This window comes from Thamnophis elegans, chromosome 4 (assembly GCF_009769535.1).
Source record: "Thamnophis elegans isolate rThaEle1 chromosome 4, rThaEle1.pri, whole genome shotgun sequence".
Classification (NCBI taxonomy): Eukaryota; Metazoa; Chordata; class Lepidosauria; order Squamata; family Colubridae; genus Thamnophis; species Thamnophis elegans.
Window position 1 is genome coordinate 5496790 of NC_045544.1, and position 72089 is coordinate 5568878.

General features: G+C 40.7%; 1 protein-coding gene across 1 annotated transcript; it reads right to left on the reverse strand.

Annotated features, from left to right (window-relative positions):
• Window positions 1-1055: 1055 nt before the first annotated feature.
• Window positions 1056-59768, reverse strand: BMP5 (bone morphogenetic protein 5). The gene is made up of 7 exons (XM_032217119.1): window positions 58464-59768; window positions 34606-34798; window positions 24517-24665; window positions 11914-12111; window positions 8139-8215; window positions 4401-4511; window positions 1056-1683 (listed from the first exon to the last, which is right to left on the reverse strand). Exons 1-7 carry the CDS (start codon window positions 58948-58950, stop codon window positions 1534-1536), a joined length of 1365 nt encoding a protein of 454 aa, XP_032073010.1. The 5' UTR covers window positions 58951-59768; the 3' UTR covers window positions 1056-1533.
• Between the last annotated feature and the right edge of the window lie 12321 nt (window positions 59769-72089).

Sequence of the window (72089 nt, forward strand, 5' to 3'; positions counted from 1 at the left end):
CACAAGCAAAAGGGAAGGAGATTATGGTTCCTACGGTTACACGATTATTCTAGAGAAAACAGCCCCAACAATTGTGCGCAATCTTTCAGCCCCACTGCATTTAAGCTACCATTTGTTTATTTAAACACAGTTCAACTTACTTCACCTAATGGGGCAGAACTTCTAAAAGGAAAATTGTGTTTAGCTAAGCATTTAAAAAAAAAAAAACTCCGTTCTCAGTGCTTACTCTAAATAAATAGCCCGCCAGAGTTTTCATTGGCACAATTTGGCCAAATGTATTCAATTTCCTTTAACAATATAAAATAGTCACAGGAGTTCGGGATTTTTTTTACCTTGAGAGGAAAGAGGGGAGGGGGGGAGAGTGGAGAGAGAGAGAGAGAGAGTGTACAAAAGCTTTATTTTATAAAATGAAATAAATCTCAGTACGGGTACCCCAAATTTGCCTTCAACGTTCTACTACTTATATATAAACCTATATAATAAAGCATTTGAAACAACATTCATATAAAAGAAAGGATATACCTTTAAATAAATAAAAGCTACTATGTACATTATACTGTACATGAGAAGAGATGTGACATCAGTGGGATTAAGTTACCTAATATCCTTATTTTCTCCATTTAAAAAAATCAAAAAGGAAACTCCTAGCCTTAGTCTACGTTTTAACAACTAGAGTCTAGAGTGCTGGTTATTACCTATAAAGCCCTACATGGCTTAGGACCTGGATATCTCCGTGACCGCCTCCTGCAACATACTTCCCAGCGCCCAATAAGATCGCACAGGGCGGGCCTTCTCCGGATACCGTCAGCCACACAATGCCGTCTGGCGGCTCCCCGGGGGAGAACCTTCTCTGTTGCAGCCCCGGCCCTTTGGAATGAGCTACCCCCTGAGATCCGGACCCTCCCCACTCTCCTGGCCTTCTGTAAGTCCGTTAAGACCTGGCTGTTTCGGCAGGCCTGGAGCTTCTGAGCCTGACTGAATTCCAGCCCCATTATAACTGAGTGCATGTTGTGGTTTTTTTCCCCCTCTTTTAAATTGTACTGTTTTGTGTTTTTAATCTTTTTAATCTTTTAATTGTTTTTATGTAAGCCGCCCAGAGTCCTTCGGGATTGGGCGGCATACAAATCTATTCAAATTCAAACTCAATTCAATTGTATCTTATTTTTTTCTTGTCTTTTAATTTTCTTATCTCCCTAAATAAATTCCCTTTGCACAGGTTTCTCTTAATGTTTTTTCTATGCTTTTCTTGATCTCTGTGACAGCCACATTTCCTTCCCCAGATGCTTACAAACGAAGTCGTAGCTAGAGGATGAAGGGAGTAGCAAGCACCCGGTTGCAGCCCAGTTTGTGGTGTGACGGACACCAGACGGGAAGAACTTCAGCTCCAGGATTCTGTCGTAACGAATGGAACCTCTTCTTGGAGAAATATTGTGAAAATGGTCACTCCAATTCCTCTACACTCAGAAAAGAAACATACAAAGAATAACTGTACAATTTCCACTTTGCGACACTGTTTTTTTTTGCAATTGAATCCTAGTGGCATCCGCACGATCGCACCACCATGTTCCTGTACTTTTTCAAAATAACATTGGAACTGTCATCAAAATAGAGGACAGAGATGGCGTTCAGTTTGGTTGGAGCACAACAGGGCTTTGGGACGTGATCAGGGAACATCAAGTGGACCTGAAAGTGAAAGACAACAAGATACAATGTGATTTTACTCATTCTATAATCTGTTGTGATGACTCCTACAATGAGCAAATAATACACACTGTTGTTGTTTTTTGGTGGAAGAGTGACAGTCATATTGTTAAAATCAGAGGTGGTATTCAGCCGGTTCTCTCCAGTTTGGGCGAACCGATATTGGCGGTGGCTGTGGGAGGCTCCGCCCACTCGCCCCAATGTAATGCACAAGCACTGTGCATGCGCAGAAGACGATGCACATGCGCAGATGAGGCAAAGCAATCGAAGTGAGCGCACTCACATTTGCGTACCAGTAAGGAAGATAAGTGAATCCCGCTTCTGGTTAAAATGTTTCTGATTTTAATACTTTGCAGTGAAAAGTATATCCTGCTTTTAATAAGAAGACCAACAAACCCCAAATTTTATGCTGTGGCGACTTGAAGGTTTAGAGCAGGTGTATCCAACCTTGGTAACTTTAAGACTTGTGGACAGGGGTGGATTTCTCGCCCCGTTCCAACCGGTTCGGTTGGAACGGGGCCGGCGGCGTCCTTGTGCACGCGCGCAGTGCACGCATGTGTACTAGCGTCTGTGCGATGCTCCAGCTTCTCCTGGAGGATCGCGCAGGCGCTGTATGCGTCCTGCGCATGCGTGGAAGCACAGAACTCGTCAAAACCGGGTAAGGAGCGCGGGCTGATGGGTGGGCCCTTCGCCATTCCCAGAAGTTACTTACTTCCGGGTTCGCCGACCAACCGGTTCGCGGGGACCGCCGCGAACCGGTTGAAACCCACCCCTGCTTGTGGACGACAAGTCCCAAAATTCCCCTGCCAACCATATATTCTCTCTCTCCCTCAATCTTTCTCCCCCTCTCCCAGGGCTGTCTTAACACATGGGCCTGATGGGTACTTGCCCATTGCCCCCACGAGCATCGGGGCCCTATACTAATTGGTGTATGTTAACCCTTCAATGCACCTTGTACCGTATAAATGCATCAACATATTTATTACATTTTACTGCAATTTTTTTCATTGTTATAAATTTTTATTTTAAACACATAAGCAGATCAACAAAAACAAACACATAACTTAAAAACAACATAGGAACAATAAGTTCCATCGTATATCACACCGCAGTTCCGAATCTGCATTTTTAAATTAATGCTAAGATGCAAATATATGTTTAATTTTATCAAACATTTACATTTACAGCTAGTCCAGAATGCGGCCGCGCAAGCGATTGTGGGTGCACCTCGCTTCACCCACATAACACCTGTCCTCCGCGAGCTGCACTGGCTACCTGTCGATCTCCGGGTACGCTTCAAGGTGCTACTTGTCACCCATAAAGCCCTACATGGTAGTGGATCTGGATACTTGAGAGACCGCCTACTGCCAATTACCTCCACGCGACCTATTAGATCTCATCGATTAGGCATCCTCCGAGTTCCATCTGCCGGTCAATGCCGACTGGCAACTATGCGGAGGAGAGCCTTCTCGGTGGTAGCTCCAACCCTATGGAACAATCTCCCCATGGAGATCCGTACCCTCACCACCCTCCAGACCTTCCGCACAGCCCTCAGAATCTGGCTATCCCGTCAGGCCTGGGGCTAAGACTGTAACCCGCCCAAATGGTATGAATGTTGTGTTTTTAATTATGTATTGTCTTATATGTTAAAAGTCTGTCTCCCCCTCCCCTTTGGGTTGTGAGCCGCCCTGAGTCCCCCCAGGGAAAAGGGCGGCATACAAATAAACTTCTACAATCTACAATCTACATTTTTATACAATTTTTATACCCGTGAGTAATTGTCGTAGGGGTCTCAGTACATTGCTTTGCCCAGGGCTCATAATGCTGTTAAAATGTCCCTGACCCCCTCTCCCTCACACACACACAAGACATACACACACATTTAAACACAACACAGAGATAGAGGTTTGGGTGTATAGTGTGTGTATGTGTGCGTGTGTGTCTGTATGTGGTATGTATGGAGAGAAAGAGAAAGACTGTATGCTCTAGTAGTTAAGGAGATGTATTAGTAGTGGGAAGACCAGGTTGCAATCCCCCCTTGGGCATGGAAGCTGGCTTCGAACAAATCTCTCTTTCATAGTTCTAGACTGAAATGTGGGGAAAAAATATTCACGTCCCATGAATAGTGTTTTATCATGTATTGGGTTGATTTAAAGGAGGAGGAGGAGGACTAATCTACTTATTTTATTTATTTATATTTCTAAACTGATCTTCTCTCTTAAAAAAACAATGCGTTTTTCATAGCTAAAGGGAGAATCCATCCAAAGATTGTGCAGGATAAAGAAAATGGAGTCTAGGGTAGCTTGGCCTTAAACTATTATTGGGAAACAAAACAAAAACTGTGGAAAGTATAAAAATGCAATTGTAAAAATCACAGAAGCTTCTCAAAAGCCTGTTTACAGCTGGCCTTTCAGAAACACAACACTCTTCTTGGTTTGCGCTTGAAATGAAATGTTAGCACAGCATGCAATATTTCCAAATATTGCTTCTTTTTCTTTAAAGACCCCTGCGGAAGCAAAAGACATTTTAAAAATACGACCAAATAGATATTTAAAATGTTCTTCTAGGATGCTGCATCTCCTGAAAAGGAAGCTCCACTGAATCTGATTGACTGATAAATAAATATTTGTATTTATGATTTATAAAATATCTCTAAACATTATATATTGATTATTTAAAAAAAACAGATGAAAGCATACCAGCGTCTGTACTATGGCATGATTTGTGGCATTCATGTGGGCATTGAGAGGAAATGAACATTCTCCGTCGCAATAAAAGGCAGCATAACCCTCTGGAGCTATAATCCAATCCTATAAAATAAAGATGAAATGTTTAAATGCAAATTTCCCATCTCCATCATCCTTCAGTTTTCATTTAAAAACAACAACAATAACAACCTGAAAATGCCTGAAAGTTGAAATTCCACATACGTTCAGACACAGGCTTCTATGTATCCGAACTTACAGCCTAAATGTTGGAGATGTGGCTCTCTCGATGCTACATATTTTCATATATGGTGGACCTGCCAAAAGGTTAAGGCATTTTGGATAAAAATATGGTGGATTATGCAAAATATTTTTAAAAGAAGGATAAAGTTTACTCCTCAGTTATTCTTACTAGGTATATGTACTGACTTTACAGTGGTAGAGACTAACTTGATTCTGCACCTAATAACTGCAGCAAGACTGTTGGTGGCGCAATACTGGAAAAAGGAAGACTTGCCTACAACTCAAGAATGGACATTGAAAGTTACAAACTTAGCCGAGATGGCTAAAATATCAGCATATCTTAAAGATCACTCAAATGAGAGATATAAACGAGACTGGAAAAAATGGATTGACTATATACAAAATAAATACGGGACCAAGAAATTCCAGTTAGCCTATGCTTAAGATCAGAAATGATTTAAATTCCTTAAAGTTAGTTCAGCAAGAAGAAGCTAAGATCAATGTAGAATGTCATTGATTTCTTTATTTCTTTTTTCTCAATAGATTTTAGACTGTGTTTGTTAAAAATCCATACCATGTACGGGTTCTGGGAAGTTGGGGAGGAGGAGGAGGGGGGTTGGGGGAGGGTGGAGGGAGGGAGGGGTATACATTAGGCTAGACAAGAATTTGGTGGTAAATTAGAACTATTTTGACATATAAAAAATTGTACTTCGATGTCTTAATGATTCAGGAATGATGAAATGTTTGTCTTTAAAAGAAATAAAACTTTTGAACCCAGACACAGGCTATAATTATCAGGAATGTATCCTCAAGGTGATACTACTGTGCAAGAACTGACATATGTAATATGCACATATGTAACATATGTCATATGTAAATATGTGAAAACTCTCATGCCATCTGTCCATATGGTTTTCTTGGCAATAGTATGAAAGTGAGTTTTCATTACCTTCATCTGGGGTAGCAATAGCAATAGCAATAGCAGTTAGACTTATATATCGCTTCATAGGGCTTTCAGCCCTCTCTAAGCGGTTTACAGAGTCAGCATATCGCCCCCACAGTCTGGGTCCTCATTTCACCCACCTCGGAAGGATGGAAGGCTGAGTCAACCTTGAGCCGGTGAGATTTGAACCGCTGAACTGCAGATAACAGTCAGCTGAAGTGGCCTGCAGTACTGCACCCTAACCACTGCGCCACCTCGGCTCTTTGTATTTAGTCAACATCCCAGCCACGCTTAAAACCTTCATAATTTCAGATGGCTCCCTACCCAACCAGATCTGAATCTGTTTTGCTTTTTCAAGATCAGCGCAGGCCAGTCAGAACTGTTTCAGTGTTAATGTACACGTTCGGCAATAGTCAAGAATCAGTAGTTGACTTCATATGTTGAATTTCAATATGTCAGGAAATGTTTTTACTGTAGTTTGTTACTAAACTTCAATGGTTTGGCTTAAAGATCATTCAAATAACCTGAATATGTGGATTCACCCATTGCTAAAAGCCAAGTAGCATAATAAATCTTGGCTTTGTGGCCTTCTGTAGGGGGCGCAGAGGCCTATACAACCATGAGGATGGCTAGACCTATAAGAGTGCACGCGCACACACACAGACACACACACACACACCCCGCCTCATAATTACCAATGTTAAATGTCCATTTTAGAGTTTTTACCCTTTTGGTGTTTAATTGTCATTAGTTTATAATTTAAACAAATTTAATCCTAATTTAATTTCAATATTAATTTTAACATGTTGCTTTATTTATTCAACTAGTTGATGAAGTGGCAATCCAGGGTATTTATTTATAGGGGGGAAATGTCTGGACCAAATGTAATTTCTAATGTTGGATTTTTTTTCCCCTTATCAAAGGGAGTCCCCTTGTGGAGTACTGTGAAGCCGTTAACATGACAACTCCACTGCACTGTACAGTAGAAGCTATTTTATGGCACAATAGGCTGTATCTTAACAGAAAGTACACCCCAAGGGGTATTAGGGTGTCTTACCCCCACAGTATTTTTTTTTTCAGAGAGTAAGTCATACACAGATGTCAATCAAACCACGTTTGATGGAAATTGCTCCAGAGTTATGCTGGAATACACACACACACACACACACACACACTGAGAGAATTTTATTGCATTGTAGACTGAAGGCGAAAGGAGAAAGGGATGCCAGAGGATGAGATGATTAGATAATGAACATTAATCTGGGGAAACTCCAGGAATCAGTGGACAGGGTGTGCTGCGATTCAGGGGATCACAAAGAGTCAGACGCAACTCAGTGACTGAACAAAGACAAAAATACTGCCCAGAGCTCCTCTTTGAGGGAGATGGGTGGTTTAGAAATATGAAATGTAAGTAAATAAATAATGTGATGACCATCCTGAGCCTATGAAAGCTAAGTGTTGCTCAACTGCTGTGGAGCACAGAGTAAGCTGCGATGTTCAAGAAAAAAGCAGTGGCTGAGGCCGTTTTCCTTTGTCTGGTTGCTTCCTTTCCTCTGCAGACTCAGCAGCACCCAAAGAGCAGAAAGTTTCTTTTAACATAGCACTTAGCACTTAGCCTTATGTTGTGGCCCAGCAGGAACCGTTGGAGCTGCCACCAGACTCCGACAGCGAGGGGCCCTATGAGTCGGCTCTGGAGGATGTGGAGGACCCTGGACAGGGTTCCGACTCTGAGCAGGGCGCAGAGAGATTGGTTGGCCACCAGGAGGCACCTGAGCCTTGGACCAGTGGGGAGGAGACAAGGGAGAGTGAGCTGGATACCAGTAGTGAGTTGTTCCTGGATGCACGCCATCGAAGAGCTAATAGGCGTCAGGAACAGTTGCACAGTTACAGGAGGTGATTGCACTCAGCTGGTGGTCATTAGGCTCCTCTCCAGACTATAAAAAGACTCCTTGTACACACGCCCCTCTTTGCAGAAGTTAGTGCAGGATTGAATGTCGGAGGACATTACTGTGAGCTTGGCAGGCTGGATTGCTGCCAAGCCTTATCTGTGTTTATTGCTACCCAAGCTTGTCTGTGCCGGTTTGCTGCCAAGGACCTGTCTGTCTGTTAATTAAATGCCATAACTTATCTTTGGCTCGGAGTGTGTGTTGGTGTGGGACGAGGTGGGTCAGAACAGCCTTATATACTGCTTCATAGTGTTTTTACAGCCCTCTCTAAGCAGTTTACAGAGTCAGCATATTGCCCCCAACAATCTGGGTCCTCGTAGTAATGTCTACGCTGTATAATAATCCCCAGATTTGGACCTTTGAAAGTGAGAGCTGGATTTGTCAGGAGAACCATAACATGTAGTGAGAATGAGTTGCATAAGTATGTGAGGTAAAAGATAGGAAGGAAGTACAAAGTAGACTTAAATTAGTTTTCTCTTACTTTTCTTCCTCCTTCTTATCTTTTCCTGCTCTTTGCCTAACCTTGCCCAACCCAAGGGGTAGATTTGTAGATGGAGAGAAGGAAAAGGAGGAGAATAGAAAATGGGATATCATCTCTACCTGCCACCCAAGGTCTCGAAAGCTCACGTAGAGTTCATGTTTTCTGCAGGCTTGCTTCGGTTCACTTGTGTTATAATCTGCAGGGGGTGGGTGGGAGGAAAGCACATTGCACAATTGCTTATTGTAAACATTCATTAAGCCTATTTTATTTGTTCAGGTTTTAAACATTCACTCTTTTCTCTCAGGAGATATTACTGTGTTATGTGAAGCATGCTTTGTGCCATTCTGCTCAATGCTGGAATTGGTTCATAAGAGTTTTGTCCTGTCTGGTTTCTTTTGAACAACTGATAGATTGGATCCAGTGGTGGGCTTCAAATTTGTTTAGAACCTCTTCTGTAGGTGTGGCCTGCTTTGTGGGAGTGGCTTGCTGGACATGTGACCAAGTGGGAGTGGCTTGCCAGCCATGTGACTGGGTGGGCATGGCCAGCTTGTAAAATGTGGTGAAACTCACTTAACAATGCTCTTGCTTAGCAACCAAAATGTTGGCTTAGAAACTCTGGCATTTGAAGCATGCAAGTCTTAAAGCTGTCAAGTTACAAGACCCTTGCACCCCTAACCCTTTAGGGAAAAAACCCCAGGGGTATTCAAACTTGACAGCTTTAAGACTTGTGGACTTCAACTCCCAGAATTCCTCCTCTCACTCTTCATCTTGATGATGTGCAGACGGGCGGGGGGAGGGAGCTGGAACCGGTTCTAAATGGCACTGTAGATTTGTGGAACTTCTTCTATAGAACTGGCAGGAACTCACCTCTGATTGGATCTATAATCTACTATGCCATACCAATCCCACCCATTCCTTTCCTGGTCCTTTCACAGGAATTATAGCTGCTGCAGATGGTATAAGCATATCTAGCAACGATTCTCAATTTTGGTTACTTTAAGATTTGCGGACTTCAACTTTGCTGGCTGAGGAATTCTGGGAACTGAAGTCTGCACATTTTAAACTGGCCAAGATTGAGAAACATGTTCTACAGACTGTAAAATTGGTGCATATTTTCAGCATTTAATGGGTGGCCATTTTTCAATGATTCCATGGTGTGACTTGATTTCCACCTTACTTTTAAATCAGATGAATTTAGATAAATAAGGCAGAATGGAAGGTGATTGTTTGGGGATATGATATACATTAAAGATAAAATTGCTGTCCATTGTATCCATTAAGTGCAGTGGTGGGATTCAAATTTTTTATTACCAGGTCTGTGGGTGTGGCTTGGTGGGCATAATGTGGCTTGGTGGGCAAGGCTTGGTGGGCATGGCAGGGAAAGGGTACTATAAAATGCCCATTCCGTCCCAATCAGCTGAGACTCGGGAGGCAGAGAATAGATGGGGGTGGGACCAGTCAAAGGTGGTATTGACCAGTTCTCCGAACTATTCAAATTTCCACTGCTGGTTCTCCAGAACTGGTCAGAACCTGCTGAATTACCATCTCTGATTGAGTGCCACCTTTTTGTGAATTTCTGTTCTTTTTTTATCTTCTCAAGTGTTCAGATTATTCCTACTTCCCCTGTACAGAGATAGATTGAGAGAAAACATGCAGCTCTGCAGCTACCAGTCGCTTTTTGGAATATCTGAATAATATTCATAGCAGTAAAAAAATATTGTTCTACACACACAGCTCACCCAGAAGCTCTTCAAAAAATCCCGGTCTCCCCACAAGTCCTTTAGGCATCCCCCACCCCAATAAAAGTCTCCTGAAATGGTCCAAAATATTACTTTGCATTTCTCCACAGAGTCTAAAAAGGCTAAATACAATTTGAAAAGAAATGTGTGTTGTCTAGCTGTGGGGGAAAAAATATAGATTCCAGCATACTTAATATGGAGCTAGTATCCAATCTCAAGAAAAAAATGAAATGCATTTAAACTGCAGGGTTATCCTGAATGTCAAATCACTAAACTGAAATTCATACTCCTCCTTCCCTTTCTACATTTCAGATGAGGGAAATGTGGGACATTATATTACACTTCATGTAAATGACTAGAGCAGTGTTTCTCCAACTTGGCAACTTGAAGATGTCTGGACTTCAACTCCCAGAATTCCCCAGCCATTTATTCTATGGAATCTGGTGTGAAAGTTCCAATTTCACTGACTGGGCCTTCAGTGCTGCATTTGCTTATCCTGCTAGGAATCAAAACCATGGGATATTACGGATGAATAAAGTTTGTCCCCAAATAATGTAGGAACTGGAGTTGGCAAATTTCCCTCCATCCCTGTACATAAATCTTTATGGAGCAGAAAGAGGAGGGGGGGCTCTTTGAGGGGAAGAGAAAGAAATCAAATTTGAAACTTGTCAAAATACCCATAGACAAGCAAAGCCTATTTGAGATTGACCAGGAGAAAAGAGGGTTAATTAAAAAAAAAAGACGAGTGTAAATATAAATATCAACAAAATATTCGAAGCGCTAGGTTGGCAGAAGCTGGGACAAGTAACGGGAGCTCACTCCGTTACGCGGCACTAGGGAATTCAAACCGCCGAATTAATCGACAAGTTCAGCATCTTAGCCACTGAGCCACCACGTCCCTTGAAGTATTGTCATTTACTGTATTTTTTTTAAAAAATCATGTTTTCCATCTCTTCAACATAAATAAGTGGGATTTTAAATACCCAACTTTTACTGACTCATGTCTGGAATTTTTCCAGAAACAATCAGAAAACCCTAAAGTATTCAAGCCATTTGAGAAATATATGTAAGATATGCTGCTACAACATGTCTATGCATTTTACTTGAATTGTGTGCCTTAAGGCATCGCCTGAAGATGCAACCTAGGTACATTCTTTCAAAAATAACTTCTGCAATGAAAGCCTCACCAGAAAGGTGATTTAGGATGGGGCTATGTTGTTTCAGATTGCAGGTAAAATAGTACATTGTGTGTTGACACGCTGTCCTGCAGATAAATGAAGTCCTAGTTCCCAGAAATAAAAACGCCATAGAGAAAGTTAGGGCTGAAATTTTCCTGACACTCTAGCTTTCTTTTTGGAAAAATTAATAGTTTTCATGGAGGGGCATTTCGTGACCCGACAAATGCGTGCATGACAAAAGCGTGCTGACAAAACCACGGGGAAAAACCCGTGACGTCATAAACGCGCCCACAACAACACGTTGACAAAACCACGCCCACAAAAGCGTGATTTAAGTTAAGATAAGGGTTAGGGTTAGGCTTAGGGTTAGGTTCAGGGTTAGGTTTAGGATTAGGGTTAGGGTTAGGGTTAGGGTTAGGGTTATTAGGTTGTTATTAGTTGTTTGTTGAAGGCGCACTTTTGTCGGCGCGCTGTTGTCAGTGCGCTTCTGCATGCATTCGTCGGTGCGATTTCAACCTCACGGTTTTCTTGCTGCGGTTTCGTCGGCGCGCTTTTGTTGAGCGCGCATTTGTCGGTGAACCGGGGCATTTAACCATGTCAGCTGCCAGAAATTAAATTAAATTTCTTATGAATTTTTTTTTCTGGTGCAGGGGAAAGGCATGCCAGTCATCCAATCTATTAAAGTGCCAACACAGACAAATGATGTATGCAGAAATCAAGAAGGAAGTGGGTGACTTTTGTTACATAATGCAATACTTAATTTTTTTTATCATGTGTTCAATTCTACTAGATGAATTGGAATAAGGTGGGTGGAAAATGTAACTTGATCACAAAGATGAGATCAGTTGATGCTAAGCATCTGAACTATCAATTAAACCAACTCTGAGCTAATTGTCTAGAATTAGAGCTTCAAATCACTCTGATTGCCTCTTGAATAGAACAGTGTTCCATAAAATAGGGCACCTCGTCACTCTTACCTGCCACGCTTGACATTCTTGAAGTATTTTGTGAGTTGCTGGACTTGCCACGATTTTGGTTTTTTTTCTTAGGGTTGGCAGCTCGGACAGATCGGAAAAGGATTTCACTTGCTTTAAAGAAGGCAACCATGAATGGCTGCTTTGACTGAGGACCATGCCTGCCTATAAGACCAGCTGCTTTCGCACCGATACTACGACCTACAAAATAAAGGCACATAAAATTAGCTACCATTAAACAAAATCCATACATTCTAGATAAGATGTGGGTCTATAGAATAGCATATTTTGTGGATATTACAGTACTAGAAGTATGTAATGTCTCTGCTATAGTTCCACATTATGGTGGATCATCCTGTTTTTACAAACTGGAGAAAATAAATTGAGAATCCTGCATGCCCTAAACGTCCCCAAGAGAAATAAGAAATGGAGGTAGTGTGTATATATTTACATTTCAAGACATAAATAATTCCCAGACATTACTCTTTTATTTTGTCAGGACTCTGAAGTTCAGGTACAGCTGAAGCTTCAGTATTTCAAGGAATAATATATAATCGCGGGTGAAATATGACATGATTGACTCTGATTTTAATCCCGAGGGATCTGCATATTTCTTTATTATATTTGTTTAGTTGAGACTGAATAGTCACTTTGTCGGATTAGAGACTCCCCTCCCGGGCATGTGGGAGGGGGGGCAGAGGGGGAAGGAGGGTGAAAGTGTGGAAGAAGAAAGAAAAAGTTGAAAAGGGAAAGTCCGAATATAGACATTGAAGCTGTATCCATCTGAATGTTGAACAAACAACCTCCCAGGCTCTTAATAAAATTTATTTTGGCATCTTCAAGAATTGTGTGCCTCAAAACATTATGCAGAACCTTCAGAAAGATAGAGAGTGCCATATGAAGCTAGGCAGCTGTAAAGAGAGAAGAATTATCATGGCCCAGCCTTTAAATATTTGAAATTTGAAATTTAATAAAATTTGTATGCCGCCCACTCCCACGGGACTCTGGGCGGCTTACAGACAAGATAAAAAGCATTTAAAAATTAAAGTTAAAAATACAGTTGTTAAAAATTGCACACCATCCATTCTGTCTAAGTGGGGCTGGACATTGATCAACAGCCCCAGGCCTGCAGGAACAGCCAGGTCTTGGTGGCTTTTCGGAAGGCCAGGAGAGTGGTAAGGGTCCGGATCTCTATGGGTAGATCATTCCACAGGGGCGGCGCAGCTACAGAGAAGGCCCCTGACATTGTCCGGCCGACGGCACCCGGAGGAGGCCCAACCTGTGAGATCTTGTTGGTCGTTGGGAGGTATGTGGCAGGAGGTGGTCTCTCAGGTAGCCAGGTCCTAAACCATGTAGGGCTTTAAAAGTAACAACTAGCACCTTGAAGCGCATTCAGAGACTAATAGGGAGCCAGTGCAGCTCGTGGAGGATGGGTGTAACATGGGTGTATCTAGGTACACCCACTATCGCTCGCGTGGCTGCATTCTGGACCAACTGTAGTCTTCGAACACTCTTCCGGGGCAGCCCCATGTAGAGCGCGTTACAGTAATAGTAGTGTGTTAGTGAAGAAATGCTGAACTGAGTTCTTCCAGGAGTAGCAACTCTCAGTAGAATTCTTCTGAACTATTGTTGGATCAACAAAAGGACAACTTTGGATGAAAAAGCCTATATCTTTTCAACTATGTCATCTTTTTCTTAATTGGGTGCATCTAGTTTACTGAAAAGAATAACTAGGAGTGACATGATAGCAGTGTTCCAATATCTAAGGAACTGCCCCAAATAACAGACGCAACCTATTCTCGAAAACACCTAAAAGGCAGGAAAGAAGCAATGGATGGAACATAATCATGGGAGAGACCCAACCTAGAACGAAGGAAAAATTTCCTGAAAGTGGGGAACTAATAATCAGTGGAACGAAGTGCCTCCAGAAATTGTGAGTGTTCTGACACTGGAGGTTTTTAAGAAGAGATCAGACAACCATTTGTCTGGAATGGTATAGGGTTTCCTGCTTGAGCAAGAGGTTGGACTAGAAGATCTCCAAGGTCCCTTCCAACTCTATTATTCTGTTATTTTGTTCAGTTATTCTGTTGTTTTGTTATTATGTTCTCACTACAGAAAGAACTTACTAATAGTCCTAATACAAGACCAATAAACTGAGCTAGGAGCAAGCCTCACTCAACTCAGCCCTATAGTTTCCTTTTTAAAGGCAGACTTACGGTGGCTCTATGCCAGGGCTTGTATGTTTCAGAGAAACATCTATCATGGGCATCAATGAAAGAGCCAGTTTGGTTTGCGGTTAAAGCAGTTTCCATTCTCCTTCCACTGTAACAAATGCATTAATTCAGCTCTTTCCTGGCAGTCCTTTCGCAGGGAGACAGGGAGAGATTAGAAGTCACCGCCAAATACCATACCTTGAATTGACCCACTTCAGTATATAAACACTTTTACAGTGTGTTTATTCAGATGTATCACTTTAAATTGGGTGAAGATGTACCTAATGACAGATAACTGGAAAAGGATTTTTTAAAAATGAAAATTAAACTTAGGAGCAGAATAATCGAGCACATATTCAGACAATTGTTAATTTGAAGGAACAAGGGAAATTCTGCAAAGGATGGAAGATAAAGCTTGGTGTGCGGGACTGTGCGCTGGATCTTTAGACACTGAATAATTGCGTTCATTTTTGGCTACTTCCCTCCATTTTTGTTTTCTTTTGGTGCAGGTTCAGTTTTTAAAAAGTCCCAATTGGTACTCTGATCAACACACTTTTCCATACAGAAAACCAGTAGAAAACTACACTGTGATTACTCAGTAGCATTCTTATTAGTAAAACAATTTTGAGTTCTAGGAATCCACAGATGAGGGATTGCCTAAATGCCAAGGTGGCGCAGTGGTTAGAGTGCTGTACTGCAGCCATTTCAGCTGACTGTTATCTGCAGTTCGGCGGTTCAAATCTCACCGGCTCAGGGTTGACTCAGCCTTCCATCCTTCCGAGGTGGGTAAAATGAGGACCCAGACTGTGGGGGCAATATGCTGACTCTGTAAAACCGCTTAGAGAGGGCTGAAAGCCCTATGAAGCGGTATATAAGTCTAACTGCTATTGCTATTGCTAAATCTGCTATTTAAAAAAAAATCAACATTTTCCCGGAAGAGTTCTTAGAAAATAGAATAAATGTATGAGCAATGTTAAGTACTCTAAATTTATTAAAGTATTGTGTGATAAGCAAAAGCAAGGAATGAATAGCCTTTCATGTAATGTAAACTTCCTTTAAAATAATTCTGTGTTAGCAATAAGATAACAACGAAGATCCTACAAGTAATCGTTTATATAAATCCTTGAGATACGTAGAGGTACTCTTAAACAGCCATTAAACAATAAAGCAATTTATGTGGCTCTCTATCTCGTGTTTACTTGATCTTTTGAAATGCCAAGGTAGACAGAGATTTTTTTTTAATTCCTTGCTTTACAATTATTTCCAAGGCTGCTATTTTAATTTTGAGTATGCATTTCTATGAATGTGGGAAGAAATCCCAACAACTGTAGATACAATCTAAAGGTGAAAGATTTATACGATCTGAAGAGAAACCAGAATATAACTACAGATTGGGAGTGAGGGGAGGAGCAACTATGACCCCTTTACAACCTGTGGACTTCAACTAAGCATGGCTGGCTCAGGAATTCTAGAAGCTGAAGTCCATATCAGGGGCGGGCTCTAGCAGTGACTGCTGCACGTGCATGCGCAGTACAACTAAAATTGCTCTGCGCATGCGCAGAAGCAAAAAACAAGATGGTGCTACCTATGACGCCCCCAGGAGAACAAGTTTGGAGGCATGGCAGGCCTGGGTCGCTTCCTCTTCCAGTGACCCAGGCCGCCAAGCCAAGCTACTACTGGTTTGGCCGAACCAGTCCAAACCAATACAAACCCACCACTGGTCCACAGGTCAAAAAAGGCCCCACCCCTGCTGTAGTTGAGAGTAAATTCAGAATCACACAACTTAGAATTATAAACCTTACAGCGAAACTACTGAAGAATTTAATTCAGAATTATTCCAAAGATCTCGAAACTCCTCCAAAGTTAGATGTTTCATAATTGAAGCCCTTACTTATTGATTAAGGGCAGTTCCCAAAGAGCTGGGCAACCAGTACCATGTGCCCAAGAGAGAGTTCTTCTTGGATTCCAAAGGATAGACTCTTGCACAGCAAATATCTTTGAACCCAAGGTTTCTTTCAGAAGCATTTGTGATTAGGAGACTGCTATTCGGAAAGTTCAATTTCCTTCTAACCAAGAGCAAGTCCTTGGGCAACCTCACTTTGTATAGTCTGGTCAATAGGGACGGTATTGTGATTTATTAGTCCACTTTTTAAAATGTACTCCTCAGTTGGAAGAGATTACTTATGGCTGAGAATTCAAGCTCCTGTTTAGTACAAGAACCCACATTAAAGCACTCTTCACTGATAGGTCCCTGATTTAGGACAGGAACACTGCAACCACCTGTATATAGGGTTGGGATTCTCCGTGACAAAGAATTAGCACAACAAAAATGGTTACATCATGGACATTTGAGATGGAGTCTGTTCTGACCGAGGCTTCCCAAGAGCATGAAGTAAACTCCTTGTTCTGACAAAAAAAAACCTTTTATTAATTTACTGTGAATTCTGCTCATTCACATCCAGCAAAGCCTTTCAAGCGAGGATTTACAGTCACAGACCTTATCTGGCTTGGAGAGCTGCCAGGCCGATATCTGTAAAACTTAGCAAGGAGTTTCAGAGAGTCACGAACCAATTAAGCAAACTAATTGTCTCCTGAAAACTCTACTCCCCTTTTGCTCCTCTTTTATTCCCTATGGGAGGGGCCATTCATCGTCCACCTGTGGACTTACTCTCAAGTCGACCCCTGTTCTTTAGCTGTTCCCTTCGTCTAGCAACTCTGCCAATGCGCACATTGGGAATAGGCTCCAGCTGTTTGTCTGCCTCACTGATGTCTGACTCTGAAGGCAGCTAATAACTGGCATACAGCTCTGGCCCCCTCTCTGCCTCTAACAGAGCCCTCATTAGGGCCTTCCATGTTTCTCAACCTCTTCACTGTCCGAATCTGCTGCCAGCTCTGCTGGCTGCTGGAAGGCCACAACAGAGTCCAGAAGAATAGCAATAGCAATAGCAGTAGACTTATATACCGCTTCATAGGGCTTTCAGCCATCTCTAAGCGGTTTACAGAAAGTCAGCATATTGCCCCCAACAATCTGGGTCCTCATTTTACCCACCTCGGAAGGATGGAAGGCTGAGTCAACCCTGAGCCGGTGAGATTTGAACCGCTGAACTGCTGATCTAGCAGTAGCCTGCAGTGCTGCATTTAACCACTGCGCCACCTCAGCTCTTGAAGAACAGGAGCTACAGATATAATCTATGGTTTCCCATGATTGAAAAGCTCTCCAGATAGTAAAAGCCAGAAATGTGTAGATGAGTGGGAAGGAGGAGTTGGAAGATTTTGGAGGACTTTGAGATCATCAGAATAATTCTGGTTTAAATACTGTAGTAGTTTTGCTGTAAAAGGTTTATCACTCCAAGTTATATAATTCTGGATTTACTTTCATCTACAGTAGTTGGGATTTATTTCTACATATACATTCACATGCCTAAGTGAATAGAGTAAAATATAAAGGGCAACTTGTCCATCTAAAGTAGGTGGAGGAACAGAGTGTATGGGATTGGACATTATAACTTTGTATATCCCAAATTTCCATATGAAATGAGGACTGTGTGAAACCATACCTCGTTTCTATGTCTGCCTCAAAGCCTCACACATGAACCCATACTGAGAATTAATTCACTTTGGATTAAAAAGAAAGAAAGAAAGGCTAATCATAACTATTGCCAAAACTGATTTAAAAAAAAAAAGAGGTATTTTTTTTCTCTGAAGCCAGAATTACATTACATTAATTTGACAGAGTTGTTTTGTGGACAATGATATTTCAAAAGCTATGTAATGTAATCCTTCTGAAAGATTTATGAACATTTCAGAATGTTTTACTGTACACATTCCTTCAGTACAGCAAGATATATTGTTCAAAACGTTAAAAAAATGGCAATCGTATCACAAAATGTATTCTTGAAATACTAGAACCAACTTTTCAATATAATATACTTCCACTGTGAATGAAGTGTCATAAGGTTTCTTTTGATTCCAATTGGACTTCATTGTAATAATTATGAAGATATGACGGTGTAGGGAGTAAATATGATCCCTTCACAATTATTTTATTACAGAAACAAAAAGAGATACAACTCTTTGAAACAGATATACTTCTTTTCAAAGTTGAAATGTTGCTGCCTTCTGTATTAGAAGTGTTCTATCTCAGTGTGGTCTTTTACCAAACATACTAAACTTCCTGGTGTATGATATCAAGTTAGGTCTCATATCCCCATGCTTATTTCTTATATGGACTACAGCAATTGCATTCTGTCCTCTAGATTAAGAAAATCAGAATGTCTTGGGCTATGTCTTTGAATATTGAGCTTGTTGATCAGAAAGGTTGGCAGTTCAGTGGTACGAATCCCTAGCGCTGCATAATGGAGTGAGCTCCCATTACTTGTCCCAGCTTCTGCCAAACTAGCAGTTCAAAAGCATGTAAAAATGCAAGCAGAAAAATAGGGACCACCTTTGGTGGGAAGGCAACAGCGTTCCATGCACCTTTGGCGTTTAGTCATGCCGACCACATGACCAGGGAGACGTCTTCGAATAGCACTGGCTCCTCGGCTTAGAAACGGATATGAGCATCGCCCCCTAGAGTTGGAAACAACTAGCACATACAGTATGTGGTAGGGGAACCTTTACCTTTATCTTAACCTTTACCTATGTCTTTGAATGTTTAAACGTGATTTCATATATAGGTTGCGGGGATGCTGCAATGGTCAGAATTTTGAAGATTGTTCGTAAGTACCACTTGTTCAGCGTGGTTGCAAGTTCAAACTGAATGAGCTGTTGCTAAATGAAGACTACCTATAGAGAGTCAGAAATATATTTAACAGGGCTGGAAAGTAATTTGCTATCTATAATAAAATGAGAAAAATAGAATGCTAACTTGGTCGGATATGGTGAATAGACTCAAAATGGAAGCATATACCCACTCTCATGGCCTTCCGAAAGGCCAGTGGTGGGTTTCAAAAATTGTTTGAACCTACTCTGTGGATGTGGCATCCTTTGTGGGAGTGGCTTGCTGCCCATGTGACCGGATATGAAGATGCCGACAACACTTGTCAGAACCACCTTAAATTACCTCACACACAGCACTGGCATGCATAAGAATATGATGTAAACTTGCTTTTCAAAAGGCATCTTTGGTTTGCGTTAAAACAACTTCAACACACACAATGTTCTGATTGCGCCACAAACGCAGTAGTCATCCTTACCTTTCACAGAGGCACTGAGTTTTATAAATAGGAGCATGATAGTGTAGAATAATCATACCCAAGGACCAGTGGTGGGTTTCAAAAATTTTTGGAACCTCTTCTGTAGGTGTGTCCTGCTTTCCGGGTCCACTGGTGGAACCTCTTCTAACCGGTTCGGTAGAGTTGACGAACCGGTTCTACCGAATAGGTGCGAACTGGTAGGAACCCACCTCTGCAAAGGCTATCAAAATCTGGCTATTCCGGCAGGTCTGGGGCTATTGACCTCATGACTGAGGTCAAGCCCCGACCAGATTGAGTGCATGATGTGGTTTTTAATCTGTTTTTCTCTGTTTTTTAATTCTTTATTTTTAAAAAAATGTATTTTCTGTAAGCCGCCCGGAGTCCTTCGGGATTGGGCGGCCTATAAGTTTATTAAATACTATTTAAAAAATACTATTAAAATACTATAAATAATATTAATATGCACATTGGTAGTTTTTAAAATATAGATTAATTATTAGTAGGGACAATAGAGAATGCAGAAATAGAAAGATATAAGCCAAATAAAACAAACAACAAGACACAACTGTAAGACTTAACAACCCACAAATGTCTAAAGGTTCAAGGTTCAAGGTTCAAAGTTCATTTTATTTATATGCCGCCCTATTCCCGGCAGGACTCAGGGCGGCGCACAAAACCAAGGGAGGGGAAGGGAAACACAAAGAACTACAACAAAAAAGTACAAGGGAATTTAAAACAACCAACAGCCACACGATTCGAGAGGGGAAGGGAACTCATCGACCCCAGGCCTGCCGACACAGCCAGGTTTTAACGGCTTTTCGGAAGGCCTGGAGAGAGGTGAGGGTCCGAATCTCTGTGGGGAGCTCGTTCCAAAGGGCCGGAGCTGCTACAGAGAAGGCCCTCCCCCAGGTAGTAGCCAGATGACATTGGCCAGTAGACGGAACCCGGAGGAGGCCTAATCTGTGGGATCTGATGGGTCTGTGGGAGGCAATTGGCAGGAGGCGGTCTCTCAAGTACCCAGGTCCAATACCATGAAGGGCTTTATAAGTGATGACTAGCACCTTGAAGTGTATCTGGAGACCAATCGGTAACCAGTGCAGCTCGTGGAGGATAGGTGTAATGTGGGTGTACCGAGGTACACCCCCAATCACTCGCGCGGCTGCATTCTGGACGAGCTGAAGTCTCCGAATGCTCTTCAAGGGCTGCCCCATGTAGAGTGCATTGCAGTGCTTTGCACTTAAATCACTACTGGATGAGAGGCCAGAAGGAAAACTAAAATCTCATAGTAAGAATATTCCCCAGGGAAACTGATACAATTTTAGCTATTTCCCCCCCTAGTGACTTATACTATTTTCATCACTTAGCCATCACTGAAGTGATATAAAGCCTGTCCTCATGCATGTTACTTTGACAGATAGAAATTGGAAGAATGTAGATGATACCATAAGTCACTGGTGAGAAATGATCATCCAAGAATCTCAAATACTCATGCCATACATATAGTTTGCCTACTTGGAAACTCAGAGCCAAATCTGATTCGCTAAATATCTATAATTAGCTGTAGTTTTTCTTTTATTGTTTATTTTACGGTGAAGGATTAGTTGGAGGGGGATGGACCAAGAGAAGGAGAACTCAGACTGGATCTCTGGGAAGAATTACTTCTTCTTCCAAATCCCATTTTCCCAATGAATGCCCTGCCTTTCCTATCTACCCAGAGCATCTTTGTGGTGAGATGGGCGATAGAGAGATGATAGATCGATCGATAGGCAGACAGGCAGATAGATATGCTTTTACACCAAGGAAAATCATAGCAATGCACATGAGATTCTCATTATAAAAACCAGACAGTAGTGATTTTATAAGAAAATAATAGAGACACCCCAGCTCCTCAACCACCATCAAGCTCATAATCAGATTTCAGTCTATCGTTGGCATCCTTTTATAAAAATGTGTACATTTCTCACTGTCTAATTTCCTTTGGGCCCTGGCTATACAAACTAAATCTGGTGCCTAAAGCAATTAGAAGAAATACGTCCATTATTAACTATTAGAAATTAATCTAACATTTGAATGTGTTTAACCTACAATATAGAAGGAAATGGAAGCATTAAAAATGTAGCATAAGATTTTAATGTAATATGACTGCACATGTATACTGTCTTCTCTTATTTTTTCTTTAAAACTAAGATATGTTAAGTATATTGATATGGAAGCATAAATACCATCAACATAGAATGGAGTTTGCTCAGAAGCTGAAATACACCAATGAGAGGAAGAGTGGGAAACAGAGGAGAGAAGAAAGATAGGAAGAGAGGGATAGGAGAGAGGGTAAGGGGGGAAGATGAGGAGGATAAGGAGGAGTGGAATGAAGAGAGAGGAGAAGGAGAAAGGAAGGGGAAGTAGAGTAGAAAAGGATGATGGAGGGAAGAAAGGAGGTAGGAGAGAGGTAGAAGAAAGAGGTGTATGGAGAGCAGAAGAGCTAATAATGGGTTTTTATCTTTCTGGGCGTTGATGACAAGAGGAACTGATGTAATTACCACTTAATACAATAGGATATTGGCTATGTAATAGTATACATGTGATTATATGTTATGAAAATGGAAAATAAAAAAGTATATTTTTTAAAAAATGTAGCATAAAAAGATTTTCCTCTTTTTCTTTTTAAATCATACCTTACAGCATGGGTGCTAAAACAATGGGATTATACCAAAAGCTGCACATGGAAAAAATAATACAAGAGGCTTTTTCAGATGGTTTCTACATATATTTTGGCACTCATCAGCTTCCCACCTTCTGTATCAGTTGGAAGTGATGGTTTCTCCTGCAAAATCACAACTGACTTCAGCCTAAAATATACACTGTAATAGAACCCAGTGGACCACTACGCAGATATATGCAGACATGTAGAAAAGAGAATTAGAAAAAGCATGATCCTTTCTTAACTTAGCCCAGCCCCAGGGAAACAATAAGTTATATGTTGACAGACTCCCTATGTGTTATGTTGCTCTTTAGACCTACAATTCAATATAAAATGTGTTTTTAGCAGAAAATCAGCCATATTTCATGCAGAAATGGTGCCTGTGAAACCAAATTCCATTTTCAAAGAAAAAAAATAATGGATTGCTTTTTTCTTTTCATCAAGAAGGAAATGCGGAACTATTATGATGAGCAGGTGTGTTTTTCATACTCTAGTTTTGTTTTCTACATCTTTTCCAACGTAACTGCAATTTCAAACAATCTTCTTATCCCTTTGATCTCTTTTTAAAATTAAAAATCGCAGACCCAATTAAAATCCAAAAGGAAGATAAAATATCTTCAGTAAGGGGATTCAATCCAGCCTCATAATCAACTAAGTAAAACAAGGGTGTTGGAAGCTCTAAAGCTAGCTAAGTTAATCAGAATTATACTAGTATGACAAAGGCACAGATTACATTGTATGGAGCCTGAGCATATGCTTGTGAAAATCAGCACTATTTAATTCTGCATATATTAGATATATCTCAGTAGAATCTGGCTCTGCATTTTTTTATGCTAATTTAATCAATAATAGAAAATTTGTTCAAAGATTATCTATTCATTTTTCTTAAAACATTTACACCTACTTATCCTACAGGTCTCAGGATCTGCTTTAATCCATAAATCACAGAGGATAAAACACTCACATCAAATAAAAATAAATGATTGCTTAAAAGATTAAAGAGCAACAGCCGTAATACAATACTAGACAATTTTGGGAGGACCAAAAGCAAGACTATGCTGAATGCTTGAGTAAAATGAAGTATTTCCCTGGTGCTAAAAACCAGGGGAATTTAACACCTTCCTTCCACCACCAACACAACACAAGTGGTCTGCCCATGATAATGAAATAAATGACTCTCCCCATTAAATCTGGATTCTCTTCCTTCTGCCCATAGCACTATCTAAGCCAGGGGTGTCCATCTTTGGCAACTTTAAAACTTGTAGACTTCAACTCCCAGAATTCCTCAGAATGGTTGGCTGGGGAATTCTGGGAGTTGAAGTCCACTGTCCTAAGTTGGACTTCTCGAATCTAAGCCAGAAATGGATTCCTCCAGTTTGGGCAAACCAGTAGTGGCAATTGCAACTGGGTAGCCGAAACCGCTAGGGACAACAGGCTTGCCATGCCCCCAAATTAGTTCCCCGGTCACTGTGGCATGGGGGGTTTTTGGTCATTTTTTGACTATTTACAGGCAACTGCGCACACGTGCAATGAACCAGCACTAATGCTAGCAGAAACTTACCCTGATCTAAGCCTACATGTGTCAAGCCAATGATAAAATGAGGCAGCATCTTGGCAATCATGGAGGCTGAGAACGCCTAAATCTAGCATGGGAAAAGGTCCCATATGCATGTTAAATTCTCTAAAAGGACCATTCTGGAATTTTCTACATCTGAGACCACTTCAGCTAACCTGTCTACAGAGACCAGCAGTAAATATGATGGTTACCATCAACCTCTTTTTCCTATGTCTTAGTATATCAGGTATGTACCTACATGTAAAAGTATTTTCATAGCAGCCACAGATTTTATGTAGGCCACTGATTAAAATGTTCCCATCCAACCAGTGGTGGGTTTCAAAAATTGTTCAAACCTACTCTGTGGGTGTGGCCTCCTTTGTGGGAGTGGCTTGCCGCCCATGTGACCGGATGGGAGTGGCTTGCCGCCCATGTGACCGGATATGAAGATGCCGACGACACTTGTCAGAACCACTTTAAATTACCTCGCACACAGCACTGGCATGCATAAGAATATGATGTAAACTTGTTTTTTAAAAGGCATCTTTGGTTTGCGTTAAAACAACTTCAACACACGCAATGTTCTGATTGCACCACAAACGCAGTAGTCATCCTTACCTTTCACAGAGGCACTGAGTTTTATAAATATGAGCATGATAGTGTAGAATAATCATATCCAAGGACCAGTAGTGGGTTTCAAAAAATTTTGGAACCTCTTCTGTAGGTGTGGCCTGCTTTCCGGGTCCACTGGTGGAACCTCTTCTAACCGGTTCGGTAGATTTGATGAACCGGTTCTACTGAATAGGTGCGAACTGGTAGGAACCCACCTCTGCATCCAACCCAGAGGATCCAAAATGTTTATGAGTTCTGTGCAGTTTGTGTGCATGTAAATTACAATAATTTCAAACAGATTCTTGTGAAACGTGACACATACATACAACTTACCGTCTGCCGTCTCTGCACAGAGCTGCAACCCTAAATTATTCTGTGGGTCAATCACCCAATGGTTGCTGGTCACAGTGATATCAAACACAAGCCAGCCAATATGAGGAGCTTGAGCTCGTTTTGAATCTAACAGGAACAGGTCCGCATCCCTAGTATAGAAAGAAAGAGTAAATAAAAATGCATAATGATTATGTCATTGGAATTAAGGGTTAACCGGAGAGGCAGTTTCTGTAAGCAGGGCAACAAAGATGAGGCTAGAAACAACACCAGAATGTTTCCTTCCTGCCTTCCTTACAGGATTAGCCTTGTAAAGTGGGAAAAAAACAAAAGATTTCTTCCAACAACCGGTTCTCTGAACTGCTTAGAAAGTTACCAACCGGTTCTCCCGAATAGGTGCGAACTGGCTGAATCCCACCACTGATGGGGAAGCTGCAATGGCCATCAGTGTGAAAAATGATCATAAATCACTTTTTTCAGCGCCGTTGTAACTTTGAACAGTCACTAAGAAAACTGTTGTAGATGTGTTAAATGTTTTGTCTATGTAATTCATAGTGCTTTCTGAAAACCAAGTTTAAGATTATGATTTTATCCATTTTTACCTAATGGAATTTTTGCATTAAAATTTACTCATGGCGAGGAGCATGGATGTAGCAAATCTCATCTTAAAGTTCATTCATGGCTTTATAATCCCAACTCAAACACAGGAGGTCCTATATACTGCATATAGATTAAGAAAGTAAACGTAGCTCTTGGTTCTCTAAAAATAAATACAGCCGAGCTGTATAGTATCCCCCTTGTTGCAGCTAAATTAAACTTGGCTTGCTTTACTCATGGTTCAGGGCAGCAAGTATCTTTTCAAAAACTAGTCCTGTAAATTGTGCATGTAATTCTTGCATTTGCTCATCTATAATGATTAACTGAACTAATCATTTACATGATGAAATTGGAAAATTGGGATACCTGTGAATTTTCCTTCTGGCAATCTCACTGGACAGCTCGAGTACAAGAGATGAGTTGTTCAACCTTCCAACCACTAGGAGAAAAAGACTCCAGGTACAGGCTGAAAACAGACATGCCGGTAGTAGGAACCACCACTCTGTTCTCAGTCCAAACCAATATCCTATTTTCCTTTTCCATACTTGTGGGGTTGGGTGGATAGAGTGGCCAAGATAGGTGCAGAGGTGATAGAGGCTTTGATCATGGCTGACCTGAATTTACACACTGTGTAGATGTTTAGAAGAATCAATGTTCCATGACAGCTGGATCATTCCCCTATGGAGGAGGTAAGCTAAGCCACTTTTACAATACTGTCTTTAATGGCACCTCCTGTTTGAACAGCTGTCCAGACTAAACTTTGTAAAGATAAAGAGCTACGCTAAGGAAGAACGGAGCTGGGGCTGAAGTTATTCATCAACCATCAAGAAAGAATAGGCACACGAAAAGGACTCTCAGCACAATCTCCTTCACTCTGATAACACATATTTTGTGTTCAAACTAAATAGAATCTTTCTAAATTTGCATCTCTGCACATGAATGGTTTTTTGCTAATCCATCTCTCTTTTGTACTTTTATGAATGATGTGTTATTTTTTTCAGACAATGATACAGCATCACCAGAGTCCTATCTCATCAGCAAAACATTGCCATAAGGTAAAGGCTCCCCTCGCATATATGTGCTAGTCATTCCCGACTCTAGGGGGCAGTGCTCATCTCCGTTTCAAAGCCGAAGAGCCAGTGCTGTCCAAAGACGTCTCCATGGTCATGTGGCCAGCATGACTAAATGCCAAAGGCACACGGAACGCTGATATCTTCCCACCAAAGGTGGTTCCTATTTTTCTACTTGCATTTTTACGTTCTTTCGAACAGCTAGGTTGGCAGAAGCTAGAACAAGTGATGGGAGCTCACTCCATTACGCAGCACTAGGGACTAAGAGCCGAGGTGGCGCAGTGGTTAGGGTGCAGTATTGCAGGCCACTTCAGCTGACTGTTATCTGCAGTTCAGCGGTTCTAATCTCACTGGCTCAAGGTTGACTCAGCCTTCCATCCTTCTGAGGTGGGTGAAATGAGGACCCAGACTGTGGGGGCAATATGCTGACTCTGTAAACCGCTTAGAGAGGGCTGAAAGCCCTATGAAGCGGTATATAAGTCTAACTGCTATTGCTATTGCTATTGCTATTCAAACCACTGAACTGACAGTGATCTGATCGACAAGCTCAGCGTCTTAGCCACTGAGCCACCTCATCCCTCAACAATGCCATAGCACTGGCTTTTTAACCTGTCTTTTTAACCAGAATGAGCAGGATCAGGAGCTAGCTCTACTGTTGAGCATGCCCCTTTAAGCCCTGGGTTCCCATCATGGTACCCACAAGTATTGCCCTTGCGCTATCTGCTTTATGTCCCACTTGATTATCTACTGTAAAGAAAATTATATAAAAGGAATGTATTGCATGTATCATCAGGTAGTTGGGCTGTTGTAATATGTTCTATGTGGGATAGCCTATGGAAATGACTCAAAAACTGCAACTGAACCAGAATGTAATACCTAGTCTGTTGGAAAACAATCATCATTTTGAAATTAATGCATTTTTAACAACAAGGTTCTGGGTCCATTTCAAAGAGATTATCACCTGCAGAGCCCTATATAGCATTGTTCTTCTTTATATCAATAGCAATAGCAATAGCAGTAGACTTATATACCGCTTCATAGGCCTTTCAGGCCTCTCTAAGCGGTTTACAGAGAGTCAGCATATTGCCCCCAACAATCTGGGTCCTCATTTTACCCACCTCGGAAGGATGGAAGGCTGAGTCAACCCTGAGCCGGTGAGATTTGAACCGCTGACCTGCTGATCTAGCAGTAGCCTGCAGTGCTGCTTTTAACCACTGCGCCACCTTGGCTCTTCTTCCAACAACTGGTTCTCCCAACTGCTTAGAAAGTTAAGAACCGGTTCTCCCAAATAGGTGCGAACTGGCTGAATCCCACCACTGATCCGTTTATTATTTTTTTGAGCAATTTTATCCTACAGATTTAGATCAGTGTTTCTCAACCTTGGCAACTTGAAGATGTCCGGACTTCAACTCCTAGAATATCAGATAGATAGATGCCGGTGAGGGTCTTGCTAAGGGTCTCCCCTCCACAAGATGTGAGTTTTTCTATGATAGTCCTTAAGATTCACCACATTCTCCTTGGCATTCTGCAAAGTAGTTCAAACTTTATTCCATCAATGCTTTGATTCTAATTAATTATGAGAGAACATATAGCAATAGCAATAGCAGTAGACTTATATACCGCTTCATAGGGCTTTCAGCTCTCTCTAAGCGGTTTACAGAGAGTCAGCATATTGCCCCCCACAATCTGGGTCCTCATTTCACCCACCTCGGAAGGATGGAAGGCTGAGTCAACCCTGAGCCGGTGAGATTTGAACAGCTGAACTGCTGAACTGCAGTCAGCTGAAGTAGCCTGCAGTGCTGCATTTAACCACTGTGCCACCTCGGCTCCTCAAAGGGGGGGAGAGTAATTATATTGTTTGTATATCATGCTTTGTCATAGGCCACCCAGATCTCTAGGTTGGAGTGGATTAAAAAAAGAGTCAGATTGACAAACTAATACATCCCAAAGCCATTTTCAGAAAATGAAATGATTACGGAGGGTGCTTGGTTTGGAAATATTGATTTATAAAATTTATTGGCTGCCCATCTCACCACAAGGTCACTAAGTATGTCTACCTGCCCAGAAAAATGACACAGGTAGGCTGGGTAGGTGGATATTACGTCCACTTAAGGCATCCTGCAGATTTAGAGAAAATAAGAACCTCACATATTTACCTATGGTAACTGGGTGTTGTGATTTGTTATGTCCCTCAAAGTAAACATTGTGTGAGTGTTTTCTCTTAGAATTTTAAATGGTCTCAAAACATGAAAAGCTTCAGGAACTGTGATTTAAGGACAAATGCAGTGAATTATGCTACCTGAGACCTGGCTGTGTGTCTGGACTACACTGTTACAGATGGTTGAGCCTGAGAACTATATTTTCTTCCTATGGAGATTTTCAGTCATCCAGGTAATGGTTGTCCCAAAGGTGTTTTTTCAAGAGGCAAGAAGCTTCTTCAGCTCTGATGGAGGGTCACCATTCCCCACCATCCAGTCAGAGCTGTAGGAGCTTCTGGGATGAGAAGCGAAACAGCTTCAAAGAAAAACAAGGAAGTCCAGCTGCCTATATGTTCTTCCATTTAAAGGAGCTTCTAATATGAACCCAATTCAATCAATTCTATTTTCTAGACATGTCGCCAATTAGTTATACAGCCTTGTTTTCTGAGGACAAGTAAACTGGGCTGTTTAAAAAAAATATAGCAGCTGCTTTTAATGTTATTAATTTTGGCTAGTTTTTACAGCTGGTTGGATGGCAAAGATGTGTAAAGCAAAATAGGGCATGGCTCACTTAACGACTGTCTTGCTTAGGAATGGAAATGTTCTGCTCAGTTGTGGTTGTTAAGTTGAGGACTCCCTGTGATGCTCGTAAGGGGAACTTTAACAGCTTTCCTGTGGGTGATGTTTACTATCCGTTTCAGTGGTGGGATTCAAATAATTTAACAACCGGTTCTCTGCCCCAATGACCATCTGGGTAGGTGGGGCTCGGTAGTCATGTGACTGGGTGGGCATGGCCAACTCAACGTCACTCACGTTGATGGACACTTCATCTTAGCTGTTACAATGTAATAAGGGTTAACCGGAGAGGCAGTTTCTGTAAGCAGGGCAATAAAGATGAGGCTAGAAACAACACTAGAATGTTTCCTTCCTGCCTTCCTTACAGGATTAGCCCTGTAAAGTGGGGAAAACAAAATAAGATTTCTTCCAACAACTGGTTCTCCCAACTGCTTAGAAAGTTAAGAACCGGTTCTCCCAAATAGGTGCGAACTGGCTGAATCCCACCACTGATCCGTTTATTATTTTTTTGAGCAATTTTATCCTACAGATTTAGATCAGTGTTTCTCAACCTTGGCAACTTGAAGATGTCCGGACTTCAACTCCTAGAATTCCCCAGCCAGCATTCGCTGGCTGGGGAATTCTAGGAGTTGAAGTCCAGACATCTTCAAGTTGCCAAGGTTGAGAAACACTGATTTAGATGGTTCTATGAGAGAAAGGGAGTGAGGGAGAAGCAAGTTTCTAGCACCATCTGCACCCAGAGCACAAGCCTCTTAATGAAAGAAAACATGCAGACACTCTTTGAAGTGGAGAAAATGCAGCGAAGCACCTGAGGTGAGGAAAGGGAACATCTAATCAGCAGCTACCCAGTTCTACATCACAAACACCTGGAACAAGCAAAAAACAAAGGATACCAACATGATTGAGAGGGGGGGGGAATAATTAAAGGTGAGTAACAGCTGGGAGCCAGATGCATGAGGTGATGTAGCAACCCACAAACCACACTGAAAACTTTAAAAGGCCCTTCAAATTCTAAGTAAAGCATCTATAGTAAATCTTCCCTGGTAATCAAAAAAAGTGTTTTTGTGTTTTGTTGATAGGAAGTGCTTAGCCAGGATAAGCTCTTTAAATAGCTACTACGCTTTTCACTGTATCTACTCTAGCTGTAAGTAAATAAAATGCCCACGAGTTGCTGCACTAAATTCTACCCCATTCAGAAGCTATTTTTTCCCTTGAAAAATGAGCATCTTTATGACCTGATACTCTCAGCCACTAATCTAAAAACTGCCATTTGATTACATACTGGGGTTTTTTTTCTTGCTCTTCCCTATGAAGTAAGGGAAAAACCTCTCATCCAACAAGGATTAGCTATTGCCAAAAGGCAAATGAAAGTATGTGCATATATAAAGGGGGGATTCCTAACACACAAATAAGCAATTATTATATGCAATTCACAGGAAAACATCACCAATGGCAAAATGAATAGGATGGACTCCTTTCCACTTCAGAGAGCCTAAAGGAAAATTCACAGGTAAGACCATTTTTTCCTTCATCTTAAAGCGTCTTGGATATACAAGGTAAACATTTTTACGACATGGACTCTTGGTAGAGAATCAGAGCTGTGAGTTTCAGAGTGAAACAATGTTCATATTGAAAATGGTTCACATTCATTAGAGACAGTATGGCCATTCTTATCTATATGAGACTGAGGACTGAATTAGTGTTCTCTTTCTATATTTCATTTTGTTTCTTCTCTTAACTGTTTTTTTTTATAACCTAGATGGTTATAGGATCAACATCATCAGGTGTTTGAAAATCCGCATATACCCTTGTTTCCGTGCACCTACATAATAATCTTCTCCAAAAAAAATTTCATTTGTTGCCTCCCAGACATTACATTCCGCAATGTAAAACTCTTTCTTTTTTCCTAATAGAAATATGTCAAGAGGAGCATGCCCAAAATCCAACATACTACATTAAAAAAATGAAGGATGGAAGAATGGAAGACACAGCACAGTTTCCAGGCAAAGGAACACCACAGAAAAAAAAAATCACCCAAGGAATATAGTGGCATGTGTTTTATCTCTTTAATTATTCTTCTAGACAGAGTTCATAGGGGATGGGGAGTGGGGAATCTGTAGCCTTTTAAATTATAATACAAATATTTTGTGGTTTCAGAATTTCAAAAACGTGCTTCTCTCCTTGACAGTTTTGAGTTTGAGTTTGAGTTTGAGTTTGAGTTTGAGTTTGAGTTTGAGTTTGAGTTTGAGTTTAATTTTGTTTATAGGCCGCCCAATCCCGGACGACTCCGGGCGGCTTACAGCAAGGGGGAAAAAAAACAATAAAAGAAAATAAGAATAAAAATAGGTGAAAAACAACACAGATACATTCTTTTCGGTTGGGGCTGGACCTCAACAATGAGGTCAACAGCCCCAGGCCTGCCGGAATAGCCAGGTCTTGACAGCTTTTCCTAAGGCCATGAGAGTGGGTGAGGTCTGGATTTCTGGCGGTAGCTGATTCCACAGGGTCGGAGCAGCCACAGAGAAGGCTCTCCTTCGGGGAGCCGCCAGCCGACATTGTCTGGCTGACGGCATCTGAAGAAGGCCCACCCTGTGGGAGCTTACCGGCCGTTGGGAGGAGTGTGGCAGTAGGCGGTCTCGCAGTTTGGTTGATATGATAAGTAAATGCTGAGTATCTTTTGGTCAGAGTGCATAGTTTTGGGCTGACATCAATGCTTGACATCCTTAGTCAAAGACCAGAATCTGAGAGCCTGAGAAATACCTATAGCACTTAGACTTATATACTGCTTCACAGTGCTTTACAGCGTGGCACGACAAAACCGCGCTCGACTAAAGCGCGCCCAATTAAACCGCGTCGCTGACATCATCAACAGGGCGACAACAGCGAGCGCGGAGAAAGAAGGGCGCTTTAAATAGCGCTTTGAAAGCAAGCCGATTCAAGTTAAGGTAAGGGTTAGGTTTAGGGTTAGGTTAAGGGTTAGGATTAGGTTTAGCGTTAGGTTAAGGGTTAGGTTTAGGGTTAGGTTTAGGGTTAGGTTAAGGGTTAGGGTTAGGGTTAGGTTTAGGATTAGGTTTAGGGGGGTTAGGTTTAGGTTTAGGGGTTAATTTTAGGTTTAGCGTTTACAGCATGCTTTTTTCTCCACGCTGTTGTCGCGCTGTGATGACGTCAGCTACACGGTTTCGTCGAGCGCCCTTTAGTCGAACGCGGTTTTGTGGTGGAACCGCTTTACAGCACTCTCTAAGCAGTTTACAGAGTCAGCATATTGCCCCCAACAATTTTAGCTCCTCATTTACCAACCCTGGAAGGATGGAAGGCTGAGTAAACCTCGAGCTGGTGAGAATAAAACTGCCAAACTGCTGGCAGTCAGCAAAAGTAGTCAGCAATACTGCATTCTAACCACAGTGCCATCACGGGTCTTGTTGACTGATTGAAATACTTTCAATCAAGATCCAACTTGGACTTTTTCCTGCTTCTTTCCTTCTTTGTCAGGACTAGTTGTCCTTCAAGGGTTACAAAGAGCATAGCAGTAACATGGCAATATTTGATTTTGATTTTGATTTTATTGACATTTCTAGGCCGCCCTTTTCCCTGAGGGGACTCAGGGCGGCTCACATAAAATCAGGGAAGGGGAAATGCAGACAATAACAAAGACACATATAATAAAAACAGTAACCAACATGCATTCATCATTCGGGAGGGGCAACTATCTTCATCCCCAGGCCTGACGGGCTAGCCAGTTCTTCAAGGCTATGCGGAAGGCCTGGACGGTGGTGAGGGTACGAATCTCCACGGGGAGTTCGTTCCAAAGGGTCGGGGCGACTACTGAGAATACCCAAGTCAATGCAACAACAACAGGTGGCACATTCCAATTGGTCTTGCCAATCGTGACCCGTCAAAACCGCGCTCGACTAAACTGCGTCGCTGACGTCATCAACAGGGCGACAACAGCCAGCGCGGAGAAAGAAGGGCGCTTTAAATAGCGCTTTGAAAGCAAGCCGATTCAACTTAAGGTAAGGGTTAGGTTTAGGGTTAGGTTTAGGGTTAGGTTTAGGGTTAGGTTTAGGGTTAGGATTAGGTTTAGGGTTACGTTAAGGGTTAGGATTAGGTTTAGGGTTAAGTTAAGGGTTAGGTTTAGGGTTAGGATTAGGATTAGGATTAGGATTAGGGTTAGGTTAAGGATTAGGTTTAGGTTTAGGGTTAGGTTTAGGATTAGGTTTAGGGTTAGGGTTAGGGTTAGGTTAAGGATTAGGTTTAGGGTTAGGATTAGGATTAGGATTAGGATTAGGGTTAGGTTAAGGATTAGGTTTAGGTTTAGGGTTGGGTTTAGGTTTAGGGTTAGGTTTAGGGTTAGGGTTAGGTTTAGGTTTAGGGTTAGGGTTAGGTTTAGGGTTAGGTTTAGGGTTAGGTTAAGGATTAGGTTTAGGTTTAGGTTAGGATTAGGTTTAGGTTTAGGGTTAGGTTAAGGATTAGGTTTAGGTTTAGGTTTAGGTTTAGGTTTAGGTTTAGGATTAGGATTAGGATTAGGGTTAGGTTAAGGATTAGGTTTAGGTTTAGGGTTAGGTTTAGGTTTAGGTTTAGGTTTAGGGTTAGGGTTAGGTTTAGGTTTAGGGTTAGGGTTAGGGTTAGGGTTAGGGTTAGGGTTAGGTTAAGGGTTAGGGTTAGGTTTAGGGTTAGGTTAAGGGTTAGGGTTAGGTTTAGGGTTAGGTTAAGGGTTAGGGTTAGGGTTAGGGTTAGGATTAGGTTTAGGGAGGTTAGGTTTAGGTTTAGGGGTTAATTTTAGGTTTAGGGTTTACAGTGTGCTTCTGTCTCCGCGCTGTTGTCGCCCTTTTGATGATGTCAGCGACGCGGTTTAGTCGGGCGCGGTTCAGTCAAGCGCAGTTTTGTCAGTGAACCCTTGCCAATGAAATACTCTTGCCAATGAAATACAATGAAATACTCTACAGCAACTATGGTAAACCTTGCAGAGACTTAAAGCATGTATGTTCCTTTACCTAAAAACACAATGCCACAAAATCACAGCAATGAAAATCCAAACAAAATCCAAAATTTACATTTGGTAGTATAATCTGCAAGAGTACTGACAACACCGCAGCTAGCTACCAAGTTATTACTTGATCAGTCAGCTCAAGCAAAACTTTTCAAACCACCTTCAACTGTTGTTTTTTAAAACTTCCAAGCCACTTTTGTTGGATTTTCACTGATGTTTAATTCCTTAACAAAAAGAAAAGAATCCCTTGTCCCTAAATCTGAAGAATTGAAGTTTGAAGTTTTGTTTTATTTATATGCCGCCCTATTCCCTGCAGGGACTCAGGGTGGCGAACAACTCAAACAGGGAAGGGAACATACAAATACAAGACAGATATTTAAAAAATAACCAACAACCATGCCTGTCGAGAGGGGAAGGGAGCTCATCAACCCCAGGCCTGCTGACACAGCCAGGTTTTAATGGCTTTTCGGAAAGCAGGGAGAGAGGTGAGAGTCCAAATCTCCGCGGGGAGTTCGTTCCAAAGGGCCAGAGCTGCAACAGAGAAGGCCCTCTCCCGGGTCGTAGCATTGGCTGGTAGACGGGACCCGGAGGAGGCCGACCCTGTGCGATCTAATGGGTCTTTGGGAGGTAATTAATTTAAAGTACAACTGGAAAAAAAAGTGACCTGTTTGGATATTCCTTGATGATCTGATAAATGCTAATCTTAATCGTTTCATTCTCAAATCGACTGTGACTTCGATCCTTGTAAATCCGAAATTCGGCTGCGGTCACTGCTTCTCCGTGAGGGATTTGAGTCAAATCAAATCGGAATTCTTTGTAGTGCCGTCGTTGGTGAGAAAAATCCTTGTCTCTTTCCACTATGAAAATAAAACGAAATGAAAAGGTTAAAAAAAATCCACACGCCACGTTAATCCAGCACTCATTACAGGTTTTAATTTAAAATCTAAAGAGACGCTCAACGAATCAAAAGTCACAAGGTCAAAGGGGCTAGGGCCTCAGAAAGGAAATCGTTCGGCAAAAGGAACACAAAAAATAGGACTATATATTAAAAGTAATAAAGCTGTGGGCAAAAGAAAGTCTCCACATGTTAGAAAAGAATTAGGAAACTGGGTTGGTCCATCTTTCTATATGAGCAGGAATTACTAGCAGATGATCTTGGCATGGATGCTTGGACCGAATTTGAGGAAACGAAGCTGGCCAGGGCTTTGGCTGAAGTCGTAACATATTACATGGATGCTTGTTCCATTCTCATGCGGTGGGATTCGTATCCCCAGCTATATTTGTTCTGCTAATGAAACCATATTGAAAACCTTGTTTGCAGAGCTGCTTCTATCCGCAGCAGGATGCTCATTAGACAAAAATATTAGTCACGAGCTCCCTGAATTGTTTTGAACAAGTCATTCTTGCTGCATCTGTTGTTCATCCTAATGGCAGGACTGGTGACTCATGTACAGGAGGAGTGGTTAACCTGAGATTCTCAAACCATCTGGGGCCTCTCAGCATCTCCTCTGCAGTTCCCAGTTCTGACCACTGACCACAATTGCTGGAAATTGGAAGCCTGGTTTCCTATCATTGTGAGGTGCAAAATACATAAAAATGGTCATTTACACCCCAAAGGTGGCTTAATATAGTTTTATTTTAAAAACACACACAAACACATGTTCCACCCACTCTACTCTGAATCCTGGCTCTACCCTTTCTCTCACCTAGAATCAAATCCTTGTTGCTAATACCCCGGGTATTAATGGATCTGCGATTGTGGATGCAACGCCTAATTAATCCATACACATAACACTTCACAAATGTCATTGCTTCCTGTTAAGAGAGATACAAGGTCTTGGTGTGGCTGGCTTAAATCTCTACATCCCCTGCAGAAGCAGGAAAGTAAACCAATCACTTCTAGGTGGTGGAGGTTACTGTAAGCTGACGGAGAACAAAGCACACATCTTTACAGCTTCAAACCAATGGGATGATGGGTGTGTTTTCACGAAATTCTTAGGTTATCTGACAAGCAGAGGTCAAAGGTTCCAAGAGTTTTGTCTTGAAATTACTAAGTGCTCTTCGGCTGGCTGATAATTGAAAGCAGAGGCTAGAAATATCAAAGGAGGTAGGTGATAGATAAGTCACAGATAAATGGAGAGACTCTAGTTCTGATGCCCTCAAAGGGCAGAGGCTCCAGGAATTCCCTGTTGTGTGGTATCAGTCATGGTACCTATCCCTATCTTTATCTTCTATCATTATCCAAGACCGGCGTTTCCCTGATCTCTTGGATCTTCAGGCATCCTCCAAGAATGCAGAAGAAAACCTGAACTTCCATAGAGGGTTAGAAATAGGAACCCACCAGAATGAAAAATGTCTGTTTCATTCAGTATGGACAGTTGCAAAAACTATAAACTCTTGAGTATTATCCGTAACACTACAATAACCTGCAAGCTAATGAAGGAACTAGAGGCCACCAGATTGAATCCCATTCTAGAACATAATTATTTTCTTATTCATCTCTGATCCTGAATGCCACAATCTCCTTCACACTGACTGCGGCTACATGCAATGCAAATCGGTCACAGCACATAGAAATAGCAATAGCAATAGCCGTTCGACTTATATACCGCTTCATAGGGCTTTCAGCCCTCTCTAAGCGGTTTACAGAGTCAGCATATTGCCCCCAACAACAATCCGGGTCCTCATTTTACCCACCTCGGAAGGATGGAAGGCTGAGTCAACCCTGAGCCGGTGAGATTTGAACAGCCGAACTGCTGAACTAGCAGTCAGCTGAAGTAGCCTGCAGTGCTGCATTTAACCACTGCGCCACCTCGGCTCTATTTCCTAACTTTCCCCAAGACACACCTTTTACTTACGTTAATTTAAATTATACTGAATTAACAGGATTAGGAGAAACAATTAAAAAAAACCCCTGCCTTCATATACCTGCTTTGAATCCAACAATCTCCAAAGGAAACATAGATGAGGTAGCAATGCCTGAATGGTCATTTTAGGATGTGGAGTTTGCTGTTTAATTGAAATATTTTTATGTTCCAAGTTAAACACCTCGAATCGTTTAGAAAAATAAGTAAAGATGGGATAAAAATACTTAAAAATAAGTGCATGGTTAAGGCATTCTGGATAAAAATATGGTGGATTATGCAAAATATCTTTAAAAGAAGGATAAAGTTTACTCCTCAGCTATTCTTACTAGGTATAGGTACTGACTTTATAGTGGTAGAGACTAACTTGATTCTGCATCTAATAACGGCAGCAAGACTGTTGGTGGCGCAATACTGGAAGAAGGAAGACTTGCCTACAATCCAAGAATGGACATTGAAAGTCACAAACTTAGCCGAGATGGCTAAAATATCGGCATATCTTAAAGATCACTCAAATGAGAGATATAAACGAGACTGGAAAAAATGGATTGACTATATACAAAATAAATATGGGACTAATAAATTCCAGTTAGCCTATGCTTAAGATCAGAAATGATTTAAATTGTTTAAAGTTGGTTCAGCAAGAAGAAGCTAAGGTCAATCTAGAATGTTATTAATTTTTTTTATTTCTTTTTTTTTTCTCAATAGATTTTAGACTGTGTTTGTTAGAAATCCATACCATGTACGGGTTCTGGGAAGTCGGGGGGGGGGGGGAGAAGGTGGAGGGGGGTAAAATAAAAATTAAAAAAAATAAGTGCATGATCCATTAAAAGTAAAATCAAAAGGCTTTGAACACAATTGGGAATTTTGTTAAGTACAATATAAACCAAGGGTCTTCACCTCAAATTACCGTGAATGCTGGTATTAAAGTCTGCAGCGAGAAAATAGAATAATCCAGGATGCCTCCAAATATAAATTTATTTATTTTTTTAAAAAAACTATTGCAAAACAACCAAGGCAAGATCTCATTCCAAACCTCCAAGTGGTTCCATACCTTCAGAAAGCTCCACTCATCAACTCATCAACAGAGTCCCAATGGGAGTGGGCAGCATACAAATGTTAATAAACTCAAACTCAAACTCATCAACTGTATTTGATGCTGATGACAATATTACACACCCTGACACAGGGCAGGAACTACCCTCATCCTTTCAGGCAGCCTCCTTTCTTCCAATCACCAAAGTGAGCAGTCCACAGTGGTTCCAGTCACAATGGCACCCTGATTCAAAGCCACACTCTGTCGTACTTTGCTTTAGTTCCGAGTCATACCTTTCCCCTAGTTCAATGGAGGACTTAAAGTGTCCACCTGAGATTAGCAAACTATCATCTCACTTCATCAGCCATCCTTCCTCTGCAGGAAGGCGTGCCAAGGTTGCTTACAGCATTCTGACCCGCTCCCTCCAAAGCACCACTGCAGGCTTTTGGACAATGACTACAAGATTGTGAGTTCAAGACCTGAGATATCTTTAACTTTAACTTTTAATAAATATATATGCCGCCCAATCCCGTAGGACTCTGTAGATATGAATTCTTTAAAAACTCTTGAGGTCAGTTTGACATGGCTTTATTGTTTGGTACAGTTGCAACTGTCAACATCCACATCTGGGTCAACTGGACAAGGTTATAGCCCTCTCTTCTCTTGTAGCATGCCAGCAAGTGATTCTTCACTCCACCACACACATTCCTAGCGATACTGGGAAAATATTCTGTCCCGGGAAGGCAGCTGATCATTGACCAAAAACTTTTATTATTTGAACAGACAAGTGCCAAAACAGGCAGGGCAAGAAGATCATAATTACATCGGTGGAGGAATTGAAGCAGAATTTTGGAACCTAGTCTGTCTTTTTCTCTTGCTCCTTTTGGTGTTTAAATTCTACCTGCAGCTGGACACAACCATTTCAGTGTGTTTACTCACAAAATATCAGCAGGAAATTACACTGCTCATGTCTGGCCTCATGCCACACAGTTGTGCAATCTCTAGTGGCTACAGCGATGGAAAAATAAGAAACCGAGCAACCAAAACACTTCCTACATCTCCATCCCTAGTTAAGTTTTTGCTTGGAACACTCTTCAAAATAAACATATATATAGAACTCGGCTGAATCCGTATTTTAAAATGATTATTAGTTGGTTGCTCAAATGAAACTAAGAGGGCCTATTAGTAAAATCAACCACCATAAGCTGTTTTACATTCAAAAGGTTTGAAACCTTCCATAATATTTTTAAATGGATATTAAAAGTTTTTTAGCTGTTTGCTTTCCAAGTTTATTACTGCTGAAAAGTAAATGTATTTTGTTACAAGCATGCCTTTGAGGAATTGGGATACTAAAGCATTTACGTTGTTTTTTTTAAATCTTTGTCAGAATTTATACTTCTCTGAAGAACTTAAGACAGAGAATAGTTCTGACTGTTTTCAAATACCCCAAGACATGTTAGATAAATAGCTGTTAAGCAAAATGACCCTTTGAACTCTGAGTTCATGTAACTTCATTGTATGCTTGTTCAGCTACTTAAAACCCAATCAACTGTGTGTATGTGCTTCCTCTCTCAAATAATCTTTGACAGAGACTTATCTCCACCCTGAGCATCATGAAGTCTTTTTTTTTTACAAACTATCTTATTCTTAGTATTTTCTGATAAGAGCTTATGCTGATGTTGACTTAATTTTAATTTACTTTACTTTTTATTGCAGTTTATTTACTAACTCAATTTATATTGCAGTTTATTTACTAACTCAATTTATATGCCACCTATCTCACTATCAAGAGATTTCTTTTTTCCTTTCTTCATTAAAAAAAGGAGGGGAGCCTAAAGATGCTAGCCCCCAACCAGTGGTGGGATTCAAATAATTTACCAACCAGTTCTCTGCCCTAATGACCAGCTGGGTAGGCGGGGCTCAGTGGTCATGTGATCATGTGGGCATGGCCAAGTCAATGTCCTCAGTTCGATGGGCACTTCGACTTAGTTGTTACAATGGAATAAGGGTTAACCGGAGAGGCAGTTTCTGTAAGCAGGGCAATAAAGGTTAGGCTAGAAACAACACCAGAATGTTTCCTTCCTGCCTTCCTTACAGGATTAGCCTTGTAAAGTGGGAAAAAGCAAAAGATTTCTTCCAAAAACCGGTTCTCCGAACTGCTTAGAAAGTTACCAACCAGTTCTTCCGAATAGGTGTGAACTGGCTGAATCCCACCACTGCTGTGTGAATATATTCCTCGTAGCAACAATGAACCCAATGACTTTCAAGTGGCAGACCTTATCCAGCGCACAGATGATAAGTTGCTGATTATAATCCTAAAAGGAAATTACAGTAGCACATACAAGTGGTTATTCAACATCACTGGGAGACTCAGCAGACATGACTAGAAATGCTTTAATTTTACGGCCTTAACCAGTTTAACAATGCATGCTCTTAAAGAGCTCTGTAAAAATTTGACTGTATGCAATGATTCACCATGTGAAACTTCTAAGTCAGTCTCCCTCTCCCTCTCCCTCCCTCCCTCCCTCCCTCCCTCCCTCTCTCTCTCTCTCTCTCTCTCTCTCTCTCCTCTCTCTCTCCTCTCTCTCTCTCTCGGCCTGAATTGCCCTTTCTCTTTCTCCAAGAGAAGAATAACATTATTAATAGTCACATGATTATCATTCATTCTCTCCTATATGAAAATGAACACCAGTCCAGGGTGTACATTAGATGCGTTTGATGGGAAATCTGGAGGTCATAGTGCTTCAAAATACCAAAAAGCATCACACAGGGAAAGGATATTGTATGTAGACCCAAGTTTTATATGACCTTACTTTATTATTTGTTGAAATTTGAAATAATTTTGCTAGCTGGTTCATAGCCTGTAGCCAGACCTTTCCAGAACTCAGAGTTCAACTCTCTGGCTATGGAACCTGAGTTAATTTTGCATTGGATGTCGAATTAAATAGAAGCCCTTTGATTTCTTGCTAGTTTCTTAGGCCCTAAATGCACACAGATGTATGGGACGTGTAGCCCACAAGACCTATTTTCCACCTTCAAAATGGAAATTCCTCTAAAGAATTGAGCTAACACTACCTTTTCAGTCATGGAAACTTTGGGAAATTAATACCATACAGGTATAGAATACAGAATACAGAAAGAGGTCTGTTTCAAACTGGAAAGACGAATTTTCCACATTTGCTTCATATCCTGTTAGAAAGGCAGTCCTTTTCTCTAAGTTCTGATTAGTGGGAGGGTAAGGTGAGTCCATAATTGTCCATAGGTTCAAATAAATTGTTCCGCCTAGTTAAGAGGGAAAAAACAAGAGGAAAATCAAGCTATGCTACATTGCTTGGGGCACCAGCTGAACTTGACTTTAGTTGTGTTGACAGGAAAAAGGGGTGCGATGAAAAGAAACCATTTTAAAAAGCTGCAGAGGAACATGATCCAAAGAAGTTGGAGAAAGCTGTGAAACATTCACTGTTGTTAACAATGTGAAATTCATTTTGGAAGTACCAGTTCTAATTATACTCCTAACTCTGGCCTTTTGAGTTTCTGAGAGCCAAAATCTGCTCTGACTTACACATGTCCTCACTACAACTTTTGACACCCCTTCAAAACAGTGGGCAAATTGTGACTCAGATGTGAATGGAGTTGGAAATTAGTCTTTAAAATCATCATCGTCTCTGTCGCCGGCTGATAGCCCATGTCTTCCAGTTTGCAACAGAAAGACAGCAAACATAATTAGCCGTGTCAGCTTTGCTGAAACCAGCTACTGATGGGCTTCTGTCATCTCTAAATGCTTTCTAATTCATTCCAACTAATTGTTAGAAAAAAATACTCTTCAACATGATAACTGCTGTTCGTTTTCCTCTTTCCTCCCATGTGTTATTCTTTTTGTATCCTGCCTTTTTTGCTGCAAGCTTGGGACAAGGATTTCATGTTTAATTAACAGGCTTTTTAAAAATGAGACATAAATATTTGAGTCACGTCTACATAAAATAAACAGTCAACAGAATACAGTACTGTACATCCATCTATCTATCTATCTATCTATCTATCTATCTATCTATCTATCTATCTTTCTATCTTTCTATCATCTTTCTATCTATCTTTCTATCTTTCTATCTTTCTGTCTTTCTGTCTTTCTATCTTTCTATCTTTCTATCTTCTATCTTTCTATCTTTCTATCTTTCTATCTTTCTATCTTCTATCTTTCTATCTTCTATCTTTCTATCTTTCTATCTTTCTATCTTTCTATCTTTCTATCTTTCTATCTTTCTATCTTTCTATCTTTCTATCTTTCTATCTTTCTATCTTTCTATCTTTCTATCTTTCTATCTTTCTATCTTTCTATCTTTCTATCTTTCTATCTTTCTATCTTTCTATCTTTCTATCTTTCTATCTTTCTATCTTTCTATCCTTTAATTAATTAATTAATTTTTCCCCCATCTTCCTTTACAATGACTCAGGGCAGCTTGTTCTATGCTACACCTTGCAAAAGAGGCTAAAAAGATCATTATTGCCAACAAATTAGACCCAGAATGGAAGCAATTATTTGAATGGGGCATTTATAATTCCTGTTGGGATGCAGTTGATATAATTCCTCATCCTTGGGCATATTATATAGGATCAGTGGGAACCTAGTTTAATAGACTGCAGTCAACTGAACTCTAGTCTCCTTTAGATCATTAATAACAATCACTTTCCAAATATGGGGGCAACAAGAGTTTTTTTTTTTTTCAGAGTCACAAAGGCCATTTATTTATATTTTCACCATCTGGCACATTTTCTTTATTTATTCAGCAGATCTATACATGCTACAATCAGCAAATTCTCAGCAGTTCATAATAGTAATTCAGCAGCCAATGATACAATAGAATATCTACAGTTCTATTGCCTTGTTGCATTTTTAACGAAATGCTATGCTCCAAGTTGGGAGGTTTTGAAAGCCAAGACTTCCATAGAATTGGTGCCCACAATGAGAACCACAATCTCCCGCATCTTGTGAAAGCGGGGAACCAGTTGTAGTTTCTCGTGGAGAAAATAATTTGGATGGTTGGGCTATATACGATGTAATAGAGAAAAATAATGCATTATAGTATACACGATAGGAGTGGATTGTAGTTGATATCTGCTATGCAGGATTTACATTGAGGAAATGTCTCCTATATTCTTAAATAGCAATAGCAGTTAGACTTATATACCGCTTCATAGGGCTTTCAGCCCTCTCTAAGCGGTTTACAGAGTCAGCATATCGCCCCCACAGTCTGGGTCCTCATTTCACCCACCTCGGAAGGATGGAAGGCTGAGTCAACCTTGAGCCGGTGAGATTTGAACCGCCAAACTGCAGATAACAGTCAGCTGAAGTGGCCTGCAGTACTGCACCCTAACCACTGCGCCACCTCGGCTCTAAAGCTAACATTATATATGGCAATTGGTGAAATTGCAGGCTCAGAAGATACCCCTCATCTTGCATTATTGCTCTACCTCCATGCCATACTATTAAAATAAATAGATGGCTTGTGACATGAGTATTTAGTGAAAACCTGATGCTCTTTTCTATCTTCCTCATTAGCCAAATCCTCAGCAGTGCAAAGCTAGCTGTAAGTGTGAGACAACCTTACATGACATTTTTTTTTCATGATGCTATGAAGTTAGTTTAATTCTTTTTAAGAAAGTGCGATCCCATCCAGTGCGACCCCACAAAGTTGGCCTCCTTAGGGTGCCGTCGGCCAGACAGTATTGGCTAGAGACCCCCAGGGGGAGAGCCTTCTCTGTGGGAGCCCCTTCCCTCTGGAATGAGCTGCCCCCCGGAGCTTCGCATAATCCCCGACCTCCGGTCCTTCCGACGCGCCCTAAAAAGTTGGCTTTTCCAGCAAGCCGGCCTGGCCTGAACTAAATAAAATAAATGATTGATTATTGTTAATTTGAATTGAATTTTTTAAAATGTTATTGTTAATCTTAATTGGGTTTGTTTTTTGGATACTCTTAATTTTTTTTAACTTTTGTAATATGTGTTTTTTTAAAATGTTGTATGCCGCCCTGAGTCCTTGGGAGAAGGGCGGCATATAAATCCAATAAACAAACAAACAAACAAAGATTCTGATCTTGAGAATACCTAAGTACCCTAATATCCATATTTGAAGTCATGGGGGTAAGTGTTGTTTGATGATTGTTCCAGGCATGTTCCACTCACTTGATTTCAGTTTACATTGGGTAGATACAACATGGAGGTGACCCTCGACCTTCTGAGAACTGCCTCATTTATACATTGTATAAACATAATAAAAAGGAAACACACATGGATTTTTTAAATCTTTTTTTTTTAATTTAAGAAATGAAATACTTTCCCAGAAATATGTGGTGAGAAATTGTTCCAGGTTGGTATCTTAATTCTTACTGGAAAGCCAGCTCATTATAAAAATATATAAGCATCTGAATATCTTCCTGGAGAAATGGTGCCTCACTTCATTGATGTAAATGTATCTTTATAACTACTGAATAAAGGCAGCCTTTTTATACAGTGTTGGATGAAGTATTCAGTATATATAGCATGTACTCAGCATTCGGGGTATAACATACTGAAAAACAGAGGAAATTTGTGCATGTTATGTTGAGAGAGTAGAGGTCTTAACCTCATTGTGATATAAAACTGAATACATTGTGGTTATTTGGATTTAGAGTTTTACATTTCCCAATTAGGAACTGTAGCTCAGTTATACAACAGTTTGTATATAGAAGATTCCTGAGCCTAAATCCTGTCATCTCTAGTTTTTCTGGTTTTGTTCTGTTGAAGATCCAGACACTTGGTAATGCGAATAGACTTTCCTTCGACAAGACCTGAACCTATCCCATCATTTAGGACAGAGAAGGCAGCAAAGTGTTGAGAAGGAAAAGGGCCAATCACTGTTCTAACTGTTCATCACCAATTATGACATCAGCAGCAGCAGCATGGATATATCACAGCACAGATACAGAGTACCAGTAGCTCAGCTCCTGAAACCTTGAAACGCTGCTGTCCAGTTTGAGTAGGCAATATAGGACTACGTAGCTCAACAGCCTGTCTTAACAAAAAGCAAGAATTCTTGTTCCAGATGTATGCCCCCTTAGAAGAATTATAATTTTACTACATGGTGGTTTATATTTCTTGATTAATGCTTTTGCAAACCACTACACCTTTCTTCCAAAACAAACAGGAAAACCCTTTATCACCCTAAAGAAAGTACTTCTCCTTTTCAACAAAAAAAATTGAAATCTACTTAATTGACTATTTTACTTTTCACTGAAAAAATCCAGGGTTCAAAGCTAAAGAAATCCCCAAGACAAAGGACTTCAGTCTAGGTAATTCTTATTATTAGCTTTCTCTTTCTCCACCATGAATATTTTCTTTAAAAAAAAAACCCTCTCATTTAAGAATGGCAGAAGACAATGCAATTAAATTAACAGTGGGGATCAGATGTTCAGGAGATAAAAAGAGATTTAAAATGAGATCAGGATTTGAATGAATGTAGAGCATTGATTTGTCAAAACCCAAGGAGACTCCTTATTTAAAGTTACTCTTTAAGAAAATGGTGTAGAGCAGTGGTTCCCAAACTTGGCAACTTTAAGGCTCTGCTGGCTGGAGAATTCTGGGAGTTGAAGTCCACAAGTCTTAAAGTTGCCAAGTTTGGGAACCACTGGTGTAGAGAAACAGTTGCTTCCAAAGATGTAAATCAAGATAGAAACTTGGATCAATGCTGCTTTCCCCAAGTAATGCCTTACATGCTAATGATGGATGCTCCAACACCCTTCATTCATACATATATTGCAGACGCGGGTTGCTTCCAGTATGGCCCAGTTTGGCTGAACCTGTAGTGGCGGCAGTGGGAGGCTCCACCCACCCGCCCGGACGCTTCTGCACATGCGCAGAAGCATCACACACACATGAGACAATGCGTCAGCGAACCAGTAGTAAAACCAGTAGATAACCACTGATATATTGCCCATACAATCGTTCACTTACATTTTTTTTAAAAAAAACCAAGACGCACAGGCAGACACGAACCTACACACACATTTGGGAAGGTTACGAAGTTAAACACAAGACTAGCAGTGACATTTTAAGAAACCTCTGACTTGGCATGAGAGCCAACCACAGCTATGGCTGAAAGGTTCTTGTGTCAGCTTTGCCCAGAAATGAATTTTGATCCTCAGCCAAAACCAAACTTGGCCCCATAACCAACACCCCACCAAAAGAAACAAAACGGTTGTCAGTCTGCCTGCTGATTTTGGTGGTTTATCAGATTCTTCAGCATGGACTGTTATTTTAAGAGATGAGCAAATGGGGGAACCCCCACTGCTTGCCGAACAAAATATCAACTTTGAAGGGCAAGGAAGCTCTTACAAATTTGACTCTGGACAAGAGCCTTCGTTGTTGGAAGTGACTCCCTTTTTCCTTCTCTTCTGATCTCAGCTTCTCTTTGAACATTGCAGTCACCCTCGTCCCTTCATCTGTGGTTTCCAAAGAGCAAGTCCTTGATGGCTTAGTAGCTGCTTTGTGTTCTTCCTGCACATTTTTTTTTCATTTATTTGACATTTATAGACCGCCCTTTTCCCTGAGGGGACTCAGGGCGGCTTACAATTAATGGGAAGGGAGTGTAAGACAAAACACAAGAAAGAAAAAAAATGTGAATAAAAAAAATAAACCGATAAAACACAACATTCATTCAACATCCACACCTTGGGATAGGAAAGGATCATAGCAATAGCAATAGCAGTTAGACTTATATACCGCTTCATAGGGCTTTCAGCCCTCTCTAAGCGGTTTACAGAGTCAGCATATCGCCCCCACAGTCTGGGTCCTCATTTCACCCACCTCGGAAGGATGGAAGGCTGAGTCAACCCTGAGCCGGTGAGATTTGAACCACCGAACTGCAGATCACAGTCAGCTGAAGTGGCTGCAGTACAGCACTCTAACCACTGTGCCACCTCGGCTCATTGGCTGGAATGAAAGGATTTGCCTATGGAACTGTAGTAAGGCACTCACTCCAATACTTTTTATATCTTTTTAAAATTATTTAATTAGGAAGGGGAGGGGGAAGATAGCTGGAGTGAGGCAAGGCTTAAGTAGAGGTCTCATCTCTCTTTCTAAAAATGCCCCTGGATACCAAATGGCCCTTATAAATTTTGGTAGAAAACAAACATTTGAGGAACTGAGAGGATGTCCTGCAGGAAGAAATGACATTCTGTAAACTGGTTCATTGCAACTGAGAGTGTCTTCTGGTTTCTTTTTAAACAATGCTCATGATAGGTTTTCCCAATTCCTGATATGCAACATCTCTCAAAAGTTGTTACCTCCTGGTGCAAAGCGTAAAGCAACCATCTTTACTTTAGTCTTGGCTAGCCTGTTCCATTAATTTCAATCCTAAGAATATCTAAATCCGAATCCAATTTTTTGCTGACTTAAAGTCCAAATAATAATTAGCGATTGTAGGAACTCAACAAGCTCACTAATTAAGAGTAGATGCTACTACAGCCTACTAAAACTCTTCGTGAGCCTGTAATTTAACACAAAGGGGAAGGGGAGGAGAACACTTAAAAAGAACAATGAAGACAGAAGGATTATATATTTTTTAAGTTAGAAAATTAATTTTATTGGCTGATCTGAGATATGCTTGTCAGAGTTAAACTTATAAAAAAATGTAAGTGATAACCACATAAGTATTATCATTCTATCTCCTAATTCACATATAATCCTAAACTGCAATGGATTTGCTTGTGTGATTTCAATAAGGCCATAAAAGTGGCAATGTTTAACTAGATTTGATTTTGGGAGACTTCAAGTTTCATCCTGCTTAATACATGTTAATACATGAGACCACCAGGAAATTTGAGAGCTTCAGTGATTAATCACCACAGTACTATTGACAAAGAATCATCCATGAACTTATCAAAAATTGGCATCAGCTCCACAGAGCTTTTACCTTTTATCTTTTGTTCAATTCTGCTTTAAAAACCTTGGCTTACTATTACATATGAACTAAAATCCTCATTACACCATCAGCTGGTTGCTTGTAGGTATGAAGGGAATAATATAGATCAAATAACGTACACTACTTTCACATTATCTCATTTCAAATGCAATCACAGAAAGAATTTGTGCATGACAATTGAGCAGTTAGTCATCACAGTTAAGGTTTGCATTGAAGATATCACAGGCACCACAACTATGAGGCCAACACTAAAAAGACATTACTTCTCTAGTTTGCTACCTTGAATTATTTCATTATCAGGCATAAAACCAGAGGTGGTATTCTGCTGGTTCTCATTTATTTATCAGCACAAATACAACAAGTGTAACAAAAAGGCAAAAGTAAAATATTGGCCTTTCTGTCTGGATGGTCTCTTGTGACGAGCCGATGGACAGAGAATGGAAGCAATTAGCTTCCTCCCATAATTGGGGCATACCAGGGGTTGTGACACTATATATATATATATATATATATATATATATATATATATATATATATATATATATATATATATATATATATATATATATATATATATATATGTATTTGTGCTGATAAATAAATAAAGGGAGACTAGTATAGATCTATTTCAAGCTATTTAGCTCTCATCAGCTAGCCATAGGTTCGATTCCCAGCAAGGGTATGGCTAGCTGATGAGAGCTAAATAGCTTGAAATAGATCTATACTAGTCTCCCTTTATTTATTTATCAGCACAAATACAACTATATATATATATATGTTTGTTATATTTATGCTGATAAGTAGTCTGGAAACACCAAACCTGAAGTAGTCAGCAGCAGCCTGAAGATGACGAATGTGACTTCGTCGAAACGTCGCCAAGACATCTCCAATTCTACGCGGGAGAAAACCCGAACAACTAGAGACCTATATATATATATATATATATATATATGGAAGTGTGACCTTCCTCCCATATTTGGGCATACCAGGGGTTGTGATTTTAAATATATATATATATATATATATATATATATATATATATATATGTATGTATGTATGTATGTATGTATGTCTGTCTGTCTGTCTGTCTGTCTGTCTGTCTGTCTGTCTGTGGTTATTCGGGTTTTCTCCCGCGTAAAATTGGAGGTGTCTTGGCGATGTTTCGACGATGATGAATGAGACTTACTTCATTGAAACATCGCCAAGACACCTCCAATTTTACGTGCGAGAAAACCCAAATAACCAAAGACCTACATACTAACAGCCGTGAAATAGATAGATAGATAGATAGATAGATAGATAGATAGATAGATAGATAGATAGATAGATAGATAGGTAGGTAGGTAGGTAGGTAGGTAGATTGATTTTCTAGACCTTATCAACAGCTCCCAGGCATCATCTGCAGTATCTCCGTATTAATATATCTCAAGTGCCGACCATCCTGAAACTCCTTAAGCCATTTTTAAAAAATAAACCACAATTAGAACAACCAAACATGGCCTGCAAATTTCTCCACTAGATGACGATAAAGAAAAAAATGTTATTATTTGCTGCAATCTCATGATTCTCTAGATTGTTGCAAACTAGTTCTGGTAGACATACTCTCTTGGAATCTAGTTTGATGCCTTAACCAGTCCATCAAACAGGCTCTCCCAAACTGGAAAAGGCATTGCTTAATAAATCCACCGTCCCTAATGTGATATCTTCCAGTTATGTTGTATCATGGCTACTATCACCAGAGTCCAACATGGTTAAGATGAAATCAATTATAGGTCAACCTATCCTCCTCACAACACATCATTAGATTAATTGGTTTTTCAATTTTCAATACTTCAACCTTGCTAGACATAAGCAGCCTTCCTGAACAGGTTTTCTGTTCAGATATTCTGTCTATATTTTCGCAGTTCGCAGTTCGACGTATATACCGCTTCATAGGGCTTTCAGCTCTCTCTAAGCGGTTTACAGAGTCAGCATATTGCCCCCAAAGTCTGGGTCCTCATTTCACCCACCTCGGAAGGATGGAAGGCTGAGTCAACCTTGAGCCGGTGAGATTTGAACCGCCGAACTGCAGTTAGCAGTCAGCTGAAGTGACCTGCAGTACTGCACTCTAACCACTGCACCACCTTGGCTCTATCATTTTTTATAATATAGATATTCTCTCTATATTTTGGGATATCTGCATGGTTCTTCTCTGTAGATATGTCAAGAAGGGATGAAATAAATTACCATTTTTTTAAAAAAAAAAATCTAAATCTTGGAAATATAAACAAGGATGACCACTATCTTCTAACTTTGATTCTCCAATACTTTCCAGAGGTAACTAGCTGACTAGTCTAAGCTCACCACACCATTCCTACATTACCAGTAATTGGATTTAAAATGTTGGTTAAGATTTGGCAACGTGATTAAGTTTTATTTCCTTTTTGAGGGGAGAAATGAGTTCAAAATTACCAGCCATGATATTTCAAACACATCAGATCTGGAAAATTGGAGAACATATTTTCCATATATTCCTAACATCTTTTTAGTTGAATAACTTGATCTTCAAAGATGCACTTGTGTTGTTGTTGGCTATCACTAGTTTCCACAAATGGAGAAATAATATTGTTTATTTGCTCATCAATGTAAGTACAAAGAAACAGAAATTTTATGAAATTTGTATGAGACAGTCTGTGGCAGAAGAATGGCCACATTTACAATTGGCTGAGTTCATATCAGCCACGACAGAAGACATGAGCGTTGAATTCTTTCTTTCACATCATTTGATTGCTTTTCGATTTCTGGTAGTCTTTCATTAACAAGACTTTTTGCAAGGCCAAGACACCCCCCACCCATATTTATCCCCAACATATTCCTTCCATTCCCCCCCCTCCCAAAAAAAGAAATCTTGGAATGCCAACAGGTAGACAAAGAAACAGAGTAGTTAGTGACTGCAAGGATAAATTCTGCCCTTGAACTCATTGCAAAAAATTACTTTAACAGTTATGCATGTCTGACAGATGAACACAATTGGAACCCATTTGTGGACAGATGGTTTATGTTTATTCCTTATATAAACAATCATTCCTCAGTACAGCATTTCTCAAGACGACGCAGATTCTTTTTTTTTTTTTTTTTGAATTTTTGTATCATTTTGCATAATTGATAATTGTCTTAACTGGTGACACTATTCAGGTTTGGTTAGAATATATTGTGTTCCTGTTTTTTAAGTTTGGTTGGGACGATTTAAGTTGATTCAAAAATGCATTCACCTTGAGAGGGAAGCAATCATGCAATCTCACACTTTGAGATTCTTGCAAAGAGAGACTTGTTAGAAACCATTCAAACAAAATTCCTGTGAGCCATCTTAGCCTCACCCAATGGAACTCCAAATGCCCAGTTAAGAATTGAGACAGGCATGCCTCAAATTCAGGTAAGAGCCTGGAAGATGATGATCATTTTTTGGCTTAAAATGCATTTCTTTCCAGAGGGACTGTCCCCATTAGTGTTGACTGACAATTTCCCTTCCCCCTGGAAACAGGCAATTGATCACAAGCTGGGCTCTTATGGGCTCTCACCATTATTCTTAATGTCCCTAGGCTTTGAGCAAGCAAAGCAAGTAGTAATTAATAGAATGAGGGACATGGAGTTCCAAGAAGAACTAAATAGGTTGCCTCTCCACAGTAGGGACAGAATCAAACAGGGTGTGTGGGAATCGGCAAGATATCTAAATGACCTGATCTTCCCAAAACAAAGAATAACTTTCTTCAGAGCCAGATTTAACATTCTTCCTCCAGCACTCCTCCAGGGCAGGTATAAGAGAACACCTATAGCAGAACGCATTTGTATATGTGGTAAAGGAGAAGTGGAAGATAATTCACATGTTCTATTACACTGCGAGCTACACAGAGCTTGTAGGTCTGCACATATTCTCCCCTTATTAGAGAGGTTGCCAGGGAGGGCAGACCATTTTTATCTAGGCTTCCTCCTCCAGGACACTAACCCGGTTACCACGTCTGCAGTGGCAAAGTTCTGTGCTGCTGCAATGTTCATAAGAAAAAAATTGGCTACAGAAATATAGTACCATCTTGTACCAATTATCTGGACATACCTCTAACAATCTCTGGACCATTATGTTATTATCCACTTTTAATGTCAATACTTTTTAATTATATCTTAATGTTAGTATTTTTTAGTATAGTGTAAAAACTAATGTGTATTGCTGGTCTTTGACCGTAATAAAGATTTTACTCACTTACTTACACAGTTAGAGATATTTGAAGGCAGTGATGGTACAATAAGGTTTTGGAGGGTCCTGTAGGCATCATGGTGAACCTATGGCACACGTGTCAGAGATGGCACACAGAGCGCTGTCTTGGGGCCCACATGCTGTCGCCAGCTGCACTTCCAGGTGTCATTGCAAGCATGTGCACCAGCCTACTAGTCTAGAATGTGTGCGCGCATGGCCAGATGCTCTCTTCTGGGTTCTGTCATGCACATGCACGCCGGCAAGCTGGTCTTTGAGTATCCGTGGCGGAACCCGGAAGAACAGCTAGCTACAGTGCAAATGTGCACGCGGCCAGCCGCTCTCTTCCAGATTCCATCACCCACACGCGTGAAGACCAGCTGGTGGCAAACATGTGTGACAGAATCCAGAAGAGAGTGGCTGGCTGTGTGTGCATGCACGCCGGGCCAACTGGCTGGTGCGCATGCACACAGCGGAACCCAGAAGTGTAGCTGGTTGCCATGCCCATGCACACTGGCCAGCTGCTCTCTTCCGGGTTTCAGTGTGCTGGCACACACACGCTCCTGTTTTGGCACTCTGTGCCAAAAAGCTTAGCCATCACTGCTATAGGTAGTCCTCCTCTTATAACAATTTGTTTAGTGACGTTCAAAGTTGCAATGGCACTGAAAAAGGTGATGTGGGATTATGTTTCACACTTATGACCATTGCAGCCTCCCTGCGGTCTAAACTTCAGATGCTTAGCAACTGGCATATATTTGTGATGGTTGTGGTGTCCCAGGGTCATTTTTTGGATGACCGTCTGATCAGCCAAGTCAACGGAGAAGCCAAATTCAGTTAACAGCCATGTAACTAACATTACACCTTCAGTGATTCGCTTAACAACTGTGGCAAGAAAGATCATCAAATGGGGGGCACATAATAGCTGTCTTGCTTAGCAACAGAAATTTTTGGCTCAGCCATGGTCGTAGGTCAAGGCCTCTACCTTTTCCTTTGCTTTTCTTTCACCTCACTCTTCAAACCCTTGGAGAGGAGAGATTAGGAAAGAGAAAGAAGGAAAGAAGCTCCTTTCCAACTCTGTTATTCTATTCTATTCTAAACACAAGACTAGAAGTTCCAGAACACAACACAAGGGCCATACCATGGCTTTACCCTTCGCAGGAGTCCACTTTCTAACGCTAGTAGTCACGGGAGGCAATGTTAATGATGGTGGTTTCTCTTTGCAGAAGAGCATTTCCTACCACTCAAAGACTTCAGCGTTTGCATCACAACTTCTGGCTTTGAAGTTAGAAAAATCGCCAGGGGAGCAAAGAACAAAATTACACCTCCACAATGTAGAGCTATTTTTCATGTTTTATTTTTTCCCTTCAACAATAGGCAATAACCAGCAGCCGGCCTTCTTGTTCATAAAGGCCAGAGATGGCTGTCACAGTAGTCTTTACATCGGAATAGTCATGCTGCTTGGGAATATTGCGCACCACATGGGTCTCCGGGAAACAAAAAGTCGCATCAATCAAAGGAAAATTTCGGATTACTTTAATTGCTATCCAGGGTTGCTATGAGGTTTTGTTTTCCTAGTAAAGCATGTATAGTATGTAACCCACAGCTTCCCACCCAGAGACTGTGTTTAGTCTGAAAAGACAACTCTGGAAGGAAACAACAAGCAAAGTTTTATCTCTCTACCTCCCGGTAGCAAAATTATTAACGGTGCATATTTTTATATGCATGCACACACAGAAAAACACATTTAGGTCCCCCTCACATCCACTCCTAGTGATCCGTTTCAATCAGATTCTCACAGATTACTGCCCATTTCTGTCAGGGTTTCATTTCTTTTTTTCCCCTGTCTTTTTTTGAGGAAAAGAGATGTTGAAGTTATTCCCAATCCAGGAGATAAAAGAGCAAATAATTGCTTTTGAAATATTGTTAGATAGTGTGTGTGTGTGTAGAAATATCTGTACAGCTGATATTCAGAGTCGTTACGTTTTTGAGAGTGTGGTAGCTTCCCTTGCGTGTTTTCATTTAAAAATGAGCTATTAAAAATAAAAGTAGGCGGCAACGCAGAAAAATGCATGGATAATAAGAAGCTTATCGAGAAGTACATTGGACCCTCAAAGGGCCCTGCTGGAAATCCAGGATTTAGATAGTAAAAATGCCCTGTTGGGGCATTTTTGGTCACTAGATCTGCAAGGCCTAGGAGGTGTCCCTCACTTTAAATAAAACCAAGATGGATTTCGCTGCTCTAATTCGGTAAGGAAAATGTACACCCGTGTTATTGGATTTGCTAACTAAAAAGGAATACATCTGTATTTTTTAATTATTCCATACTCCGTTCTATAAAGTCTAGCATCAACTGCCAGAATAATGTACTAAATGTTTGTAGTGTGATGGTGACCTGTAATTATTTCAACACTGTTCATAGTTGTTGGAGATCTGTATGAGTCTTGCTGAAATTACTAAAGCTTAGGAGAAAAACTGTGTACCGCTTTCAAAACTGAGTATGCCACTCCCTTGCCGGTGTAATAAATGGAAGTAAATAATTGGTCATCATCCTTAAATTCTCTAAATAATTGAACAATCATATGTTATTTCATTGCTTCTTCATGGGGGGAAAAAATCTGAATCTTCCATCATCCACCCATATCTCAGTTCAGGTTTATCTAAGTACCAGTAGTTCGAATCCTAACAAAGCTACATGACTGTTTTTAATATAAATTCAGTCAGATTTGAATATTCTCAGTAATAGCAATAGCAATAGCAGTAGACTTATATACCGCTTCATAGGGCTTTCAGCCCTCTCTAAGCGGTTTACAGAGAGTCAGCATATTGCCCCCAACAATCTGGGTCCTCATTTTACCCACCTCGGAAGGATGGAAGGCTGAGTCAACCCTGAGCCGGTGCGATTTGAACCGCTGAACTGCTGATCTAGCAGTAGCCTGCAGTGCTGCATTTAACCACTGCGCCACCTCGGCTCATAGCATAGATTAAAATATATTCCTATCCAATAACAGCCAATTACTAACAACAACAGACCGGAGACTTGGTGTGCTACTTCTGCAGTTCAAGTTAAAAAGCAAGTATACACCAGCACATATTTAAACAAATACTCTGTCTATCTAAACAGGATTTGTCAAACAGTTCCGTTTCCTTCAATCAAGCAAAAAAAACCCACTGAGAATCAGTAATTGATGTAAATTCCTGTTAAAATTAAAGTAGGTCTTTGAAAATATTGTAGTTGGTTCATTTAGGGGGGAAAAATTGTTGACAGATTTCTATCTATCTGTTGATTTGAGCGTTTCAAACCAATCTTTTTTGAAGCTTTCATTCACCGTTGAATGAAAGCCGTCAAGACGATGTTATGCATGTATCTATCTTTGTGGAATAACTTGGATGTCTGCTTTTTTTAAAAAAAAATGAAAAATATATGCCTACTATTTAAGTCTGTCTGTCTGTTTACCTAACTACCTACAGTATCTATTTACCTATTGAATTTATATAGCTGCCCATCTCACGCATGGGGCTCTGGGCAGCGTACACAATTAAAACACAATTAACCACTACAATCACCAACCATTAAAGGCAAATAAAAACCAGTTAACAGTACAACTTTGCAAATTAGGAAATGGGGAAATCAGGTGGAAAAAGCACAAGCAAAATGTTTTGGAAGAGGACATGAGGAGAGCTGGGGAGCGGGAAGCAAGGCACTGAGAAATATCTCTCAGTAAATGTTTTTCAACATGATTAGAATGGTGGTGGGACAGGAAGAGAAGATGAGGTTGTATCGCCATATATTAGAATGCTAGCGGTGGAGAAAATGGCAAAACGCTTCGCATTTTGGAAGGAAAAAGAAAGAGAATATTGAAAACAAAACAAACCTTTCACTTTAAATGACTTCATTTTACTTTTTTTATACTAGTGGGTCTATTTTTAATACCCTCTCCGGCATTTAAAATTTTATTAGCAAAGCAAGCAAACATTATCAGCTGTTGTTCCACCAGCATAATTATTATGACAGAAACCATCTTACTTCCTCCAGAGGATTTTTTTCCCCATTTTTTCTGCCTTAAATTCAGATGTCCCTCAAGGATGAAACTTTATTTCCTCAAGCTCCCAGCAAACATCATTTCTAGGATATAACACCTCCCATTTGTTATTTTTAGCGTAGAAGTTTTTAAATCGTTAAGAGTCTGGCAGATGCAATGATTTATGTAAATTCTTTATCATCTCGTGGGGGATTAATGTACTGTAATTTGATAATGGCCCTCCACTTTAAGAGTCAGGACTACTTCCAGAAGAAAGCAACTTGATTGCAGATGATGGATAGTGTAAACCACCACCAATTTCTACTATTTGACCAAAGATTCATTTATCATTACCATTTTTCTTTGTAGTACTTTTAATTATAACTGCCATTGATTGTCAGATACAGAATACAAATGGTTGCTCTTTGGCATGATATGTTACGTACTTTAGTTGCGTTAAGATTTCTCTTAACTTTCACCGAAAATATTTATCTAGCCTTAATGAAGTCGGTGCTTAATATCCAGAAATTCTGCTAAACTACAAAGACAGCAAGAAGTGATCTAACTTTAATCTACTTTGAAAGGTTAAACATCAGTTTAATAGGGCATATAAAACAGATAAAGGTTTATTTTAGCAAGCTTTTCATTTTAATGATGTCTATACTTTTCAAGAGTTAGAAAAATCAGGTTTCAGTATAAAACATGCATTTGAATGTTCCTTAACATAACAGCTACTGTTATCTAATAATATAATTTATAAAAGCTTGGTAGTTCTGGGGTAGGTGTGGGAAAATGACCTTATAGTAAATGGAATTGTCACCACGGATAATGTTGAATGCACATGAACAGGAATCTTATTTGTTGATAAAAGTCCAACAACCACAATCTGAAGAGAAAAAATAGCAGTCATCTACTTAATAATGCATTTACTGAATCTGTTTTTAGACCAATAGAAGACAGTTACTTTAAGAATTAAAGCTAACTGATAAACGAGGGGTCAATGTACTTTAAATCTCTTATTAAAATGCTTATGCAAACTATGCATTCAATATGACTGATACTTTATATAGACGTTTCAATTTAGTTGTGGCTGTAGAACACATTAAATCATTTCAAATGTAAAGGTAAGAGAAAAAGGGAAACATCTGCAGTTGGGGTGTTTTTTTTTTTTTTAAAAAAATGGAGCGCCCGTAAATCGCACTGCATTTGTGGATACTTTTCATTAAGTTTTGAAAAGTACTTTTCAGAATACTTTTGTCCTAAAATATTATTAGCAAAATATTGTTTTATTTCTGATTGCTAAACTTCTGTTGAAGGTTGTTTCTAAATAATTATCAACTAAAAATTGCAGTAAACTACTGTAATTAGAACCACCTTAAATGGTGCATGTCATTTAAAGGTATTTAAGAGTTTCATGCTGATGCTTAAAACTCTTATAGAAAATATTTCTAGGAAAGGAGCAGGCGATGAATTAGTTACCCCCTATATGACGGTTTACTTTTCAGTGAAATCTTTGGCAAATATGTGTCAAAATGTTGAGAAGATTTTCAATCCAGCACCGTTTATGGATTTTTCTCTACAATGTGAAATTCATAATTCATAGGTACAGAAATATTTTAACAACATCCATAATGTTACCACTTTTCACACTTTCTTGCATTATGAAATAATTATTCCTATCTAAACCATTGTAGTTTAAAATAAATTCAAAGCTTCTACCCTAGTGTTTAATTTCATATTTTTAAAAAAAATATGGGGGAAAAAGAAAGAGTTTTTTAAAACTAATAAAATGAAACCCAGTCATCCAGAACAGAATCTTTACCAATATAAAAACTGCAAATAAAATAGCAGAGAGATCATGTTATTTGGAAACTTCATTTCCACCATACCTGGAACATATTTCAAAGGCCACAAATTCTGCATGCATGTTAGCGAATTCCACAAGCGCTCTCTCCCCAATTCAACATGCAACCAAGAATCACCTATGAGAAACTTGTCAAATATGAAACACTTCCCCCCCCACCAATATTTGAATGTCTAATTCTATCATCCTTGAAGCACAGTTACTAGTTATCTTCTATAATCTAGTTCTGATTTGCAAAGCAAACAATATATACCAATATGCTTGCATGATTTTTTTTTGTCTAAATTTTTAAAAATTATTCTTGGGCTAACGTAATCATTTTAATTACATCAGTGAAAAAAGGAAAACAAAGGAGAGGAAACTTATTGAAACTGACTTTATACTAAAGGTAAGAGAAACTTCCCTCTACCAAGGGCTACCTACTTAGTAACTGGTTTACCATTAGCCCAACTCCATTTTGTGGGGCCAATTTTTTGCCTCTAAAAGGGTTCTTCTCTCCTATTTCATCCACCCCAGAGCCGATTTCAAGCAAAGGAAAACAAAATGAATCTGACAACATACCCAAATTGACAAAGCTCATGACCATATCTGCATCATTCAGAAAGTTGGTGTCGTGTAGGCTAGCCAAGGTGGGACTTTGTGTAGGCAATGAACTTGTCCGTGATATGTATATTCTTCGGGAGTATCCATTTGGAGATGCCAAGTAGCCTTTCCGTAGCCCTTTGCCTTCTCCACTTGGCGATGATCCCCTCACCAAATATTCCAACTCTTCGGGATCCTGTTCATTTGCCATTGCGTTGTAGAGATCCAGCATGAAGAGAGGTGCAGAGGAAGCTTGTTTTCCAGCTGAAAATGGCCTGGGTCTATGTGGTAAACCCAGGATGGAAAGAATTTCTCTTTGGATCTCTCGCCTCTCATGGTTCCGCAATCTCCGGTAAATAAAACTGGAGTGGACATGGTTGTCCCCCATGCCTGCCTTAGCATAATCCACTAAAAGCCAGTAATTCCAGAGTAAGCTCAAGAGAACTTTGAACAGAGTTTGGTCCATTTTAAAATAAAATAAAATAAAATGCGCAAATAATGTTTGTAATAATGTTGTATATTTCCCTTTTTCTGGTCTCTTGCGAAGTCCGGTGTTCCCAGGACCAAGGAAGGTTAAAATAAAATTTTAAAAAAATGAACGATGAACAACGAATTACCTATGCCTCAATGTCAGCATTGCCATTTCTGTCCCTCTCAACTTGATCATCTTTCTTCCACTTCTTCCTTGAGTATGATGGGCCGTGTCGGGCTGCCTGCCGTCCTACGAAAGCTGAAATACAGACGTCCAGTTTTCTACTGCTGTTACTGATTCTCCTGCACTGGTGGAACAGGTTCCCAGAAGCTGATCATTTGATGCAGGCATTCCTAGTCAAAAACCTTGAGATGATCAGACTTGGAGATAGTTTTGAATGAAACAACAGATCATCTTGTCAAACTGCCATGATAAAGCAGTGTCCCCTCATGCTCTGATTCTCAATCCCCCAACTAGGTAACTCTTTTTCCACCTTGCTGTCCTCTCCTAAATGCCAGCTTTCTGTCTTCAACTACCGCTTGGTGATGGTGTAATTTCCCTTTGGTGTTTTTTTTTCAGCGCCCAGCTGAGCCTATTAACATTTGTAATGTCCAGCCCATCTGAAACATGCATCACAGGCTTGAAAACGTCTTCCTCTGAATTCACCCAGGGATGTTCTTTTTTTTAAAAAAAAAAACAGGACCCCTCCCCTTCTCAATATCCATCCAATCTTTTGCAGTTCCTTAAAAGTGATTTTCACCTCTAACCAGGCAAAAACAGAGCAGCTCCCTTTCAAGAGATCTGAAAGCTAATGTAAGCATAGCCCTGCTGGGAGAGAAGAGGCTTCTCATTGTAATTTGAAACTGGCAAAGTGAGGGGGGGGGGTGAATGAATTAACCCTTCTACTGCCACACAGTTAACTCCCCCTCCTCAACCAGCCAGTATAGAGTTCTCTAACAGGATGGAAGGAATGACCTCTTCAAAAAGAATTGTGTCAACAGATCGATCTTAAAATTTAGCATGCCATTCACCTGAGTACTTGCGGCCGGGGGTCGAAAGAACGTAGGGCTTGTTGGAATTATACTAGTTTGCAAAGCATATTCAACTCTATCCTCTTTTTAAATGTAACCACTTGCAGCCCAGGTTAAAAAATTTGAACATTCCACTGAGATCAGCATGTGAGGCCAGGAGTTTTTTCGGACATGCTCCTTAATTTGGAAGTCACTTCGGAGTCACACAGTTTCAGGCAGAAACCTAAAAAGCAGGCTTATCTTTCCAGTTAAAGGAGCATGACCAAGGATACAGTTTCAGAGTCAGCCGCCTAAAATAGGTGCAGTGGAAACCGACTGGGTTTTTCTATACCATAAGCGTGAATGCTGCTTTTCACCTATTTATCGCCCGAAAACAGCATTTATTTACAAAATAGTGGAAGTGGATTTTTCACAAACCCTTACCATACTTTTATCTCTCTGTTTCCTCTTTGCTTTTCTTGATATGTTACAGTTAGTAATTATTGGTCTCTTGTGGAAATTGGGGGGGGGGGGGAAGCAACCCCCCATGTATTTTGATTCATTTTTTTTTTCTTTCAAAGGCAGTCCTGAGCCACTGCCAGGGCAATTGATCTCAGCCTCCCGAGAGGAATGCAAACCTTTTGAATTGGATAAGCGTTTAATTTGATAAAATGGAAAATAGCAGGCCCATCTGACACCACAGGAGGGAGATCACAGAGATCCATTGACATGCCAGCTGAGTGTAATAAGATTGTCGTATTAAAAAGAGAGGGAGCTTGTTTGTTTTAGTGCTTGTTTTAGTGTTTGTTTTACTGCCTATATTTATTTATTTTTTAAAAAAATAATGTTCCACTAATCAGATGGAAATTATTACTCAATATTTCAGCAATCAAGTTATCAACCTTCACTTGTGAATTCGGCTTTCCATTTCTCTTTTCACCAAACCTTCAACACAAAAGTACATTCCTTATTTTATCAAATAGGATATATCGAAGGGGCATTAGTGAGTGATTAAACGAGGAGATCGCTCTATATGGGCAATAGATTCTCAGTGAATTCATTTCTTCTCGCTCCAACCATTTAAATGGTATCAGTCCACACACTATCTTTATATTTGAATTTCATTTATTATTACTTTAAAATGACTATTGGCCAGAGGTGAGTTTCTACCAGTTCGCACCTATTCGGTAGAACCGGTTCATCAAATCTACCGAACCGGTTAGAAGAGGTTCCACCAGTGGACCCGGAAAGCAGGCCACACCTACAGAAGAGGTCCCAAAAATTTTTGAAACCCAACACTGGTCCTTGGATATGATTGTTCTACACTGTCATGCTCATATTTATAAAACTCAGTGCCTCTGTGAAAGGTAAGGATGACTACTGCGTTTGTGGTACAATCAGAACATTGTGTGTGTTGAAGTTGTTTTAACGCAAACCAAAGATGCCTTTTAAAAAAGAACTTTGCATCCTATTCTTATGCATGCCAGTGCTGTGTGTGAGGTAATTTAAGGTGGTTCTGACAAGTGTTGTCGGCATCTTCATATCCGGTCACATGGGCGGCAAGCCACTCCCATCCGGTCACATGGGCGGCAAACCACTCCCACAAAGGAGGCCACACCCACAGAGTAGATTCGAACAATTTTTGAAACTCACCACTGCTATTGGCCAATAGATACATAAGAGGGGTAATATTAACAGACAAGGAAACCAAACTGGGCCAGAGCAAACTAAAAATAACTAGAACATTTTTTGGGGGGGATAAAGGAGTCATATCTGTAGCACACTAAAGAAAGAGCTAAGGTGGTTTCATTATTTGAAAACTACAACAGAAACAGATAATATGTGTCATGAAGTTACCCTCCCAATCCCAGAAGATTAAGAGAAACCCAAAGGCCAACTAAGTCATCACGCTCCTAAGTAGATTTCAAGAAATGTGCCTGCTTTCTAATAGTTGAGATTTACAATTCAACATACTTATAATAAAAAAGTCCCCCCTTATTGAGACACTCATACCAACCTTTGAAAATAAGCATAACAAAATTTAACTTGTGACCAACTCAGATATTATCTACAAATGGTTATGCATTTATACTTTCTCTTGTCCGGTATAGCCACATTTATGTCACAACTGGACTGGTTGTGATCGATCAAAGCATAAGAACAGTCCTGCTGGGTTGGACCTAGATCCATCCCAGATCCTTCCTTCCAACTATGGTCAATAATGAGTTTCTGAGATTTTCATAGGTGGGAGAAGCTCAAAATTTGGTTTAAGGGATTTTCCATTTAGCTACCATGGCCAAGTAAGAGAATTGATTTGATTTTGATTTTATATTATTATATTTATATGCTGCCCTTTTCCCCCGAAGGGGACTCAGGGCGGCTCACAATTCAAATCAGGGAAGGGGGTACAGACAAAAAATAAAAAACGAAACATAACAATGCATAATTAAAAAACACACAATAGTCATACCATTCGAGACGGGGGCAACAGCTCTTTAGCCCCAGGCCTGTCGGAACAGCCAGGTTTTAAGGGCTTTGCGGAAGGCCTGGAGGGTGGTGAGGGTTCGAATCTCCACGGGGAGTTCGTTCCAGAGGGTCGGAGCAGCCACAGAGAAGGCTCTCCTCCAGGTAGTCGCCAGTCGACACTGGCCGGCGGATGGAATTCGGAGGAGGCCTAATCTGTGGGATCTAATCGGTCTAGTGGAGGTGATTGGCAGCAGGCGGTCTCTCAAGTACCCAGGTCCAATACCATGAAGGGCTTTATAAGTGACGACTAGCACCTTGAAGCGTATCCGAAGACCAATAGGCAGCCAGTGCAGCTCGCGGAGGATAGGTGTTACGTGGGTGAACCAAGGTGCACCCACGATCGCTCGCGCGGCTGCATTCTGGACAAGCTGAAGTCTCCGAATGCTCTTCAAGGGCTGCCCCATGAGAAGACGAATATAGCAATCCAGAACAAGAAATAGTCTTAAGGGACTGATTCAACTACTCGACATTTAGGGGGGAAAACAATCAATTTTCATCCAGTTAGTTTCACTTAAGTTAATCTTTGTGGTTTTATTGACTTTGCAGGAGAAAAAATTATGGTAGGCTACTCCTGAACAATATATCAGAGGTGGCGCAGTGGGTAGAGTGCAGTAGAGTGCAGTACTGCAGGCCACTTCAGCTGACTGCTAGTTCAGTAGTTCAGCGGTTCAAATCTCACCGGCTCAGGGTTGACTCAGCCTTCCATCCTTCCGAGGTGGGTAAAATGAGGACCCAGATTGTTGTTGGGGGCAATATGCTGACTCTGTAAACCGCTTAGAGAGGGCTGAAAGCCCTATGAAGCGGTATATAAGTCTAACTGCTACTATTGCTATATCTGGTACATTATTTACACAAACTGTTTGCTATCATCATCCATATTCTCTCATTGTAGCCTAATAGAATACTTCTGAAACCTAGTTGGATTCTTCTCAGATCAAATTACATTTCCTTCAAAGAGACCTGCGTATCATATGGCATGGTTAAGGAACCTATGTGTTTCCAGATGCTGTTCCATCATTCTGAGTCATTATAATGCTGGCCCTTGTGGGAATTGGCAACCAACGACTCCACAGAGCAGTGTACATATGGCCTTAAAATGAACACTCCTGTCAATGCTAAGGCTCTGAATTACACCTCTGTGGACCAGATCAGCCCATTAACGAGCAACATTTCAGGTGTGATATAAATTGCTATGAATTATCCAAGAAAATCATGCTATAACTAATAAAAGATTCTTCAATGCAGCAAATAGGGGCTCGGATGCATTAAAACAGCTACAAAAGGATCTACAGTTCAGTCCAATCCATTTGGAAACAGATCTCGCTGATTTAAACCAGACTTACATATTAATAAAATTGTCCTGATTTCAATGCTTATCAAAATTATTCCAGCTGTGTAAGACAGAAAAGAATTAAAGCAGACCCAGACAATTAGATACATCAGTGGCTCAGAAATTTTTGTTTTTGGCACCCTGCAAAGGGTAAATGGCTTGCTTTCTGCAAATGCTCTGTTGCTGCCTTGTTCTTGAGAAAGATCACAAAGAAAGGCCATATTCAGTGAAATGACAACTCTTCAGAGACAAAAACAAGAGCATACCAGGAATAAACATTTCCAGAGTTTTGAGGCAGCCCAGAGAAAAGTTGTATTGAGCCAGGGGGGGAATCAACCTTGTTCTATTTCAGGCAAAAAGTGATGTGAAAGCAGTTTTCTGTGAGAACTGAACTCCTCATAAAGACAAATACTTTGGGAACTTTGCAACAAAACAAACGAAGTCATAAAGATGAAGAATTTGGACATAAGTTTCTACAGTGGTGGGTTTCAAAAATTGTTGGAACCTACTCTGTGGGTGCGGCCTCCTTTGTGGGAGTGGCTTACCACCCATATGACCGGATGGGAGTGGCTTGCCGCCCATGTGACCGGATATGAAATTATGAATTAGTACTTAGGTGGGTCCAAGTAGCTATTCAGAAACTCTGGCATTCAAGCATGCAAGTCTTAAAGCTGTCAAGTTACAAGACCCTTGCACCCCTAACCCTTTAGAAAAAAAACTAGGGGTCTTCAAACCTGACAGCTTTAAGACTTGTGGACTTCAACTCCCAGGATTCTTCCTCCAGTCACATTGGCTCAGGAACTCTGGCATTGAAGCATGCAAGTCTTAAAGCTGTCAAGTTACAAGACCCTTGCACCCCTAACCCTTTAGGGAAAAAAACTAGGGGTCTTCAAACCTGACAGCTTTAAGACTTGTGGACTTCAACTCCCAGGATTCCTCCTCCAGTCACGTTGGCTCAGGAACTCTGGCATTGAAGCATGCAAGTCTTAAAGCTGTCAAGTTACAAGACCCTTGCACCCCTAACCCTTTAGAAAAAAAACTAGGGGTCTTCAAACCTGACAGTTTTAAGACTTGAGGACTTCAACTCCCAGAATTCCTCTTCCAGTCATGTTGGCTCAGGAACTCTGGCACTGAAGCATGCAAGTCTTAAAGCTGCCAAGTTACAAGATCCTTGCACCCCTAACCCTTTAGCAGTGGTGGGTTTCAAAAAATTTTGGACCCTCTTCTGTAGGTGTGGCCTGCTTTCCGGGTCCACTGGTGGAACCTCTTCTAACCGGTTCTGTAGATTTGACGAACCGGTTCTACCGAATAGGTGCGAACTGGTAGGAACCCACCTCTGAGTTTCTATAAACTCCACTTTTATCGGGCTCCTAAATGAAGAGATGGGTTTCACTTTACAGGCTGCAATAAACTGAAAACAACATTTTGGGACTTCGTGTAGTTGTAACAGATTCACACAACTGCAATACTCTTCTGGAATCTAAGGATGTGCTTTAGTCTAGACAGATGGGGCTCACATAGGTAAATCTAAAGAAAGACTTCTCATTCTCATTCTTTATTCCACTGAAGAATCACAGTAAAAAAATTATGTTTTCCTTGGGTAGAAAAGAAAATTTCCAAATCAGAATACAGGTGGTCCTTGGTTAACAACCACTTTTTCAATGACCATTCACTGCCCTGGATGAGTGATCCTTGTGACCAGTCCTTGAAATTCCGGCTGTCACAGTTTCCCTGCAGCCATGTGATCATGATACAGGTGCTCAGTAAGTGGTCTGGATTTCCAACCCTCATGGCATCCCACAATCATTGACTACTGCAATGTGCTCTACATGGGGCAGCCCTTGAAGAGTATTCAGAGACTTCAACTCATCCAGAACACAGCCGCACGAGCGATTGTGGGTGCACCTCGGTACACCCACATTACACCTATCCTCCGCGAGCTGCACTGGTTACTGATCAGTCTCCGGATACGCTTCAAGGTGCTAGTCGTAACTTATAAAGCCCTTCATGGTATTGGATCTGGGTACTTGAGAGACCACCTGCTGCCAATTACCTCCCACAGACCTATTAGATCTCACAGGGTTGGCCTCCTCCAGGTGCCATCTACCAGCCAATGCCACCTGGCTATTATCCGGGGGAGGGCCTTCTCTGTGGCAGCTCCGGCCCTCTGGAATGAACTGACCTCAGGGATTCGGACCCTCACCTCTCTCCAGGCCTTCCGAAAAGCCGTCAAAACCTGGCTTTGCCGGCAGGCCTGGGGGTGATGAGTTCCCTCCCCTCTCGACATGTATGGTTGTGTGACTGTTGTTTACTTTATTATTTGTTTTTATGTTCCCCTTTTTCACCTTGAATTGTTCGCCGCCCTGAGTCCTCCCGGAGAAGGGCGGCATACAAATAATAAAATTCTATTCTATTCTATTCTATTGCAATTTGTTGGCTTCCTTGTTGGAAGAAAAGTCAATGGGGAAGCCACCGGGAAGTTGAAAGGTTCAGTCATGTGAGGTTCTCTCTTAACAAGCTGCAATTATTTATTAATTAGACTTATATACCGCTTCATAGGGCTTTCAGCCCTCTCTAAGCGGTTTACAATTTTTTTTAGCAAATTGAGTCAGCAACTTGCCCCCACAATCTGGGACCTCATTTCACCCACCTCAGAAGGATGGAAGGCTGAGTCGACCTTGAGCCGGTGAGATTTGAACCGCTGAACTGCAGATCACAGTCAGCTGAAGTGGCCTGCAGTACTGCACCCTAACCACTGCGCCACCTTGGCTCATTATTCTCTCACCAGTTCATCACAGCTTGCAATATTGCATTTTAACTACTGTGCCACCAGAGATAATTTATTCTATACCTTGCACATTACACATGAGATGTAATGTGTATTTGACCCAAAGAATTAACAATGATGAAAGAATGGAAGTGCTTATTTAACAAGTCAGTTTTTAAGGTAGATTTTGATCGGTTTGCAAAGCCCTTCAAGGTATTGGACCAGGCGGTGGGACTCTTTTCCTCAGTTTCACCAGTCTGCCCCATCAGATCTTGTAGAGAAGGCATGCTTTGGGAACTACCAGCCAGAAATGTCCATTTGGCAGGTCCCAGGAGATGTGTCTTCTCTGCTGTGGTGCCTATCTTATGAAACATCCTTCCATCCGATATTAGATTGGCCCCATACTTTTTGACGTTCCAAAGGGACATTATGATCGCACATTCACACAAAAGCAGCATTTTTATAGATGAGGACAACCTATTAGGAATTATTAGGAAAATAATTCCTAATAATAGTAATAGGAAATAATATTAGGAAAATATTAATGTATAATAGAATAATCTATCAGGGGAAATATTACTAATATTAGGTTTAGATTAGGTTTAGTTTTATTAGATTTATATGCTGCCCTTCTCCCAAGGACTCAGGGCGGCGTACAACATTAAAAGAAACACATAATACAAAAGTTTTTAAAAAATTAAATAGATTATCCCAAACCCAATTAAAATTGACAATGACGTTTTTTTTAAAAAAGAATTCAAATTAAAATTAACAGTGATCAATAATTTGTTTTGTTTTGTTCAGGCCAGGCTGGCTTGCTGGAAAAGCCAACTTTTTAGGGCGCGTCGGAAGGACCGGAGGTCGGGGATTATACGAAGCTCTGGGGGCAGCTCATTCCAGAGGGAAGGCGCTCCCACAGAGAAGGCTGTTCCCCAAAGCTCTTGTTCTGTTAGGGGTCTTTTGGCCAAAGCAGTTATGTAGAAAACTGCTCCCACAAAATATATCGTTAAATCAGGTAAAGGAGGAACAAAAAGCTTCAGTAAACAACAGCTCTTTATTGCAAGTCAAGTAAACATCTGGCTGAGGAATGGTCGGACAGCATCCCCTTTTAAAGGGATCTGTCAGACCTCTTAGCCAATGGGATTCAACCTCTGTTCTCGCCTGAACAGCGGACCTTGGTGGAAACCTCTTGCAGTCTGTCAGCGGGAGGGGGAGGTATCTAACAGATATCCTTCCTCTTTCCATCCCTTTGCAAGAACCAAGCAAGCAACTAACAGTGAGTCATCAGATGCATGGCTTTCTGAAGTTGGGAATGCTGTCTTCTTGACCTGCCTGCCCGTGGGATGCAGTATTTGAGCAAAAGTAAAAAGATTGTCTTGATTGGGCCGCACTATCCTGTTATTCTGGATCTAGTAACACTGCAAATGCTAAATTAGTATCACCCACACAGGCTCACTCCTTCAGATACAACAGAATACTTGTAATGCAGTGGTGGGTTTCAAACATTGTTCGAACCTACTCTGTGAGTGTGGCCTCCTTTGTGGCTTGCCGCCCATGTGACCGGATGGGAGTGGCTTGCCGCCCATGTGACCGGATATGAAGATGCCGACGACACTTGTCAGAACCACCTTAAATTACCTCACACACAGCACTGGCATGCATAAGAATATGATGTAAACTTGTTTTTTAAAAGGCATCTTTGGTTTGCGTTAAAACACCTTCACCACACGCAATGTTCTGATTGCACCACAAACGCAGTAGTCATCCTTACCTTTCACAGAGGCACTGAGTTTTATAAATAGGAGCATGATAGTGTAGAATAATCATATCCAAGGACCAGTGGTGGGTTTCAAAAAATGTTTGGAACCTCTTCTGTAGGTGTGGCCTGCTTTCCGGGTCCACTGGTGGAACCTCTTCTAACCGGTTTGGTAGATTTGACGAACCGGTTCTACCAAATAGGTGCGAACTGGTAGGAACCCACCTCTGTTGTAATGTGAGATAAAACTACTGGAGAGAGAAAAAAAGTCACTTTCATTTGTTCACAAAGGATATGGTTTTCAGAGATGTAATAAATCTTGGAGAGAGTAAAAAGTCACAAGGCTTTTTTATTCCATATTGCATTTCTCCTCATCTCCCCCCCCCCCCCCGTCTCTTGCAATTAGGGACACAATGCATCATCATATCACTGTGATTTGCAAGTCTATCTACATGAAGAGATTTCGGTAATCCTTCTTGGTCTGCAATAAGGCTCTGATTAGCACAGGAATTACACAGTGGCAAATGTAAAACATTTGGTTGCAGAAGATCGTTGTAAGTCAGTCTCTTAAATGTCAATCGTTGCTTTAGCCAATAAAGCATTTCACTTCTAAGAACAAAATAGTACCTGTGAAACTCATTATGTTGTAGCAACGTTGTTTCTCTTAGCCATATCAATTTAGTCTGTTGCTGCCTTGATTTATGTTTCAAAGAGTCATTCCCTGGTATTCTGATCAGGCTCAGGCTTTAACATGGTATGCCAGGCAATAGAGAACAGAGGTGGGTTCCTACCACTGAAAAAAGAGACTTATGACCATTTTTCACAAGTACGACCTTTGCAGCATTCCCATGGCCATGCGAGTTAAAATTTGGATGCTTGGCGATTGGCATGTATTTATGATAGTTACACTGTCCTGGGGTCATGTGATCATCTTTCGTGACCTTCTGACAAGCAAAATCAATGGGAAGCTGTTCTAACCCCCCTCCTCCGTCCAGGAACGAAAGCCGAGATAAATGTAAATGAGAATGTTTTTAATAAGTCCAGACTCTCGGTGGCTGAAAGCCAAATCAACAAAGAGATAAGAACTTTGGCAGCAAGCCCTACAAAACCTTGGCAGCAATGCAAACAAACTCTGCCAGCAATCCAGCCTGCCAAGTTTGTTTCTCGTTAGTCCCTAACGTTGACTTCTGCAAGAAGGGCATGGCACAAGCAGTCTCTTTTATAATCGGGAGAGGAGCTTAATGAGCATCAGCTGAGTGTAATTACCGCCTTTAATTACGTAGTTGTTCTTGACGCCGAGTAGCCCTTCGACGGCGTGCATCCCGGAACAACTCACAGGTGGTTTCTGGATCACTTACTCTTGTCTCCTCCCCATTGATCCAAGGCTCAGGCACCACCTGGTGGCCAACCAGTCTCTCTGTGCCCTGCTCAGAGTCGGAACCCTGTCCAGGGTCCTCCAGATCCTCCAGGGCCGACTCATAAGGCCCCTCGCTGTCGGCTCCTGCTGGACCACAACAGGAAGCCATGTTCACTTAACTGTGGCAAGAAAGTTCATAGAATGGGGTAAAACTCATTAAACAACTGTTCTGCTTAATAATGGAATTTTTGAACTTAATTGTGGTCATAGGCCAAGGACTACCTATAGTTATTCTGTGGCTAGTTGCTGACACTGAAAGCTGGTAGGTCCTTATTTACTAATTTTGTTACCTTTTCTACTTAAAATGTTTCCTTACACTGAAATCCATCTGGTTCTTCAAAGTGATGGTATACCGAGTCCATACAACATGGTTTCCTTCATTTCATATTGTTTTTCTCCCAAGCTTCAGTCCAACGTGCTTGTTGAAAGCAATTATATCATAAATTACTTTTAAAATGACCAATGTAATGGAAACAGGGACGGATTCTACTCCGACAGTACCAGCAGGCACCAAGGTAATTACAGACTTCTGGTAACGTAACTCATTACAGGCTCTGCAGCAGAGAGAGAGACCAGTGCTTGAATTACAATTTGGAAACCTGGATTCTGTTTGTCATAATTGACTATTATGCTTTTCGTAAAAAGAAAAAACTTGCTTTCCGAAACCATTCTGGCTTGGGCAACTAATTAAGTGCTTTGTCAGCAAATTATCAGCTCTCTTTTGCCTGAACATTTCCCTTGGTGGAATGTTACATTACTGTATTTTCCCCATGACAGTTTGAAGAAGCACTACATTGAATCAATGATCCAAGCTTGCTGTACTGATGCAGGAGGGGGTGCACAGGTAAACCCACCAGTGCTGGCCAGGTTAGGTGGTCTTAATAGAATGGACCTTATAAATTCACATTAGCTTGGCTTTTCATTCTAGTGTCCTGGAGTTCCAAAGTTGACTTTTAGCTGGAGTGAACTTTCTCTCCAACTTCCGCATAAGTATTAAAAATAGGGCTGAACAGTGTGGCAAGACCCTGTAAAGGAGGGGCACAGGAAGCCAGGCGTGGGTGAGAGATAGAACAGAGGTAAAAACTGCTGACAGCTTAAGACATTATAGGAACTTCTCTTTTTTGTATTTCTCCTATGTACTTCGCTGTAACATTCCAAATGAACTTCTCCTTTTCGAAATGTCATGCTTGTCTCGTGTATGGAAACGCCTTGAGAATGCACAGTGTGGAACACGGCAAAAAGTAGCATCCTGGGCAGAGCCCAGGCAGTTCAGATTTTGGTGTGTGAACACGTTGAACTCGATGCATCAAATAAACCTGTTTCTCTCACCTTCGTGGTATCGAGTCCTGGTCTTTCGTAAGTAGATTACAAACCTCAATCTGCTGCAACAGTACCACACAGAGATGCTCTCTTTGGTAGCAGCCACCGCACAGAAAACTTTATATTATACCCAACACAATAGTGAATTTCTACCCAGAGCCAAGGCAGCTGTTTCAAGGTATTTTTTAAACCCATGCTGTGTTTCTCTAGGAGTGGGGATATTAAATTCTCTTCCTCTTGTCCCTCAGATCTCTAAAAGTTTGGAAGACCACCCAAGACAGATATGGGGGTTTTGTGACTGTGTGTACATGTGAGTTTCTCTCTCTTTGTGTGCGTGTGTGTGATTGTGGAAGTCCAGAGGTAAGAGCAAAATGAAACTGTGCTATACAAATAGGAGTCCGATCTCATAATCTTGAATGTAGCACGTGATTTAATGGGTTTGCTTGGATAATAGCAGTTACAATAAAAGTTGATCCATAAGGGCCAAATCCATGAATTATTACACTAAAATTTAACTATAATCACCTCCTCTCGTGAAATTGACAAGTCAGATTTTGGAGCTAAAAAAGAAAGATTTAGCAGTTAGCAATAGCAGTTAGTCTTATATACTGCTTCATAGGGCTTTCAGCCCTCTCTAAGTGGCTTACAGAGTCGGCATATTGCCCCCACAATCTGGGTCCTCATTTTACCCACCTCAGAAGGATGGAAGGCTGAGTCAACCCTAAGCCGGTGAGATTTGAACCGCCGAATTGCAGAACTAGCAGTCTGCTGAAGTGGCTGCAGTACTACACCCTAACCACTGTGCCACCTCGGCTCTTTGCATACTGTTTGTCTAATGGAATACAAGTAATATTTCTTTTCTGATGTCAAAGCCCTTCCATTGCATTCTCTGTTTGGCTAGGAGTGAATGCACACCTTTCTGTAATAATGTGAATAGTATATGTGGTATTAAAAACACACAAAGTTCTATCTTACATTCAAAGTGAATGAAAATTCATATTTGGGTG

Coding starts and splice junctions, on each gene's coding strand:
- BMP5 (XM_032217119.1), bottom strand. CDS start 58,950: ATGGACCAAACTCTGTTCAAAGTTCTCTTGAGCTTACTCTGGAATTAC. Junction 34,799..58,463: donor CATGAGCTTTGTCAATTTGG/GTATGTTGTCAG, acceptor TTATTTTCATAG/TGGAAAGAGACAAGGATTTT. Junction 24,666..34,605: donor ATCAAGGAATATCCAAACAG/GTCACTTTTTTT, acceptor TTTCTATACTAG/GGATGCGGACCTGTTCCTGT.